General features: G+C 43.5%; 1 protein-coding gene across 3 annotated transcripts; it reads left to right on the top strand.

The window, feature by feature from the left end:
- Positions 1 to 16840: 16840 nt before the first annotated feature.
- Positions 16841 to 45572, top strand: MBD3 (methyl-CpG binding domain protein 3). Of its 3 annotated transcripts, none has more exons than XM_036741066.1 (7): positions 16841 to 16988; positions 23280 to 23439; positions 33679 to 33816; positions 36066 to 36156; positions 37541 to 37718; positions 39976 to 40173; positions 41800 to 45572. In XM_036741066.1, exons 1-6 carry the CDS (start codon positions 16921 to 16923, stop codon positions 40166 to 40168), a joined length of 828 nt encoding a protein of 275 aa, XP_036596961.1. In that variant the 5' UTR covers positions 16841 to 16920; the 3' UTR covers positions 40169 to 40173; positions 41800 to 45572. The 3 variants fall into 3 exon arrangements, with proteins under 3 accessions (XP_036596961.1, XP_036596962.1, XP_036596960.1); XM_036741067.1 differs by lacking the exon at positions 16841 to 16988 and adding an exon at positions 18039 to 18270; XM_036741065.1 differs by lacking the exon at positions 16841 to 16988 and adding an exon at positions 18039 to 18366.
- Positions 45573 to 71940: the final 26368 nt, after the last annotated feature.

Below are 71940 nucleotides of genomic sequence, written 5' to 3'. Positions count from 1 at the left end.
ATTTGAATACAGAAGTTCTATCAGCATTACTACCTGCCTTTTCAACATCTCAGATTGGGTGACCCACAGGCATCTCAAACTCAATATGTCTAAACAGAACCCATCATCTCTCCCCCAACTCCTATTACCACCAGGCTACCACTATCTTTCCAAGTCATCCGGGTTTATCTCCTTCACTCCTTACTTGAACTTACCCTTGAACATGTATGTCCAATCAGATCCCAAATCTTGTCATTTCTACCTCCACAACATCACTCCCTTTTTTCTAGTCAGTCACGACCCTAGTTCAGACCTCCATCTCTGGCCTCTATTGTTACAGTAGTCTTTGAATTGGTCTCCCTGCCTCAGACCTCTTCTCCACTCTGCTACCAAAGTGACTTTCTGGAAGTGTGGGTCTGCCTATGTCACCCCTCTCCCAAGTGGCTCCCCAGTACCTTCGTGATAAAACAGAAACCTAAAGTACTTCACAAATCTGTCCCCTTTCTACCTTCCCAGGTAGCTCACATTTTGCCCTCCTCCATCCACTCTAGAATCCAGCTGCACCTGCCTAACTGCTGTTCCTTGTATATGACACTCCATTTTTCTCTAAACCTTTGCAATGGCTGCCCCCCAGGCTTGGACTGCTCTCCACTTCACCTCTTCATAGCTTCCCTTTGGAGGCTTCCTTCAAGACTGCTAAAACTCACATGTGCTTAATAAATACTTAACTGCTTCACCACAGGCAAGTCACTTAACTTGTCGGAGTCTCAAGCATCTCAGTAACTATATGGGAGAAGTTCCCATGGCCTCTCTGTACATGGATCCCTGCCAAGCTCCTCTGCTCTCTAGGTTCTGTGGGATAGCGGACAAAGCCCTGGCTCTGGAGTCAGAGACACTGTTTGCCTCAGTTTCCTCATCTATAAAGGGACTTTAAGTCCCTTCAGCTCCCTAGGCTCCGGGTTCAGCACAGATAGGAATAATATCCAAAGTACAGATTTCCCCAGAAGTATTGGGAAGATCAAATGAATAAAATGTGAAATATCTGAGATCTTTTAAGGTTTAATGATATAAAGATCAGCCATTATCTATTCTCTTGGTTCTGCTCCCTTCTGAGTACAACCTGTGTTAATCTCTAATTATCTCTCATCATGGCCTTGGACTCCCTAGATCTATTTGTCCATATTGGGTCAACCCCTAATCTTGCACCCTGGTAACTAATAAGTAGTCTGGGTCTGTTCTCAAACAAGGTTCTGACCCATCATTTCCTGGGGCACGGTTTAACAATTGAGCACAACAGCCTGTACATGATGACCTCCTACGATCCGCAGTTTGGTTTAGTGTTAAATTGGGGGGCTTGAAAGCCCTTCACCGTCTAGCTTCAGCCTACCTTTTCAAACATCACGCTCTACATTTTGCCATGCTGTCTCAATTGCCACCTCCATTCCCCTTCTGCTTGCTTTTTTGTAGGCTATTTACCCATGCACCCCCTCTTCACCAATGTCTCTTAGGATCCTTTGCTTCCTTCAAACCATAGCTCAGGGATCACTTCTTCCTACCTGAGGCCTGATTCCTGCTTCCCCTCAGCCCTAGGGCCTCCTGCCCCCAATTACCTTGTATTTTTTACACATTTTGCTTTTACTTATATGTATGTATTATTTCCCTTTTCTCTCTACTCTCTCACTGGATGATCTCATCAGTCCTCATGGAGTTAATTGTAATCTTTACACAGATGATTCTTATGTATATATAAACAGTTCTAAGTCTCTCTCCTGAACCACAGTCACACATCACCAACCGCCTATTGGATATTTCCAGCAAGATGTCCCAAAGGTATCTCAAACTTAACATGTCTAAAACACCTCACTATCTTTCTCCCCAATACCTCCTTCTGAACTATCCTATTGTCACTGAGGTCACTACCAACTTCCCAGTCATCCAGGTTTGTACCCTCAGTGTCATCCTCAGTTCCTCACTCCACGTGTCCAATCAAGTCATCAAATCTTGACATTTCTACTTCCACAACATCTCTCCAGTGTGTCCCTTTTTTCCAGTCATACGGCAACAACCCTAGTTCAGACTCTCCTCACCTTTTCTGTGGACTTCTGCAGTAACCTTCTAATTGTCCTTCCTGCTTCTTCCCCCTGTCCAATACATCCCCTATTTAGATCACAGCAATTTTCCTAAATCCCAGGTCTGACCATGTTACCTCCCCTACTTAATAAACTTTAGTGGCTCCCTATTCCAGGATTAAATATAATGTCTTTTGATATTTAAATCCATTCTCCTAAAGTGAGAAGGGGAGTCAAACCACCTGAGTGCCTTGTGCTTTACACCTGGGAGCAGGAAGCCCCTGCGGGAAGGCTGCAGGGGGCTGGGGGTCTTCTCTCGGTCCTTCTGTGCCTGCTCCTGCTCCAGTTCTAGCTCCAACGTACACTTTCTGCTTCCAGCCTGATCTCCCAACTGGGATGTGGAGAAGCTTTGGTGCAGCGAGGAACAGTCAGACCTTCCATCTCCTGCTGCACCTGTCCCTTGAGGGAAGAGGAAGAGGGAAGTTGGGGGGCTGGGAAGAAGGAACAGGACTCCTTTCTCCTCCTGCATCCCTTCCTATCTAATCTCCACCCTTCAGTTGGATGAGGCCTAGTGAAAAAGGGCCTCCTCTCTGACCATAAACCTGCCATCTCCACTGGATGATGGCCATTCTCACACCTGGTCATACCCTTCCTCTGCCAGTGATTCTGAACTCCCGTACATCATCACTGAAACCCATCAGCAAACCCATTCTCCACCTGCAGCTCTGCTTGGCTTCTACTCTGTGGAACAACATTCCTGGGATGAAATGATCACCTGAAATATCATCATCATGAAGAATGATTCAGATTTGGATACCACACCTGCTCAAAGGGCCACCAGGTGGCACAGAGGATAAAGTGCTGAAACTGGAGTCAGGGAGTTCAAATCTGTCCTCAGACACTAGTTGTATGACCCTGGGCAAGTCACTTAATCCTGCCTCAGTTTCCTCATCTATAAAATGAGATGGAGAAGGAAATGGCAAACCACGCCAGCATCAATGCCAAATGGTTTCATGAAGAGTTGGACACAACTGAAAAGTGACTGAACAACACCTTCCCAACTCACCCTCAGTTGCTTCTCTGTTCTGATTGGAGGTTTGGAGGGTGGTACACTAAATTCCTCCTAAATCTTTCCTTTCTAGAAGACTTACAACTTTCCTGGCAACTGCATTCTCTATCAGCAGCCCTGCTTGACTTTCACTTCATAGAACAACCTGCCCCCATGCCAGGTACACACAGGCATAACCCCAGCATCCCTCTTGTTGTTCCCCCACCCCACCCCCCTATTAGATTGTAAGGTCCTTGAGGGCATGAACTGCCTCTTTTTCATATTTATATCCCCAGAACTTAGCACAGGGCCTGGCACACATTAATGTTTGTAGAATTGAAACCCATTCCCCATCCCACACCACGCAATTCCTTATTTCCATCACCCTCAACCCTCCCACCGCAAAGTTTCAACAAAACACATCCCTCTCCTTCCACTGTGCTCTCTGCAATGCCTATTCCAGAGGTAACACACTTCCCTTCATTTTAAATCCTTTCCTCTGCCTCCTTCCATCTACTGGCTTATTACTGAAATCTGTCTCTCCCCCACCCCCCAAACCAGGATGACTCCTTGGCCACCCTTTCTAGTACTAGCTGCACATTAAGTGCAGGGGGATAGGGGAGTTGGAATAATCCTTGCTAAAGCAGAGTCAAGATGAAGGAGTAAGAATCAGTTCCCCCAACGCACCTCCTCCACAACAACCTAAAAATGTGCTAGACTGAATTCTGATTGGGAAAGTCAAGAAAATTCAGTCATAGTCATTTTTCCAGCTCAGGGCAACTTAGGAAGATAGATGGGTCTGTGGATACTGGAGACAGGTCTGACCAGCAGCACAGCAGCAGCAGAAGCATGCAGCTGCAGTAGCATGGGGGTAGCAGGGAGCATTCTAGTGTCTGGGACAACAGGACACTATGACCAATCACCAGGCCTGGAAGCACCAGGGCAGAAATAGATCCCCGGGGGATCCCCAAATCAGCACTGGGAACAGGAATGAGTGCTATCTGGAAGCTCTGTTGCCCATTACTCAGTTTCACGTCATAGTTCCAGGGCAGAGAGTTGCCACTAGCAAGAGAGGTGCTAGCTGTGTATGAGCAAGGAACAAGTTCCAAAAACTTAGCAGTGTGGCTCTGAGCCCTAGAGCAGAATGGGGACTTAGTTCTCACCTTTAGCCCCACACATAAGCCCATAGTGGAATAACCAGGGCAGAAGATGAAGACCAATGTGGGGCTGGCAGTTCACAGTGGGCTAACAGTGAATACAGTAGCAGTCAACTGAAACTCAACCACACACTATTCAACAGACTTACCCCTGGGTCAGGAATTCACAGAACTTATACCAGGAGGGCAGTGAAGAAACTCCTCCCCAGGTCCTACCACCTTGAAAACACTGAAAACTTTGCAGGTCCCAAGGCTGAGCTGTGAAAACAACAGAAAGTCATAAAGAGACAGAAGCTCAGGCCAGCCATCATTCCTCAGAAGTTAGCTGAGCCCAACGCTAACATAAAGTCCAGGACCAAGAAGGAGGCTGGAAAAATGAGCAAATAAAAAAAGAACCCGACTACCAAGAGCTACTATGGCAACAGGGAAGCTCAAGCCATAAACACAGAAGATAATGACCTGAAAACATCTACAAGCAAAGATTCAAAGAAAAAAATTGCAGATTGGATACAAGCCCAATAAAAATTCCTATAAGAGTTAAGATTTTTTAAAAGCACAAAAGATTTTAGAAACCAAGTAAGAACAGTACGGGGGAAAAAATAGGAAAAGAAATGAGAGCTATTTAAGAAAGTTGTAAAAAGAGAGTTAACAGCTTTGTAAAAGAGGCCTAAAATATTATTGAAAAAAATAATTTCTTAAAAACTAGAATTGGCCAAATGGTAAAAGAGGTACAAAACCTCACTGAAGGAAATAACTCCTTAAAAATTAGAATTAGTCAAATGGAAACTAATGATTCCATGAGACATCAAGAAATAATAAAACAAAGTCAAAAGACTGAAAAAAAAAAAGAAGTGCTAAATATCTCCTAGGAAAAACAACTGACCTAGCAAATAGATCAAGGAGATATAATTTAAAAATTGTTAGACTACTTAAAACCCAGGAACAACAACAACAAAAGAACCTAGATATCACATTTCAAGAATCTATAAAGGGAAAACTGCCCAGATACTATAGAACCAGAGGGCAAAATAGAAATTAAAAGAATCCACCAGTCATCTCCTGAAAGAAACCCTGAAATGAAAACTCCTAGGAATACTGTAGTTGAAAACCAGAACTCCCAGGTCAAGGAAGAAATGCTGCAAGCAACCAGGAAAAAAATTTTGATGTAGAGAAGCCACAATCAGGATCACACAAAATTTAGCAGCCACCACTATAAAGAAATGGAAGACAAATAAAATATTATCTAAATAAGTGGGAAAATATCAGTTGCTCATGGATAGGCTGAGCTAATATAATAAAAATGACAATTCTACCTAAATTAATTTACCTATTCAGTGCCATACTAATCCAACTACCAAAAATTATTTTATAGAGCTAGCAATAAATAATAACAAAATTCATCTGGAAGAACAAAAGGTCAAGAGTATCAAGGGAATTAATGAAAAGAAATGCAAGAGAAAGTGGTCTAGTCATTCCAGATCTAAAATTGTATTATAAAGCAACCATCATCAAAACTATCTGGTACTGGCTAAGAAACAGAGTGGTGGATCAATGGAATAGGTTAAGTATATGAAACAGAGTAGTTAATGACTATAGTAATCTACAGTTTGATAAACCCAAAGACTCCAGCTTTTGGAATAAGAACTCACTATTTGACAGAAACTGCTGGGAAAACTAGAAAATAGTATTGCAGAAACTAGGCATAGACCAACATTTACACCAAGATAAAGTAAAAATGGACACATGATTTAGACATAAAGGGTGATACCATAAGCAAATTAGGAGAACAAGGAAGAGTTTACCTGTCAGATCTATGGAAAAGGGAAGAATTTGTGACAAAACAAGAGATAGGGGACATTAGGAAATACAAAATGAATAATTTTGATTACATTAAATTAAAAAGGTTGTGCATAAACAAAGCCAATGAAACCAAGATTAGAAGGGAAGCAGACAGCTGAGAAATGATTTTTTATAGCCAGGGTCTCTGATAAAGGCCTCATTTCTAAACTATATAGAGAACTGAGTCAAATTTGTAAGAATACAAGTTATGGGGTGGAGCCAACATGGTGGCTGGAAAGCAGGGACTTGCATGAGCTCCCCATGAGGTCCCTCCAAAAACCTATAAAAAATGGCTCTGAACAAATTCTAGAACTGCAGAACCCACAAAATAGCAGAGGGAAGCAGGCTCCAGCCCAGGACAGCCTGGATGATCACTGGGTGAGGTCTATCACCCAAGGAGCTGGGAGCAGAGCGGAGTGGAGCCCAGCGTGGGCGGCGGCAGGACCAACCAGACCAGGAGCCAGGCGGAACAGGCCCTAACGCCCTGGATCAGTGAGCTGTGGCAGTTACCAGACTTCTCAACCCACAAACACCAAAGACAACAGAGAAGGTTAGTGGGAAAAGCTGCAGGGACAGAGTGAAGGAGTTCCCGGTTCAGCCACCACCCCGGGGGCAGCAGAGGTAGTGCAGCTACAGAACTATAGCTGCAGTTGCTTCTGGCCCCAGGTTCACCTGGTGGGAGGAATTAAGTGGAGGATCAGAGCAGGAGTACAGAGCCTGCTTAAGATTTGCGTCAGGTCTGGGTTGGTGGTTCTTGGGGAAGGAGGAGTGCTGGTGTGGCAGAGCTGGCTAGTTAGAAATAGCTCTGAAAACAACAGTGCATCCCCTCAAGCTTGGAACAAAGTACTCTTTACAAGCAGTCATACCCTGATGAAAAACTCAAGGGTCAAGTAAGTTGGCTGGGAACATGGCCTGGCAGCGAAAACACACTCAGATTCAGTCTCAGACTTTGGAATCTTTCTTTGGTGACAAAGAAGAACAAAACATACAGACAGAAAAAGTCAACAAAGTCAAAGAGCCTACAACAAAAGCCTCCAAGAAAAACTGATCTCAGGCAATGGAAGAGCTCAAAAAGGATTTGGAAAAGCAAGTTAGAGAAGTAGAGGAAAAATTGGGAAGAGAAAAACATGAAAAACAAATCAATGACTTGCTAAAGGAGAACCAAAGAAATACAGAAAAAAATACTGAAGGAAACAACACCTTAAAAAATAGGCTCACTCAAATGACAAAAGAGCTCCAAAAAGCCAATGAGGAGAAGAATGCCTTGAAAGGCAGAATTAGCCAAATGGAAAAGGAGGTCCAAAAGACCACCGAAGAAAATACTACCTTAAAAATTAGATTGGAGCAAGTGGAAGCTAGTGACTTTATGAGAAATCAAGACATTATAAAACAGAACCAAAGGAATGAAAAAGTGGAAGAGAATGTGAAATATCTCATTGGAAAAACCACTGACCTGGAAAAGAGATCCAGGAGAGAGAATTTAAAAATTATTGGACTACCTGAAAGCCATGATCAAAAAAAGACCCTAGATGTCATTTTTCAAGAAATTATCAAGGAAAACTGCCCTGACATTCTAGAGCCAGAGGGTAAAATAGAAATTGAAAGAATCCATCGATCGCCTCCTCAAATAGATTCCAAAAAGAAAACTCCTAGGAATATTGTCGCCAAGTTCCAGAGCTCCCAGATCAAGGAGAAAATACTGCAAGCAGCCAGAAAGAAACAATTTGAGTATTTTGGAAACATAATCAGAATAACCCAAGATCTAGCAGCTTCTACATTAAGGGATCGAAGGGCTTGGAATATGATATTCTAGAGGTCAATGGAGCTAGGATTAAAATCAAGAATCACCTACCCAGCAAAACTGAGTATCATGCTCCAAGGCAACCTATGGATTTTCAATAAAATAGAGGACTTTCAAGCTTTCTCAGTGAAAAGACCAGAGGTGAATAGAAAATTTGACTTTCAAACACAAGAATCAAGAGAAGCATGAAAAGGTAAACAAGAAAAAGAACAAGAAAAAGAAATTTCAAGGGACTTACTAAAGTTGAACTGTTTTGTTTACATTCCTACATGGAAAGATGACGTGTATGATTCATGAGACCTCAGTATTAGGGTAGCTGAAGGGAATATGCATATGTACATGTGTATGTATATATATATGGGTATGTATGTATGTATATATGTATGTGTATATACATATATATGTATATATGTGTGTGTATGTATATATATATATACACGTATATATAGACAGAGGGCACAGGGTGAGTTGAGAGATGAAGGGAAGATATCTAAAAAAAAATTCAAATTAAGGGATGAGAGAGGAATATATTGAGAGAGGGAGAAAGGGAGAGATAGAATGGGGTAAACTATCTCGCATAAAAGTGGCAAGAAAAAGCAGTTCTGTAGGAAGGGGAGAGGGGGCAGGTGAGGGGGAATGAGCGAATCTTGCTCTCGTCGGATTTGACCTGAGGAGGGAATACCGTACATACTCAATTGGGTATCTTACCCCACAGGAAAGAAGGAGGAAGAAGATAAAAAAGGGGGGATGATAGAAGGGAGGGCAGATAGGGGGAGGAGGTAATTAAAAACAAACACTTTCGAAAAGGGACAGGGTCAAGGGAGAAAATTCAATAAAGGGGGATAGGTTAGGAAGGAGCAAAATATAATTAGTCTTTCACAACATGAGTATTGTGGAAGGGTTTTACATAATGATACGCATGTGGCCTATGTTGAATTGCTTGCCTTCTTAGGGAGGGTGGGTGGGGAGGGAAGAGGGGAGAGAATTTGGAACTCAAAGTTTTAAAAACAGATGTTCAAAAACAAAAAAAAAAGTTTTTGCATGCAACTAGGAAATCAAATACACAGGCAATGGGGCATAGAAATTTATCTTGCCCTACAAGAGAGGAAGGGAAAAGGGGATGGGAGGGGAGTGGAGTGACAGAAGGGAGGGCTGACTGGGGAATGGAGCAACCAGAATATATGCAATCTTGGAGTGGGCAGGAGGGTAGAAATGGGGAGAAAATTTGTAATTCAAATTCTTGTGAAAATCAATGCTGAAAACTAAATATATTAAATAAATTATATTTAAAAAAAGAATACAAGTCATTCCCCAATTGACAATCAAAGGATATGATCAGGCAGTTTTCAGATGAAGAAATTAAAACTATCTATAGTCACATAAAAAATGCTCTAAATCACTATTAATTAGAGAAATGCACAGTAAAACAAGTCTGAGGTACCACCTCACACCTATCAGATTGGCTAATATGATGAAAAAGGAAAATGATAAATGTTGGAGAAGATGTGGGAAAATTAGAACACTAATGCATTGTTGGTAGAGTTGTGAACTGATCCAACCATTCTGGAGAGCAATTTGGAACTATGCCCAAAGGACTACAAAATTGTTCATACCCTTTGGTCCAGCAATGTCATTACTAGGTCTGTATCCCAAAGAGATCATAAGAAAAGGGAATAGGACCTATGTGTACATAAATATTTATAGCCGCTCTTTTTGTGGCAGCAAAGAATTTGAAATCTAGGGGATGCCCATCAATTTGGGAAATGGCTGAACAAGTTGTGGTATATGAATGTAATGGAATACTATTGTGTTATAAAAAGTGAAGAGCAGACAGACTTCATAATAACCTGAAAAGATTTACATAATCTGATGCTGAGTGAGGGGAGCGAACAAGGAGAATATTATACATGATTACAGACACATGGTATCTCTGATGACTAACTTTGATAGACTTGGCTCTTCTCAGCAATACAAGGTTCTAAGACAGCTCCAAAAGACTCATGATGGGAAAAGCTATCCATATCCAGAAAAAGAATTATAGAGTCCGAAAACAGATTGAGGCAAACTATTTGCTCTCTTTTTTCCCTTTTTTTTTTCTTTTCTGGTTTTGTTTTTCCCTTCTTATGTTTCATTCCATTGGTTATAATTCTTCTTTACAACTTGACTATTGTGAAAATACGTTTAGTGTGAAGGTATATGTAGAACCTACATTGGATTACATGCCATCTTGGGTGGGGAGGGGGGAGGACAGGAAGGGGGAGAAAATTTGGAGCTCAAAAACTTGTAGAACTGAGTGTTGTCAACTAAACATAAAAAATAAATTTAAAAAATGCTATATATATAAAAAAAGAAATGATGAGCAGGAGGATTTCAGAAAAACCTGGGAAAACTTACATGAACTGATGCTGAGTAAAGTGAGCAGAACCAGAACATTGTACACAGTAACAATAACATTGTCTGATGACCAACTTTGATAGACTTAGCTCTTCTCAGCAGTGCAGTGATTTAAGACATTTCCAAGGGACTCATGATAGGAAAGGCTGTCCTAGAAAGAGAAAGAATTATAGAGTCCAAATGAAGATCAGTGCATACTATCTTCTTTTTTTTTCTTTCTTGTGGTTTTTCCCTTTTTTTCTGATTCTTCTTTCACAACACGACTAATGTGGAAATACATTTAATATGGTTGTACATGTATAGCCTATTTCAGATTCCGTGTCATCTTGGGGAGAGGGAGGGGAAGAGATGGAGAAAAAAAATTTGGAATTCGAAATCCTGTAAAAGTTGAATATTGAAAACTATATTTGCATGTAATTGGAAAAAATAAAATACTATTAAATGAGAATTTTTTTAAATTAAAAAGAAATTAATGGGGCAGCTAAGTGGCGCAGTGAGTAGAGCACCAGCCCTGGAGTCAGGAGGACCTGAGTTCAAATCCGGCCTCAGACACTTGACACACTTACTAGCTGTGTGACCTTGGGCAAGTCACTTAACCCAATTGCCCTGTCCTCCCCTCTCCAAAGAGAAATTAAAGGCTTGGAATATACTATTCTTGAAGGCAAAGGATCTAGGATTACAGCCAAGAATAACCTATCCAGCAAAGCTGAGTATAATCGTACAGGGGAAAAAATGCACATTTCATAAAACATAATACTCCTTGCTCCTTTTTGCCACTTCTAGGTTTTCCCCCTTCCTCTATCACTCAGTAATCTCATCTCCTACGAGGTTCATGTTATTCATATCTACCACCCAATCAAAATACTGGTAGCTGCTGTTATAGACTATAGATCAATCTGCTTCCTCAGTCAGTTTGGTACATGGTTCACAGTTTTTCTCTCCTCTCCAACTCCTACCTTCATACTAGGGGATGTCAACATACATACTGATTCCCCCTCAAACACTAACCATTCAGTTCCTCAACCTGTTCACTTCCTGTGACCTACTCCTCCACTATTCCTCAGCCACAAAGATAGTCAGACCCTTGATATTTCCACCACCTACAAAGGTATCACTTCCATGTTCAAGAATTCCCAAACCCCCCTATCCAACCATAATCTATTGGCTTTTCACCTCTCCCTCTGCCTTCCCTTGAAAAGTCCTACTCTTCCTCTACACCATGACCTCCAATCCCTTGACCCCTCAGTTCTCTCCCAGTCCGTCTCTGCATTTGTCACTCTTTTCCCCATCTTGACCACTTGATGAACCAGTTCAACTCTACACTGTCCTCCTCTCTTGAATCCCTAGCCCCCTTATCATTTCATCGATTACATCTTGCCAAGCCTCAGCCTTATACTCCTATATGTCTTCTACCTTTTGCCACCTTCATTCCTAAACACATGCAGCTGAAGGAGGGTGGAGAAAATCACACAACTGTTCTATCTACTATATATGTTACACAACCTCAGCTGAGCCTTCAGTGTTGTTTGCTGTTTCTTCTATATCTGCTTCATCAACTCATTATCCTATTCTCCCCAGTAGCTCTGCCAAACCTTTTTGTCCCTCCTCAAACTTCCCCTGACTCCCCCTCCCCCACACCCTCTCAGCGGAAGATCTTTCCTCATATTTTACAGGAAAAATTGAGGCTACATGCTATGAGCTCTCTTTCCCCCTCTTCCTCGGCTCATATCACTCCTATGCCCCCTGCCCTCTCTCCTCTTTCATAACTGTCTCAAATGGTAAGGGGACCTTACTCCTTACCAAGGCTAACCCATCTACTTGCTCGAGCAAGTCCATTCCAGCCTATTTCCTGATCCAACAGATTGCCCCTTCTGGCATCCCCACTCTATCACTTATTTTCAATCTCTGTCTATAGGCTCATTCCTCTACCGTCCATGAACATGCCTATGTCTCTCCCATCCTGAAAAAATCTTCATTTGATCCTTCCATCTCCTCCCCCCCACATACCCCAACTATCCTCCTATAGTTCTTTAGCCCTTTGTATCTAAATTCCTTGAAAAGGCCGTCTACAATAAGAACCTCCATTTTCTCTCCTCTCACTCTCTTCTTAACCCCTTACAATCCAGTTTCTGACTTTATCATTACACTGAAACTACTCTCCAAAGTTACTAATGATCTCAGTCGCCAAATCCAATGGCCTTTTCCCAATCTTCATTCTTCTTAACTTCTCTGCAGCTATTAACTGTTGGTCATTTTCTTATTGATATTCTCTTCTCTCTAGGATTTCAGGACATGACTCTCTCCCAGTTCTCCTCCTACTTCTCTGGCCACTACTTCTCTGTTTCCTTTGCTGGGTCCTCTTCCAGACCATGCCCTCTAATCACAGGTGTCCCTCAGGGTTTTGTCCTGGGCCCTTTTCTTTTCTTTCCCTATTCTACCTCACTTGGTGCTCCCATGGATTTAATTACCAGCTCCATATTGAGGATTTTCCAAATCTGTCTTGTCCCAATCTCTCTGCTAATATCTTGCATCTCCAACTGCCTGGCTTCCTTTAAGTCTCAACTAAAATCTCATCTTTTACCGCAAGCCTTCCAGACCCTTCTCTATCCTGGTACCTTCCCCATGTTATATCTTATCTAGGTATTCTGTATAGGTCTATTTATACAAATTCTTTTGCTTGTGGTCTCCCCCATTAGATTGTGAGCTCCTTGAAGGCAGGGACTGTCTTTTGCCTCTTTTGGTATCCCGGGCACTTAATCAGTGCCTGGCACATAGTAGGTGCTTAATAAGTTTTTGATTGAGGATCTTCACAACTTCCTCCCTTCCTATACCTCCAGTTTTCTTGCACTTGATCCCCTTGATACTCTAGGATCCAGCGGTACCAGCCTACTTGCTGCTCCTTATACACAACAATCCATCTGTCTTCTCTGTGCCTTTGCTCTTAGCTGTCTCCCATGCTCTGCCTCCTTACCTCCACTTCTCAAAAAAAAAATCAGCCCAAATTCCACTTTCTTCAGGAGGCTTTTCCTGGTCTCCTCTCCCCCCACTCCATGTCTTCCTGTTCTATGGTTTCCTTCTAGCTTCTCAGGATCCTGCACCTATTTATTTACATGTTGTCTTCCCCATTAGGGAAGCTAGGTGGTGCAGGATAGAATGCTGGACTTGCAGTCAGGAAGACTCCTCTTTCTGAGTTCAAATGTGACCTCAGACACTTACTAGCTGTGTGACCATGGGCACGTCACTTAACCGTTTGTCTCACTTTCCTCATCTGTAAGATAAGCTGGAGATGGAAATGGCAAACCACGCCAGTATCTTTGCCAAGAAAACTCTGAATGGGGTCACAAAGAGTTGGATACAACTGAAAGAATGGCCGAACAACATAGAACTTCCCCACTAGGGTGTATGCCCCTTTAGGTTAGGGACCATTTCAATTTTGTCTTCGTATTCCCAGCATGTAGCAAAATGCCTGACACAAAGTAGGTGCTTAATCTGTGCTTGTTGACTGTATCTGCCATAATGTCTACTTCCAGTGCTTACTATTCCTGGAGTGTAAAATGTACTTTGCGCCTAGTTTCCAAATTGAATGAATGCACATTCATCCATGATATACATTCAACAAGTATTAATTCAGACAGGCACTGTGCTAGGTTCTGGGAATACAAGGACAGAAACAGAATAGCCCCTCCCTTCTGGGAGCTTACATTCTTTTTTTTTTTTAATTCAATTTTATTTTCAATTCTAGACACTCTCCCTCCCATCTCCCCCTCTCCACCCAACTAGAAAGCAAAAAAATAAAACAACCAAACCTGGTTACAAATCTGTAGAGCTGAGCAAAACAAGTTCCCGCGTTAGTCTTGTGAGCTTACATTCAAACGCACTAAGACTTTTGGGACACTCATTTGTGTACATGCTGTACTGCTCTCCCTCATTAGAATGTGAGCTCAATTTAAAGATTAAAATTGCACTAAGGCTTTTGGGACACATTGTGCGTCTACTATCTATTTATGTATATGTACATACATCCACAGAAGTCTATGTAAATAATACAAAGTAATTGGGTGAAGAGCACCAAGAACTGAGGAATCCAGAAAGGAGCTCTGGAGGGGACTGTCTAAAGGAGGCCTGAGGGAGAGCAGGGAGTAATCCACCTGGAAAGATCTGCTGGATGCAGATCTTAGTAGGCTTTAAATGCCTAATGTGGGAGGTTGTATTTTATTCTAAAGATGTCTGAAGCCCCTATGGCCTCTTGAGCAGGAGTCAATAATAAACATTAAGTACCTACCATGTGCCAGGTACCTGGTCGGACCTGTGTTTAAGGAATAGCAGTTTGGGGGCAGCTAGGTGGCGCAGTGAGTAGAGCACTGGTCCTGGAGTCAGGAGGACCTGAGTTCAAACCCAGTCTCAGACACTTGACACACTTAACTAGCTGTGTGACCTTGGGCAAGTCACTTAACCCCAATTGCCCTGCCTTCCCCCCTCAAAGTGTAAAAAAAAAAAGGAATATCAGTTTGGTGGCTTCCTGGAAAGAGGGAGGAGACAAGAGACTTGACTGAGGCTGAGAAAGGTTAGCAGGAGTTAAAATGAGTGGGTTGGACAGGATTCTGGAGGATCAATGATAAAACATGCTACTCATCTCTGGACAAAAAGGTGAAGGACTGTGTCAACTAAGATGTGTATTTTTTGGACATGGTTAAATGTGGCATCTGTCTTGCGTATTTGTTACATGGTTGTTTTTCCCCCGCAATGGGATGTGGGAGGAAGAAAAATTGCCTTTTTGTTCACTGAGAAAAAGGAAATTTACTTTAAAAAAAAAAAAAGCAAGGAGAGGGGTTGTCTGGAGCTCCTGCCATAACAAAAACATGTTAAGCAATGACTTTATGCATAGCCTTATCCCTGTACTAGAGGTGATACAAAGTTGCAATGAAGTCTCCCTCAGGCAGCTTCGTCTACTAAGGGGGATGGTCAAAATCATATTACATGAGGCCGGAAGAGTAAGGTTGTTACCAACCCTAGCAGATTAGGACTCTACAGAGATGGCATCTGGGATGGACATTAAGGGGCGCGTGGGGATTCAGCAGGCAAAGAAGAGAGGGAGAAAGGGCATTCCAGGCTCAAGGAACAGTGAGCAGAAGCAGAAGATGAAAGCACAGATTCCAGAAAGCAAAATCCACTTTGGCTAGAGAGAAGTGCATGGAAAAGGAAAGGAGGGAAGGAAATAAGCATTTATTAAATGCTCTGTCCCCTAAGCCCTTTACAAAGATTTCACTTGATCCTCACAACCTCGGAAAGTAGGTGCTATTCTTATCCTCATTTTTACAGAGGGGAAACTGAGGCAAACAGCCATTTAAGTAATTTGCCTAGGTTCAATGTTAAAGAGAGCCTCGAATACTGTAGGAATTTCAGTGTCTGAGGGATGGACAGTTATTCTCTAAGAGCTGTTCTTTGCTCTTGAGTGACCCTTAACAAGGTGATAAAGTGTTCACCTGCAGAATCTAAATGGGAGGCTACTGGATATAAAAGACGCATGGATGAGAGAAATAAGGGAACTGTTGAAGGTGGTGCTCCATTCCTATAAAACTTAAAGAAGCACCATCCAGAAAGGTTCTTGGTTGGTCAGACTGCTGGTGTCTGGGTCATTTCTCCCAGAGGCTCTCACCGGTGATCCTGTGCACTTAACTGTAAATTGTCCCTGGGCTTCGTCATCCTTGTTGCTTTTAAAGCCTGTCTCTGATATACTGCAGCTAACTACCATTAAGGGATTTGGTCTGTCCAGTACTGCCCAGCATGGATAGTGCACAGTTTCTTGGGATTTGGGGGAAGGGTTCTAAGACAGTAAGCAGAACTACTCCTCCAAAGGTGACCAGAACAACTCTTTCATTAGACAGCCCCAAAAGAGGGTTCCTCCCAGATCAAAACTCAGCTTGGCATAGCTCATCTCCAATTCTGCCCCATCGACTCATGTCATTGAGTACTGTTTGTGTGATGGGTGGGGATATTGTGGATCACTAGTGGGAGTAAATAGGCTGGTTTCCAAAGAGTGGGGACATTGCAAACCGCCAGGGGGAGTGGACAGGCTAATCTACAGTGAGGAAGAGCACTGAGTCCCCAGGAGAGTGGACAGGCTGGTCCCCGGGGAAGGGGGAGGGGGAATTGTGGGTCGAAGTGTTAAGAGTCACAACTGGAAGAGACTTCAGAGGTCATTTAGTCCCACCCCCTTAGGGTACAGATGAGGATGTCACAAAGAGAAGTCGATGGGCAGCTTCCTAATGGGGGAGGTCCTCACTAGGGGGAGTGGACAGCCTGGTCCCTACTGAGGGGACACTGTGAGTCACTGTTTAAGTGTGGGGCTGGTCCCGAGAGAGGGAAGGCTGGGTGGACCTGGGTTAGGAGCGAGTGGGCTGATGGGCGGGAGGGGCGGGGCCTAGGGTAAGACCCCCAGGCCGGCAGGGGGCGTCCCCGGGGGCCGGGGGCGGGCCGAGGAGCCAGCCGGGCTGTTGCCCCAGGCGCCTCGTGGCGGAGGCTGGAGCGGCGGTGGCGGCAGCGGCGGGGCCCGGACTCTCTGGCTCGCTCGCGCGCGCGCTCGCCCGGGAGCGCCAGGTGGGAGCCCGCGGCGGCGGCGGCAGCGGCGGGGCCATGTCCAAGGCGTGGGGGCCCCGGGGGCTCCTGTCGGGCAGGAAGCAGCGCGCGGCGGCGGCGCCGAGGTGAGCGGGGGGCGCGCGGGGCGCCCGTTGGCCCGGGCGGGAGGGCGGCGTCCTGCCGAGGTGAGGGGCGGCCCCGCGGCGGGCCGGGGGCCGAGCCGACGCGGAGGCGGGAAAGTTTCTCCCGAGCGGGCGGAGTGAGCGGGAGGAGGAGGAGCAGGCGCGGAGGAGGGAGGGAGCGCGGGCAGCGGAGCGGGGCGCAGCACGGCGCGGCCCCCAAGGAGGGGCGCCCGGGCCCCCGGCCCAGCCTCCTCCTCACGGGCGGCCCCGCGGGGGCTGCTCCCGGCCGGAGCTGGGTGGGGGTGCGAGCTCGTGCCTGGAGGCCGGGCTCAGGGCGCGAGTAGGGGTCGGAGGAGATGGTAGGGCTGGGGGCGGCTCGACGGCCGGTGGGGCAGGAACTTGATGGCGGCGGCGGCGGTGTCCCTGCGGCGTGCTGCGGCCCGCCTGCTCTGGGCGGCGGAGGGATCCGAGGAGACCCCGCGGGCAGCCCCTTCCCCACGGTTGCTGCTCCTCCTCCGAGGTCCCCCTCCGCAGCAGCCAGCGCGGTGATTGGGGGCGAAGGGGGAGGGAGGGGCTCCTCGGGCGTCGCGCGCAGCCCCCCGGGTGGCTTTGGGGAGGGATGGTGGGCTTGGGAGCCGGTAAGCGCGCCCCCTCGGCCGCCGGCCTCTCTGCTCTTGCTTTCTTCCCTCGCGGGCGCCCGGCTCAGCCCCGCCCCCATGGCTCCCCAATGGGGCCCGGAGGCCACGCCCCTCTGGCCGCGGGGGCGGGGCTAAGAGACCCGCGGCGTGCTAGGCAGCCTAGTCTGGGAGGGGAGGGCTGTGAGGGGGTGTCTGGGGGCCTGAAGAGGAGGAGGCGGTGGCGGCGGACGCGAGGACGCGGGCGCGGGGAGGGGGGGAGCCTGGCAGAGGAGGGGGACTAGCGAGCGCAGCCCCGGAGAGCCCAGCGCGCGTGCTCGCTGCCTCCTCGCTCGCTCACCGGGATGGGGGCGGAGGGCGGAGGCCGGGAGGGCGGAACAGCCGCGGAAAGTAGATTCAGCGGCGGCGGCGACCGAGGAGGAGGCTACCGCGGCCGGCCGGGGCGACGGCGGCTCGGGCTGCTGCTCCTTTCCTTTCGCGGCGGGCTCCTCGGGCGGCGGGAGCTCAGCTTGGAGCGGCAGGTCGGGGTCGAGGGGAGCCGGCGGCGGCGGCGGCAGCGGGGCCAGCTCGGCCCGGGGGAGCCCGAGCGAGGAGGAGCGACCGCGGCGGCGGGGGAGCCCCTGTGCCCGCACAGCGATGGAGCGGAAGAGGTGGGAGTGCTCAGCTCTCCCCCAGGGCTGGAAAAGGGAAGAAGTGACCAGAAAGTCGGGTCTGTCAGCCGGCAAGAGTGATGTCTATTACTATAGGTGAATGGACCATTGGAACCGGGGACGGGGGGAAAGAGCCCATGAAGCCCGCGGGGCGGGGGCCCGGCCCGGCCCGGCTCGGCTCCCTTCCCCCCACCCTGCACTGGCCCCTTGGAGCGAGGAAACTTGCATTGGGCTGCAGCAGCTCCCTCCACCCCCTTCCTCCTCAGCCTGCAGCTGCTGCCCAGGCCAGAGCCAGGGCACCGGGAGTCGCCTGCCTGCACCACTGTCCTTTAATGTGGGGCGACAGCCAACCCCTGGGACTGGCCGGGCCCCCTGGCTGCCTGCAAACCACCCCCGCCCTGTCCCCCAGGGCTGCCAGGATCCAGTCTGGCAAGAAACTTGCATGTGCTGCTAGACCTGCATGCCAGGAGAAGCCCTGTACGAAAAAAAAAATAGTCATTTTCTTCTTCTCCTCTGCATTCCCACTCCCCTAATTTTTTCCCCTAAGCCACCTAGCATGACTGCATGCAGGAGAAATAGGAAGCCTTCTGGGTGCAGCAGCTGGGGGTGGGGGGAGGGGGAGAGAAATACAGTCTTTATTGCAATGTCTAAATTCACAAATGATAGATTGGTGTAGGCGCCGTTGGAGCCACATGGGGTTCCCTTTCCCTAAATGCAGCTATTGGAATACAAACTTTAATAGGCTTCCAGAGCTGCAGTCCGCTTTGTTTAATGCAGCATATGCAGTGCAGGAAACTTGACTGCTTTATCGGATTGTGAAGGGACCCTTTATTAGACATAGCCATGCAGTGTAGAACACAGAGTGCCCCCTAATCCATCCCCAGCCCTTTGTGTGTTTGGGAGGGCTGAGGGACTGGACTAGCTCATTTTAAAGAATGCAAATGTGCTTTATTGAAGAAATTTACGATACAGTTTGTCACTTATGAAGCTTAAATCATCCGGAACCCTGGGGAAGTATTTTCCTTTCTGGTTAATTCTGTCTTGGAGCGTAGAGCACCTGGGGGTTTCTTTTCTTTTCATTCCCCCCAAGTTCAAAGGGAGTCTATTTGGCCTAGGCTTTCAGAGGGTAGGAACCAGAGGGGGAAGGCGGTCCTTCTCTCCTACCATAACAAGAATAGAACAAAGAGCTAGTTGCACATTTAGACCGTGCACCTGGCATTGGCTGGCTGTATTGAATGGCCTCCAATCCATTTGTTTCAATCATTCCCCAAATTTTCTCACTCTTAAAAAATAGTTTGCTTCTAAGGACAGCTTTTATTTCCCCCTCTCAATTATACCAACTATGTGATAGTAACATTACTATAGTACTTTAAATTTTATAAAGCACTTTCTTCATGACAAGTACTTTGTGGTAGGTCAATCAACTATTAATCTCCCTATTTTGGAGGTGAGGAAACTGAGACTCAGAGGTTGTGATTTGCCCACTGTCATGCAGCTAGCAAATGTGACTTGAACTCAGGACTTCTAAGCCTGAGGTTCTTTCCACTACAGTATTAATGATAGTGAACCCTACTATATAATGCTTTGAGGTTTACAAAGCACTTTGTTGCCTCTGCTCAGTGGAGCTTCTAGTGCAGAGAATGAAAGGATTTTTGATGGATAGATCAATCAATCATTGATTGTGATTTGGTGCTCATAAGTAAAATTACAAACTCAAATCCAAGAGTACAGTCATTTGGTAATGCTGAAATTTGATCTTAAGAAAAGTGTCATTTGGGTGATTTAGTAATGGGGGAGGTAGGGGAAGCTGTTGGTCTTGTATGTGGATATGAGCTTGAAAATCTTAAAAGATGAAACTTGAAGATGAATCACTTATACCAAATGTTTACTTTTTCTTCCCTCTGTTGTCAGTCTTTGTTTATTGGCATTAAAAGAAATCCTCACTGGAAACTAACAACATGGGAAAGTGATTGCTGTAGGCATTGGCTTCTGGTCAGTTTCTATGTGCGGCTATCAGGCAGCAACCTATTAAGTTGTTAATAATTATGTGAGCTCCTTTATGTGGTTCTTTAAGGTTTGCCGGGCAGTACAGCAAGATAGGGAGATTCCCCTTTCACAGATGAAGAACACTTCTGCTCTTTGGGGGCTGGTTTTTAGAGATGTTGGATTGATTCTTCAGGTGGGGGCAGATGAGGGGAAGTAAAAGTGGGGTTTTTGTTAGAGCCCATACTCTTTAAGGGTGTCAGCATTTGTTAAAATTTAAGCATCAGCATTAGACATTCTCTAAAATGTATCTAGCTTTAGATTAAACTGTCTAGAAGAGTAAGAAAAAATTAGTTTGCCTAATCAGTTCTTGGGTTCTTTTGGGAGGGAGATGTGAGGTGGATGACTATCACTCCCTAAAATGTAGGCTAACTTCATCAAATTAAGATATCCTTTTCTTTCTTTCTTTCTTTTTTTTTTTTTTGTTTTTTGGCAGGGCAGTTGGGGTTAAGTGACTTGCCCAAGGTCACACAGCCAGTACATGTCAAGTGTCTGAGGTTGGATTTGAACTCAGGTCCTCCTGACTCCAGGGCCGGTGCTCTACTCACTGCGCCACTTAGTTGCCCCAAGGTATCCTTTTCAGTTAGAGAAACTGAAGCAAAATGGCCTTGGCTTGTGGTCAGTAGTAGAACCAGAACCCTGTCCAAAATCATCTCTCTCTGGAACTTTTTTAGTGCTTAGTTGTGGAATAACAATTACTAATGAAGTATTTTTCTTAAGGCCCATTTAGGACAGCTTGATTTTTTTCTTACAACCTCTTTTCCTTTGTATTTAGTGTTTCTTTAGCTTTTCTGTAAACCTGAGCCCCAAGTCTTTTTTCCCCTTTTATCATAGATAGGTTTCAACGACCCCACTTCTCTTTTCTCTTGAGAAAATTTTACATTGCCGGTTGATACTTGATTGTCCATGTTGGACCACTGGTAGAAAGATACAGAACAGAAAAGTCTCTTTTAGTCAAGCAATTTGTAGTGGTTAACACTAAACCATTTCTTTCCCTTGTATCCTTTTTTTTTGCTCCTTTCTGCACAGAGAATATTTGTACACAAGAACTAACATAACAATTAGAAATTAAAGCAAAAAAGTCAGTGGAAAATAAAATGTAATTTTTATATATATTTAAAAAACTTTGTGAGTGTTGGGTTTCTTTGGATCAGGGTATAAAATGTTCCATGTGTTTCTTAGAAAGGTGTGATAACTCTATAGGTTGCTTGTTCTAAATTAACCCCTAAAGAATTGGAGGCTATATTGATGGCAGGAGCGCTGTTGTACTAGGGTGAGTTGGAAAAGCTGAAATAAAAGTGGATTTTTCAAAAATAGGGATTAATTCAAACTTAAATGTAGCCAATTTTAAAGCAGACAGCATGGTGTAGAGATGGGATTCTTGAGTGAAGACTTAAAAGCTTGAATACCAGTCCCTACTCTGCCATTCTCTTGCTGTGATGACTGAGGGCATGTCATTTGCCTCCTTTGGGAGCCTACTTTCCCTATATAAAATGCAAGGATTATCTTAACTGATCAGTGAGCTAGCTCACTTCTAGTTCTAGCAGTCAGTGAATGTAGGAAATGGTCCCCTGCTGTTGCCCAGCTTACATGTACTCAGGGGCTCTGGACTAATTTTAGTACCACTGAGGTTGGAACATAATTATAAAGGAAGTGGGGGGCGGGGGGTGGTTGAAGGCAGTGTAGGAACTTATAAACTATTCAAGGACTTAAGAAAAGTTATTGTTCCTACCTGCCTCCTTCATATTTCTGCTCATAATTTGAGTTGACCACAATGTTGGTCACATATTGTGTGGGAAGAACAGTGGTGGTTAGACTACTAGATTTGTAGTTGGGATGACTGGGGTGAATTCAGATCCTACCCCAACACTAGCAGTGTAACCTTGGAGAAATCATTGACCTTTCCTGGGCCTGAGGCAACTCTTAAGATCTTCTAAGTTATATCTTATTGAAGATCTGTTTGCATGAATATTTCTGTTTCATAAATGACATAACCCATTGTGTGAAACATAGATTGCTTTATGTAGTAACTAAAGATTCTGTTGTTTTAACCAAGTTGGTGAAACTAAGGTTACATTGTGATTGCAAATGTTTCTGTCTTGTAAATGGAAATAAAACAGCTTGTCATCACAAGGTAGCTTTGCCTGAATGTCAGCCTTCCTGTCAGATCAAAGGTTTTTAAAGGTATTGCTGTTACATTTTGTCTAATATTGTATTCCTGGTTTGTCATCCTTTAAACTGAGGGAGGGGGTCGATTGTTGAATTCTGAATTGCACACTATTTTTTGCTCTAAAGGTCATAGGATTTAGAGTTGGAAGGGGCATTAGAGACCTTTTCGTTTATTCCTGTCCGTATATATGTAAGGAAGCAGAGATCCAGAGAGAAGAAAAGATTTGCCCAACATCACACCAGTCCCAAGCAGCAGAGCTGGGATTTGAACCTGGCTCCTCTGATTCCACATTGAGGGCTCTTAGAGTTAGTACGAAACTTGTACCCTTTGCTGAAGCTAGAGCTTAGATGAAATGAACAAGAGCTTCACATCAGTATGTGGTTCCTGATGCCAAATGACCTTTTAAGACCCTTCCAACTCCAAGATTCTATGATGTTTAGAGAAGGGGGCTGAGATATTACACTTGCTATAGATGGGGAAAGTTCCCCATTTAGAAATTTGCATTGGATAATCTAGTGATTTCAAGGGCAAAAGATCACATTTGTCTTCATTCTCAGATTGGTATGACTGAGAAAGAACACAGTCTGACTTTACCTTGGCATCATGGAAATTTATTGTGAAAATGAGGTCCTCCAGTAGGGCACGAAAGGAGTTGTTTTGCCTTGTGGTTCATTCCTCATCTATAACAATGCTTCACAGTAACAGTGATGGATTTAATGTTGTTATCGCACTTAGGATGGGGAAAGTTGATCAAAACCTACCCTACAAAAATAGGAATTTCCCTTTTCCTTTTTAGCCCGAGTGGGAAGAAGTTCCGAAGCAAGCCTCAGCTAGCCCGTTACCTGGGGAGCTCCATGGACCTGAGCACTTTTGACTTTCGAACAGGGAAAATGCTCATGAGTAAGATGAACAAGAATCGGCAGAGGATGCGCTATGACTGTTCTAACCAAGCCAAAGTAAGGACTCCTTCCATCACAAGCTCTTGTCCCTCTGTGGGGAGCCATAGCTCCCAATCTCTGGAGTTGCCTTTCCTGGTAATCTTTGTAGAGTTGGCTCTTGGCATTTCTGTACTTTTTCAAGACCTTCTTGCTCACATCGAGCCTCTTTAGATCCTAATCCTAGGAGCAGTGGGTGGAAGGCTTTTACTTGATAGACACTTCTTCCTAATGGTCAGAGTGTTCCATGAATGCAGTGGGTTAGCCTCAGAAGGTGGGGAGCTCCCCACTTGGAGAGCTCTTCAAGCAGAGGCCAAATGACCCTTTTTCTAGGTGTTGAAGAGATTTTTGTTTATGTATGAATGGCTTGGATTAAATGCCTTGAGAAGTCCCTGTCCAAGTCTGGAGATTCTGGAAAGTTGGCTGAAAACGTGGTCCTTTGGGGTGAATATCTGTGTGCACAAGTGTAGCCTTTGAATCGGGTCTGGCAAACACAATTAGTCATGTGATTGTGGGCAAGTCACTATTTGAAGCCTCAGGGTTCTCATCTGTAAAATAGAGATAATCTCGGGCTTGTCTCTAGGTCTGTTGCGAAGATAGTGCTTTGTAAACTGTCTAATGCCATGTGGAACCAAGCTATCCTAATACCAAAAGAACCGAGTAATTGCACTTAGTCTGGACTTTTTTAGTTTCTGACCTCACATTTGGTACTTCATGCAAAGGGTACATTTGCATTCATTATCTCATTTATCCTCCCAGCAACTACTGGGGTTAAATGGGACCAGTACTGTACGCTTTATTTAAAAGAAAGCGAGGCCCACAGAGCTGGAGCCGCACACCTGATACCTACTAACTGTGTGACCCTGGGCTACTCGCTCACCCTCTGTCTGCCTCAGTTTTCTCATTGGTAAAGCGGGAACAGTAGTGCCTCTCCAGGTTATTAGAATAAAATGAGACGGTTTGAAAGTGCTTTGCAAACCTTAAAGCACTATTTAAGTGCTAGCTCTTGTTATTAGTATCATAATTGTTCTTAACAAAGGCTGAAAGAACAAAAAAGAATTTTACACAAAGTGGGGAAAATCTCTGTGCAGCTTGCTTCTCTCCATGCTTTGTTATCTTGGGCCATTTTTGCCCCATATGTTTTTGTAAAGCTGCCATAGATGATTCACGTAATACAATAGATAGCTTCTCCTAGTGCTCTGAATATTTCATGGGTACCAGTGTATTTTTTGGTGTGCCCATCTGTTAACTCTAGCTACGTGACTGACAGACCATTTCTCCAAATTTGGAAGCCTATCCATAGATTCCTACTCTTTAGGAACCTAAATTTAGAGCTTGGAAAGGACCGTTGAGGTAACCTAATCTACCTCTCATTCTAAAGAGGACACTGAGGCCCAGCCCGGAGCTGTTAAGTGGCTTGCCCAGAATTCACACAGGTAGTAAGTGGCAGAGAAAGGATTTGAATGTACTTCTTTGTCCTTCTGTGCTGCTTGCATGAAGTAACTCAGTGGCCTGCCCATATAACTACGCGTCATTGTGTCCCCTCCTCGTCGGACATTTTTCAGTCGTTTCAGCAACATCTATTCTTAAGCCATTTTATTTTTCCTGGGCAGTTGATCAGGGCAGTCTCTTTGAAAGCCTGTGGATCTCTATGGTCCACAGTTTCCTTATATTTGAATGGACTCAGTGCCTAACAGTATCAATTCTTTTTGCTCATTGATGAATGCCTTCCCATAAGACATCCTGTGTTTTTAAGAAAATTTATGACATTTTATAGAATAGAAACAGACAATATTAAATAAAATGTTAAAAACTCAGTCGCATTTGTAAGAGGACTCAGTGAAAAGACTTGTGAGTTTGTATAAAGGGAAGAGTAATGAATATTGGTTTGGGAAAACTGGATTATGGGTCATGACTGTGCCTTTCACCAGCTGCGGCATCTTAGGCAAGTCACTGTTGTAGACTCTCAGTTCTCTCAGCTCTCGGATAGGTCCAGGTACTGTTTAACCTTACTTTCCTTGCAAGGTTGTTGGAAAGAGAGTGCCTCACAAGCCCCAAAGTTTGTTTCATGCAGTATCATCCAAAATTGTTCATTTTGACGATTGGGTCCTAGACAGTAATAGCTCTTGCTCATTTAGTCCCAAATGTCAATCAAATGACTGAGAAAGTGGCCAGGTATTTAAAAACCATACCTATCCTCAGTATTCATCTATGGCAGGGGTGGGCAACCTGCAGCCTGGAGGCTACATGTGGCCTTCTGGATCCTTGGGTGCGGTCTTTTAACCGAGTCCAACTTTCACAGAACAAATCCTTTTATTAAGGGGCTTCAGCCAAAGTGCCCACTTCAGGACCTAGAGGGTCACATGTAGCCTCAAGGCTGCAGGTTCCCCGCCCCTGAATTCTAGGGACTGCTTTGTTGAGAACCATCAGAATCTTCTTATCTTACTACTTCTCTTGTCTAGTGTTTCGTCAGGATACTAGCCTGTCATCCCAGGCTCAAAGTGATCACTCTCCTAACATGGTAGAAGCACTCATTTAATACTTGAAGGAATCATGATACCATGGGCATTGGTTGTCTTATTGAAACAAATATTATAAACTTTTCTTACCAAAAAAACTCATCCCCCAGTGGCCCACATTCTAGTGGCCAGTCTCTTTAAATTTAGCTAGGTTGATCCTAGAATGTCAGATGTACAGTTCCTCACCAGGTCTGTACTCCAAATCTAACATTTTATTACAGCCAGGGCTAGTACTCTCTGGCACATATATGGCTTTCAAGAACCCATGACATCTTCTCCCAGGTACCCAATGGAAGATCACTGCAGTACGTCTGGGACCTCATCATTATCAGTCCGTGTTGTCTTCCTTAACTCCCCGTGACTGGCACAAGAACCATGCCTTCTTATTCATTCATTGCTTCCTGTGCCTTTGCATAAAGCCCTCCTGGAGATTCTCCTCAGTGGGTTGGAGGTCTTCCTCTGGTTCTTTTTCTGCTTCTTGATGGGAAATGGCTATCCCTCAGTTATCTGTCATTCTTGCTCTGTGACTAACCCACCTTTTTTTTCAGTCTTACACATCCTCAAGTTTATCCCACTTCTGTGTACAAGGTACCATGAGTACACTGTAGCTCATCCACACCTGCCACCTGACTCCCCGTTGCTCTTTGGCTCACTTGTAATTCTCTTGAGATTGGGGTCATACATCATTTCCAAGTACATAGCATATCTGGGGGAATATTGGTATTGTGAGGTGGGCTTCTAGAGCCAAAAGCATTTGGGGATCATTGAAAATGTATAGTTTCCAAATGCGATTTAACTGTCTCCTCCTATTTGCTTCTAAGCCCAGCTCCTTGATCATATTCAGTGCCTGACCAAGAGACAGACAGTGATTTAAATGAATGTTCCATCCAACTACCTATCATAACACAGGCAAAGTACTTCAGAATTACTGATCTGTTTGGTTTTTTTCCTGTGTGGATAGTTAGCCTGATATCCTAGAATCCCATTGAAGACACCCTGGAGTGTCCCAGGACCCAGTGCAATAAGCATAATGTGATCTACCAAAACCCTTCTAGAGAACCTCTTCATCAATAAGAAATCTGTTTGAGCTACATGTAGGCCTTCCTTCCTCCACGACACTAGCGGACACTGATCAGATTTGTCTTCCTGCCTCTGGCCTTACCTGATGTTGATAATTCATGAATTATTGAGCAGGGTTCTCAGTAGTTACGTTACCCATCAGTCAGCAAGCATTCATTAAGTGCTTACGATGTGCCGAGAACTGCGTTGTGGGCTGGGAATACAAAGAAAAGCAAAAACAGTTCAAGTCTCCAAGAACTCATACTCTAATAGGGGAGACAATATGGAAATAATTTTGTATATTTAAGAGATGTATATGTAGATAAAGAAGGTAAATTCAGGGGGAGGGCGAGGATGGGAAAAGCCTCTTGCAGAAGGTAGGATTTGAACTGAATCTTAGAGGAAGCCAAGGAAACTTGGAGTTATAGGGGAGGAGGGAGAACCTGCCTGGATGAGGCACGGAAGTAGGGAGAGGAAGATTGTGGAAAGAACAGCCAGGAGTCCAGTGTGGCTGGATCAGAGTACTTGGAAGGGAGCAAAGCGGAAGGAGTGTGGAAGGGTAGGAGGGGTTCTTTGATCCTGGAAGTACTAAGGAGCTACTTGGAGATAATTGCATCAGGGGTATGACGTGGTCAGGCCTGAGTTTTAGGAAAATGACTTTGGAGGTTTGGAATTGGAAGGGACCCGAGGCAGAGAGGTCAATTAGAAGGGTATTGCAAAGCCAAGGAGAGAGCTGATGGGAACTGCATGTACAGGGGTGGTGGGGAATAAAGAGAAAGGCCCTTTAGAGGTGTGTGGTGAAGGTGAAAATGGCCAAATCTGACAGCGGGTCGAGTGTGTGGAGTCAGTCTGAGTGAAGAGTCAAGAATGACGCCGACCATAAGCCTTGTTAGCTGGGAGGATTGCTGGTGCCCTTGGCAATAATAGGAACATTGGAAAGAAGGGACAGTTTAGGGAAGAGAATGAGTTCTCCTTGAGCAGTGTCCTGAAAACCTAGAGCCTAGGGGAGAGTGTTCAGGAGTAGGGGAGGACTAATATTACAAGTGGCAGAGAAGTTAGGAAATGGGAAGACTGAGACAAGACCATCAGATTCGGCAGTTAGAGAGCATCCCTAGCTAAGCAGTTTCTCTGTTGAGTTCATGAGGTTGGAAGCCTGACTGCAGAGGAGAGGGTTTAGAGGAGGGTAAGTGGAGAGGAAGTGGAGACACCTGTTTTAGAGGACTTTCTCGAGGAGTTTAGCCAAGAAGGAAGGTATGATCCAGGGAGGCAGCGTTTAAAGATGGGGGGGGCGGGTAGACAGGAAGGTACTTGTAGGCAGTAGAACAGGAGCCATGGTCATGGAATCTCTTATAGATTAAACATAATAACTGACCTTTTGAAGCATTTTAAGAGTTGCAAAACTTTACATACATTATCTCCTTGCTTCTGTGGAACAGATCATAGGCTAAGTACCATACAGGTTTTGTCTCTAATTTTTCTTCTCAGATGACAAAACAGAACAAGAGAGGTACAGTGACTTGCTCTTGGCCCTACAACTAATAAGTGACAGGACTCATTGGCCCTGGCTGCCTTGAGGTATGATCCCCATGTGGTTTGTCATGATTTGGTGTGACCTTGACATAGGTATAGGATACATCATTTTCTGAGGTGTAAAACAAGACTACCAGTCCATGAATCTGTGTGCTAAACGTTTGGGGAGTTTAAGAAAAGTGTGATATTGCACAAGGAGCTTACAGTCTAGGTGAGGTGAAACATGCATTGCAGCATTAGTTATGATGGCCTTGGAGCGTTGCAGATGGGATGAAATGTTGGAGTGTGTTAGAGAGTAGGCTTGTACGGAAGGTGATAATTATGCGGTAGACAAACACAAAAGGAGAGACCATCATGGCTTGTTCTTATCAGGCAAGAGTTGATGCGGTGTCTATCAGGATGTTAGCAGTGGTTAGAGTGCTAACACCGGGGGCCAAAAGACCTCGTTTGTAATTCTGCCTCTAGCACTTCGGAGCTGACTGATCATGGGCACATCCCTTCCTCTCTGTCAGCCTGGGCTTGCTCTCCTGTAAGATGGGGATAATACCACTTACGGGATCACTAACCTCGGGAGCATGTTTTATAAATACTAATTTCCTACTTAATGTTTTAAGGAAGAACACTGGTAACACTGATGCTGCTAGTCAGATTGTAGGGCACACCTGTGATCTGTGGAATGTAGCTTGGATGATAGCGTAGCAGGGGGAGCACTGCCATTTGGAGCTTGGAGACTTGGGGACTTCATTACGGCTCTGCAGCTAGGTGGCGCCATAGTGCATAAAGCACTGAGCTTGGAGTCAGAAAGACCTGAGCTCAAGTCTGGCCTCAGACACTTCCTCAAGTGACCCTGGGCAAGTCGCTTAGCCCTGTTTGCCTCATTTTCCTCATCTGTAAAATGAGCCGGAGAAAGAAATGGCAAACTACTCTGGTATCTTTGCCAAGAAAGCACCAAATGGGGCCACAAAGAGTCAGATACAACTGAAAAACGACTAAACGGCAAAAAAGTTCCGTTACTGCTCTTAATCCTATGAAACACTATAGCAGGCTCTTATCTGATTTGCTTTTCCCGCATTACCCTGGCCAGTAATCTTTTAGGGAGATCTACCTGGCAGTGGGGTATAAGATAGATTGAAGGAGAAAGACTAGAGGAAGAGCTACAGAGAGACATAAGCAGCAATTCAGGGATGAGGATTCTTTCTGAATCTCTTTTATAGCATTTCTTCTTCCTTTTTGAGGTTCCAGTGTGTCTGTGCCCTTTTATCGTGGGTCATAAGATTTGCAGCTGAAAAGGACCTTAGAGATTATCTTGTCCAATCCCTTCATTTTATAGAGAGGAAATGTATGTGTGCTGAAAAGTGTGTGTGGGGTGGGAGGAAGAGCGGTTCCCATTTACTTGGTTAGCAATAATCTGAGAAATAGCAAGTAATTTGCAAAGCAGGTTAAGACCCTTGTTTTTAAGAAAAATCTGTAAAATTGAAGTATCAGGCCTTTTTAAAAAAAAATTGGGTACATAATTGTATTTTTATTTTATCTACTCTGCCTTGCCTATCAGCAGGATGAAAGGCTGCCAGGCAGCTGACCCCATCTCCTGGACAGTTTTGGTATGAACAGGTGCCGCCTCAGCACAGTATTAACCTTTTGTGCTTCCTGGAGGCATTCTTTATCTCTACCCCATGGATGCTTTTGGAGTAACCCCCACTATCTAACATCCGCATGTCAGAACTGTAGGTATTAGTACATCTTTGCTGCCAATTTAATATGTCTATATACTATAGGTTATTTTTGATGTACCCAAATATATAGTATATTCGAACTTTTTCTGCCCCTTATTTGTCTTACACCCCCTGCTTGTGTAAACAAGTATTTGGGGAATGCTACTGAATGATGTTTTGCTTAAGGATGTTGCTATGAACATGATGGTTTAGTTAATCAAACAGTGATATATGCTGTGTGGGTATTCTGAGAAATGCTATAAGATGTACTGAATGATATATTTTATTTAAGACTATATGGCCAACTTACTAATAAGTTATTATGTGATGGTCTCACGAAGTGTAGTGCCTCTATTTGTTCCAGGATCCGTGGCCATTTAGATTGTAAGGCCAAGGATCCTGGAGGGGTGGAATGGCTGTCCAGACAAATGCAGATGGAGAGCCAGGGACTTTGGAGAGCACTTCTATAACCATTTCTTCCTTCTAATCCCAGTGATAGTTGGCATTTATATCGTGCTGTACATCTCTAATCTCTTATTATTTTGGTGCTTTGTGATCTACAAAAAAGTTTTCAATGCATTACCATATTTGAGCCTCACAGTAACACAGCCCTCTGAGGAGTTAGGTATAGGACAGGTATTACTTAGATTTCACAGGTGAGGAAACTGAGCCAAGACTCAAAGTGTAATATCTTCAGTGACTCCTCATCCAGTGTTCATTCATACAGCTGGCTCAGTGTACTACCAGATTCATATTTTCCTCTTAATTAATAACCACCCTAATAGAGTAAAGCGTACCTTATTTGGGAAAGGTTATTTAGAGGATGTGCATTTTGGTGCTGCTTGTCATTCTTTTTAAACAGCAATGACTCTTTTCCCTGACCTTTTCTTTTACTGACCTAGATATAATTTGTTATGGCATTGAAGGCTTACCTCAATTTGATCCCTGTCTTTCTAGCCTTCTCACTCTTCCCCTATATAAGCTCTCTTTCTAGCAAGACAGATTCATTGGCTATATCTTGAGCACACTTGGCATTTACTTAGCTCTGGGAATTTGCTTACTCACAGCTTTCAACTTACCTGAAATGGATTCTTCCCTTCTTTTTGCTGATAAAGTCTTACCCAGATCCTCCTGCTTTTACATGACCTTTCGTGACCTCTCCATCCTGAAGTGATCTCCATTCTCTGTTTAACACAAATCATTTGTATCCCCACCATCCCCAGTCGCTTAAGTTCCAAAAAAATTCTTGCGTTGGATTGATTGTAGGAGTAACAAGCACCTTATTCAATGGGGCCCAGAGCAGAAGGAGCCACCTTTGGGCCATTCAGTTCACTCCTAGGTCTCATGATGAACACTGTTTGTCAGAAGATCAGCCACATGAGTTTGGTTGGGCTTTTCATAGGTTGACAGCTGTGTGGCAAATTTTTTGCCTTTGCAACTGTCAAAGATAATCGTCTTAGTGGTCTGTGTTAGGAGAGGAAGGAGTACTCATATTGATGTAAATTACCTGTAAGCCACACAAAATATGTTAGACATAGTCCATACCCCAGAGTAGTTTACTCTCTACTTAGGAAGATATTTCTGTACCTTAAACAGTTAAGCAATGATAAAAGATGGGTTGCCCATCTTTCAGTAGGACAAGAGGGTACTGTTATGAAGAAGAAAAGCTACTGAATTGAGAACCAGAAGACCACGGTTCTAATCCTGGCTCTGCTATTAATGCTGTGGCACCCCTCTGAGCTTGACTTTCATATGTTGAGTGTTTCAGACTAAGTGATCCACGAAGCCCCTCCTAGCTCCAACATTCTATGAAACATAGGATTTCAGATTTAGAACAATCTCTTCACCTTTCAGATCAGGAATTTGAAGGCCCAGAGAGGTGACTTTTATCCAAGGTCACATAGATAACCTTGGGGCACCCAGGATTCAAACCCAGATTCTCTTGAGTCCAAAGTCAGTGTTCTTTCATATAGTAGAGGAGAGGGGAAATGATCATCTCTTCAGACCACACGTCTAGGAGATAAGAGATGATCAAGGATAGGAGGGTTGCTTGGTTTAAGCCGAGGGGATACCAAGACAAATGAAATCTCCTTGCCCTCAAGGAGCTTGTCTTCTAGGAGCTGCTGGGAATGTTTTAATTATTGGAAAGAAGACATGGGTGTGGGGAGGCGTGGAGGCTGTCTTCAAGAATATGAAGGGCTGCCAGGTGGGAGAAGGTTTGGGGAAGTTCCTTGGCCAAAGAAAGGCAATCTAGAAACAATAGGTAGAAGTTGTAGAAAAGCAGATTTCTGCTCAATGTGAGGATAAACTCCCTATTTAGAGTCCCAGAGCAGGATGTTCACCTTGGAGGGATAAAGAGCTCCCTTTCACTCATCATGGATCTTGTGCACATTTCCTGTGCAAATGATTGATTGGAGCAGGTACTTCTGAACTTTCCTTCCAACTCTTGAAATCCTGAATACCACAAGTATCAAATGCTAGACCTCCCCAATGCAGAGGAACCTTAAAAGTGTAATTGGGAAATATTTAACAAAAGAAAATACAGTAGAACATAGATGTATCCCACTGCCTGCTACCCCCAGCTTCTTTTTCAGTTTTCAGTTTTCCACCCCTGGCCTATTCATAGCTACTGTGGTGTTGTTTAAGAAGAGGATATGTCCAGATTTCTCTCACCATCCTATACAAATGTTAGAAGTAATAAGGAAGAGCATCTGTGCTTGGCACAGTCTGGGTTATTGAACTTGGGCCACAAACTGCTGAGGAGCCATGTTAAAATAGAAACTCCTGTCTTTGCTGGGGCTGCTGGATCTGTTGGTCTGCCCACAATAATTAAGAAATTTAGGATTTAGGTTTCTCTACTTGACTAGCCTTTCTTTTCACCTACATTTGTTAAATCAGTTCTAAAGCAAACCCTTTAGATTGAGTACGTGCTTACTTTTCCCAAGCGTCCTAAGGCACCTTAGTACTCCTCTGTATGCTTGGATAGATCAGGCTTCTTTATTGTCTCTCCTTCCCCACCTGACAAATTAAGAGATTGAGCTAGAGCAGTGGTATCAGACTCAGAAACAGGGTGACAGGATCCCTGAGGGCATGCGGTGACTTAGAAGACCACATATTCTGTATTCTTTGGTACTTTTATTTATTTTGTTAAATATTTTCCAATTACATTTTAATCTGTTTTGATGAACCTAGGGAGTATTGGGGACCCATATAAAGTCCAAGGGCTGCCTATTACCCACCTCTGGCTTAGGGGATCTCTAAAACATCCCAGCTCTGGCATTCTATAATTAGTCTAGGATTCAGTGGAATCAGGATGGGTGGCAGCAGTGTCATTCTGTAACAATTGTGCCCTCTACTTTGAGAAAAAGACTTTGTAAATAAAGTATGATTCAAATGTGAGTTGTTGTTAGGAGTATAGCCTAACTTGCTTGTTGTTCCAGGGAAAACCAGATTTAAATACAGCACTCCCTGTCCGTCAGACAGCATCCATCTTCAAACAGCCTGTTACCAAGATTACTAACCATCCCAGTAATAAAGTGAAGAGTGATCCACAGAAGGCTGTGGACCAGCCTCGACAGGTGAGACTCACAGACCTCTTCGTTGCATTTGTCCTACTCTGAGTAAGGCTCAGTCATCAAGTGGTGAGCTCTTCCCTCAGAAGTTTACATTCACAGCAAGAGAGAGCCAGAGACAGTGGCTTGGAAAGGATGAAACAAAGCTGTGTGCTAATCCTGGCTCTGCCACTCACTTGTCAAGGGACCTTGGCTTCTGTGGCCTCAAGTTTCCCTATCTGGAGTCATCGTCTCCCCATGTTACAGATGAGGACGTTGATCGCGTGAGGTCAGCTGTTTGCTTGCTGGTGCTCTCAGTTCATAAATCCTAGCATTTCCCCTGCTGTGTCTTTTGTGCTGCCCCTAAGGTTGCTGCTTCCAGCATCTCGGATGCTATCCTAGTTCAGTTTGCATGTGACCATATTGCATTGCCCTGAGACTTAAATTCCTACCTAGATCGTTTGTTGGGAGCTCTCGGAGCTGCAGTTGTCCTTGACAATTTTAGGTCTACATTCTTTGTGACCTCAGTAGGCTTAACACATCAGTATGGCAATGTTGCCAGCCCAGGGAACATGAAATCAGGTCGATTCACAGCTTGGGTCCTACTTGTGTAACATGATGCATAGCTCCCATCAGGCTGCTTCATGACTGCTTTTCCATTATCCTGAATGTAGGGCGGTCTTAAGGATCAAAACTGGTTGTGGGTTTTTTATGGGGCACAGAATTTTAGGGCTAAACAGGGATGTTAGAGATCATTTATCCAACCCCTTCTTTGCAGATGGGAAAACTAAGGGGAAGTGACCTGTCTAGGGTTACAGATCAATGATTGGGGACAAAACTCATCATAGAACCCAAGTCTCCTGATTCTCAATGTAGTATTCTTTCCATTTGACCATACGGTACAGGTAAACCTCAGAGATATCGTGGGGTCCGTTCCAAAGTGCTGCAGTAAAGTGAATATCACAAGAAAGCAAGTCACACCAATTTTTTGGTTTCTCAGTGCAAATAAAAGTTAGGTTTACTTTACTTTAAAGTTAAGTTTGCAGTAGTCTGCAATAATACTATGTCTAAAAAACCAACGTACATACCTTAATTTAAAAATACTTTAGTGCTTAAAAAAAAGAACTGCTAACCATCATCTGAGCTTTCAACAAACCTTTTTTCCTGGTGGAGGTTCTTGCCTCTGTGTTGATGGTGGCTGACTGAGCTCAAGGTCTGGGTGGCTGTGGCAGTTTCTTAAAATCAGTGAAAAACAGTGAAGTTTGCCATGTTGACTTCCTTTCTCTTGAACACTTAGAAGTCACTGTAGGGTTATTAATTGGCCTAATTTCAGTATTGTTGTATCTCAGAATAGGGAGGCCTAAGGAGAGGGAGGAAGAGAGGACTGGCATTTGATGGCACAGTCAGAACCCAACATTTATCTGTCAAGTTCACTGTCTTAAATGCGCATGGTTTGTGGAGCTCCAAAACAGTTATGATAGTAACCCCAGTGATCACTGATGCCAGCTCACCACGACAGAGAGAATAAGGAAAGAGTTTGAAATACTGTGAGAATTACCGAGACGTGGCCCTGAGACACAACGGGAGGGCGTGCTGTTGGGAAACAGCCCCAGTACACTTGCCTGACACAGGGCTGCCCCAGACCTTCAGCGTGCAGAAAGTGAGGTCTGCCCGCATTAACTGTCGAGAAGGTTGAACGCAGAGCTGGAAAGGGAATGATAATAGAGAAGAGTATTCCTTGGGACAAGTAGATCAGGTGGCTGTAGGAGTACGTGGGAAAGTCTCTCCTTAGATGGGAAGAGAGGACAGTTGGACATTGAAGCTACTGTATGAATATTCTGGGAATAGAAAAAAAGACACATTAAGGAAATTGAATGTGGACTAGCTAAATATGAGAGGATTTGCTTTAGTGAGCTCCCACGAAGCTACTGTTTTACAGAGAAAAATAGGGGATGTGGAAGAGCTCTAAGCAGGTAGGGGAAGAGGTCAGTGTGAACAGGACACCAGTTAACTGACACCTTCTGTTCCTCCCCTTGCTATGTTTTCCTCAAAAAGTTTAAGCCATATCTCCCAAGGTATTTCAGATGAGCTGCCTGATGGTAACATTCTCCTCTCCACCCCCACCCCCACCCCCCTGAGGCAGCCTATCCTCTTTAATAACCCAGACCAGCTGCCTGAATTCTGTTTGATTTGGGGGCTTTTGTGTCACCAAGGTTTCCCTTGAGTTTCCTTATTTTTGAAACTGTGTGAATAAACATAAATGTTTTCTTTGATAGCTTTTTTGGGAAAAGAAACTAAGTGGATTGAATGCCTTTGACATTGCAGAAGAGCTTGTGAAAACAATGGATCTTCCTAAAGGTTTACAAGGTAATTAGTAGCTGTTTTTGACTGCAAGTTGAACTTGGAAATTTTAGGAGCAGTCTTTTCTCTAGTTTTTGAGCCTTCAAATTACACTTCTCCTGGATTGACTATTAGGCATGGAGAGTGCATAGAACACAGAAGGTCAAAGCTGGGAGGGCATTTAGAATAGAGTGTTAGAACCAGGTGAGGAAAGGAAGGCCCAGGGAGTGCCTTGCCTAAGGTTGTGTAGGTGGATAGTGGCAGAAACAAGCTTAGAACCCAGGTCTTCTGTTTTTGTTTTTTGTTTTTTTGGAGGGAGGAAGGCAGGGCAATTGGGGTTACAGCTATTTAGTATGTCAAGTGTTTGAGGCTGGATTTGAATATAGGTCCTCCTGACTCCAGGGCACTCACTGTGCTATCTAGCTGCCCCTAGAACCCAGGTCTTCTGACCCCTTTGTCCAGTATTCTTCCCATGGTGCCCCTCTGCTATTATCTGTTTATACCTGTGGGTTGGTTTTTAGCCCTGAATTGAGCTTTGTTATAATGGCTGTTGAAGACACTGGCAAGGATGTTTAAGAAGCTGAGATGACTTCTAATTTAGCAAATTTAACTTTTTCTCTCCTTAGAAAGGTGGTGGTTCGAAGAGAGAATCCTTACGTATATGAAAGAATATAGAAAGGGTTTCTATGTATAAAGAATTCCTTGGTGTGGAATTTGGTAACTCCTTAGAACATGTGGAATGTGGGAGGATTAAAACTGTTAGAGTTTAATTCTGTATCCTACCTTAAATGTAAGCCATCACTCCATTGCTATGGAGACAAGCAGCTCCTTTTCTCACCATGGCTGAAGGGCTGTACAAAACTTTTTACTTTATTTGGTCTGGTAACATTTGAAGTAGATAGGCAGACCACTCCCCCACAGGACATTACCCCCACCAACTTTGTTTCTCAGTAACATCATTAACGCATAATAACCGAAGTCTTCTGTAAAAGCATTGCTGGGACAGCCGGCCCACTGTGGCAGTCTTTTCAGCAGTGATCTCAGCTGTGGCTTCAGCCTTAGGAGCAGTCATTAATTCACCTTAGTTAATTAATTCATTAATTCAACTTAATCGTATTCAACTACTGGCTACACTTCCCCCTCCCCCAGGTAAAGTTGTTTCTCTGATCCTGTTCCTATGGAACCAGTTAAAATGTCTGGCAAGTTATAGTAGCTCTGCGACTGAAATATGGTCTTTACTTGTATTGCCTTTTAAAAACCCCAACAGCAGTATGGATTTTGACCATCTGGTGGTGCTAAGAGGGCTTGGAGGAACTTGGGATTTTGCTTTTTTTAAATACTCTGTGATGACATTTAGCGAGCGATTTGATTCATCAGCCTTTTTTTCTTTGTGGTAAATTCTGTCCTACAGGGGTTGGCCCAGGTTGCACTGATGAAACCCTCCTCTCTGCCATTGCCAGCGCTCTGCACACAAGCACAATGCCCATCACTGGGCAGCTCTCAGCAGCTGTCGAGAAGAACCCTGGGGTGTGGCTTAATACTTCCCAACCACTCTGCAAAGCATTCATGGTGACTGATGAGGATATCAGGTAATGGAAAATGTATTAGAAATTACTTTGGGCAGTCAAATGCTCTATGTAGACATGTAATAAAAACTCTACTGCTCACCTTCAGTGAGTATAAATCTGGTCCATCTTTCTGCATTTTGAATCTTGGAAACCAGATTCACGCTCTTTTAATTTCACAGATGGGAAAACTTCACAGGCTTAAAGAACGTACATAAGTCAATTTGGCTATCCCATTCACCTCTCAAAAATGAAATTGTAACAAAATAAGAGAGAAAGGCTAGGCCTAGATCCTTAAGAGATTGGAGTTAGGCCTTCCTGTGTGGTTGGCGATAATAGGTCCATTTGAGTAATCTAATGGACGAAGCATTGAATACCTAGGCCCCAAGGTTTGTCTGTTCAAGTACTACCTGGGATAGTACAATGTGCTTCACCATTGGTACTGCCTGCTTGTCTAATAGAACAGTAAGTTGCATGAAGGCTGGGCCATATCACTGTGTCTCAGTTAAACCTTATATTTTCCCCACCCAGGTAAGAAGTGGAGCCTGGGACTTTGGCCTTAGAACTTCCTCCTCCCATGAATCAGTGTTTCCACCAGTATGACACCAAAGTGTTTCTAGACTAGGACATCAGTAGCCCAACAGAACTGGAGTGTATAGAATACATAGTGTTCCTGTGAGAGGCACCTCCTCCTTCAGTTTTGGCAGGGGGCGGAGAGAGGGAGACTTTTCAAGTTGTCTTATTCCTCAGTTCCTTAGTGCTGCTTCAAGACAAACCTGAAATTAAACAGGCCCCCAGGTTGGGCATGTCTTACTGCAGAGGAACTTTTAATGTGGAGAGGCAGTGGGGTCAGTTAGAATACTGGGCTTAGAAGACCTGTGTCTGCTCTTCTCAGCTGTCATTGTCTGTCATTGTGTGAGCTTGGGCAAGGTGCTGCACCTTCAGAATCAAATACCTGCCCTGCTACCTGTTAATGCAAGGATTTGATGAGGTGATGCCATGGTGGGCAGGATATTCCTAAGGGCCAATTTAAGAGACTGACTGCTAGTTTGGTACAATGGTGAGAGTTCTAGTTCCAGGATCTGATAATAACTTATTCATATGATAAATTAGGCAGCCCATTCAACCTGGGCCTCCACTTCCTTTATGAAATGTGGTGACTGGACTAAATGATCTCTTCCAGCTCTAAAATTGTATATTCTAACATTGCATATCACCTTTCCTGGTTCAATATTGTTAGAGTTCTCCAAACTGTATCCTGCAGAGCCCTGACATTCCTTGGAATGCTATAATGAAATATAAATAATGTTAGTAAAAAATAGGAAGTTGTGTCTCTCAAAAATATATAAAATGTCCAGCAATTTTTGCTTTATTAAAGCTTAATTTTGTTCATCTTGTTCTGAAAATTTCTACCTTTATCCTTGGGAATATTATAGAATGGCACTCTTCCCTCAGCCCCAAGGAATAAATACTGTAAATGAATAAAGTCTTAGATTTGGAAGGCCTTCAGAAATCCTGTGGTAAAACCCATATCATGCCCAATTCCCTTTTACAACTCCCTTGGCAAGTGGCTGTCTAGCCTCTATCTACTTAAACCTCTAGTCAGTAGGATCTCATTATAGCAAGCCCTCAAATATTTGAAGACATTCTTCATCACTGGCCAGGTTTGTTCTTCTCTAGGATAAACAACCAGTCTTCATGGGCCCTACATCTGGTTTTGCAGCTCTCATGGTTGCCCTCCCTCTGGACTTTTTCTAGCTTGCCTGAGGCCTTCTAAATGTGTGATGCCCTTACTGTAACAATAGCACTCCAAGAAATAGCATGTCAATTTAATTTGCAAGATTCTTTTCCTTAAGGTAATAGGGCCACCTCTTAGAGGTGAGAGGGGAAGCCTTGGCCGAGGTGTGTGTGGAGGTAGATGCACTAGTTGTGACCAGAGGAAGCCCCTTTGGACCTTTCCCTTCCTCATCATTGGAGAGTGGATGGTAGTAGTACTTGGACCCCTCCCTTGACAGGGTTGCCGTGCTTCAGTCACGTGCTGAATAGCATGTTCAGTGGCAAAGACTTGGTTTCCTAATAAGAATGAAAATAGCTTCCAAGTAAAAGTCATTAAGTACATATAAATTGATATGATTTAAAGGTGTTGGCTCTGCAGTATGACTTAAGAAACTAAATGAATGTTTAGAAAACTTTGCTGTACCTGACTCAGTATTTGCACCATTTGGCTGTATAGCCGATCGACCACCAGAGGTAACTAACTGTATTCTTTGTTCTGAGTCAGGAAACAGGAAGAACTTGTACAGCAGGTGAGAAAGAGGCTGGAGGAGGCACTGATGGCCGACATGCTTGCTCATGTGGAAGAGATTGCCAGGGACGGGGATGCCCCCGGAGAGAAGGGGGCTGCAGAAGAGGAGGAAGAAGAGGAAGAGGAGGAAGAGGAGCAGGACCAAGACCACGAGATGGAGACTGTATAGTCCAGGTGAGACCAGGAGCTCTGGTGGCCATACATGGAGGCTTCCCCATATCCTAGGTTAAGTGTGAAAGAATGGGGGTGGTGGTGTAGGTTTACATGTAAGGAGGCAGAGGAATCTAACGTTTGTGATTTGTTTTATCAGAGATTTAGTCTTTGAGTCCAAGATACAAATGACCCCTGTTTTTGAGTCTCTGTATATTATCTTTAAAGGTTTATAAAGCACATTCTCACAAAGCCCTGTGAGATAGGTAGTATGTGTGTGTTATCCCTGTTTTACAAGTGAAGCAGCTGAGGCGCAGACTTCTCTAGCCCTCTCTCTGCTAGACTGTGCTGCCTGGCTGCGGCTATGAGCCCAGGTTCTGCCCCTTCTCCTTCTCTTCTTTCCTTTCGTAAATAATTCCCATACATGTGTCTCTATAGTATAACATTTATAGCCATAGGCTTTTTAAAAAATAATAAACAGAAGAAAACTAAACTGAGGTGGCTCTTTAGCTCTGGGAGAAGAAAAAGAGGCTAAAAGATCAATAGTCAGACCAGCGCACAGTGTCAGTTACAGCCTTCACACGACTACGTAAGCATGATTTAGTGAGACTTGGCACATAGTAAGCAATTAATAAATGTGGTTAGATCGGTGTGATGGACTGGGAAGAATTTGGGACTTGGGAGTCAGGAAAGGCTTGGGTTCTGGTCTTCATTCCCTGTGTAGCTTGACAAGCCGTCAGGTAATCTGAGGCTGTTTATCTGGAAAATGAAGGTAGTACCTTCGAAATGTGTTGTGAGACTCAACTGAGATAATGTGTGTAAAAAGTGCATTGTCAGACTTAAAGCACCGTAGGAGTATTTATTATAAAAGTTGAGAAAATGAAAGATCTCACCATTTTTGTTGCAGAGCAGCTTCATGTTCCAGCCAGTATGATTTAAAAACCTTTCATATGATAAGAATCCCTAATAAGAATAATTTGTTTGTTGGAGAGGTGACAGCACAGGTGCTTGTCAGCTGATTGTCAGTGGATGTAACCTAGTTGAGCATTTTCCAAGTAGAGGATCACAATTTCAGGGTTGGAATGCCCCTAGAGGGCATATAGTTCTGACCCCCTCCCCAATCCACAATAAATGGTTGTCTGATTTAAAGACTTCCAGTCATGGGGCCTTCATGGCCTCCTGAGGCAGTGCATTGTACTGGTCAATTCCTAATTGTTAGAAAGTTCTTGTGTTAAACTGAAACTTGTCTCCCTCTTAGCTTCTAGTTCTGCCTTCTATAGGACCACATAAAACAAGTCTTTCTCTTTTCCCCAGAACAGCCGTTCACACATTTGAAGATAGCCGTGATGGACGTGCCCCCAACACTTCTTTTTTCATATTCGGTATTCCCAGTTCCTTCATCCAGTCCTTTCACAGGATGGTTCTGAGTCCCTGCCCCATCCTAGTTGCCTTCACTTGGCATGAGACTGTAACTGGCCAGTGTTCTTCCCTAGATGTCGCCTCCTGACTGAGAAAGGATGAGTAGGACTGAGCTCGGTGGGATTCTCTGTTGAGCATACTCTTTAATCAGAGTGGTAGGTAGGACACCAGCAACCTGTGACTAAAGCAAAATTTAATGAACACATTTTCTGTTGTGTTTTCCTTTTCCAGGAACATCCAGCCAAGATTGCCGTGTAAAGCAGCAGCAGGGCCAGCACAACCATTCCCAAAGCCAGACTGGCCAAGGACTAAACCGCATCTACCATACTTAGGAACCAGCTCCCTTGACCACTAGAGGAAAGAGTTGGGCATCAGAGAGTAACTATTTACTCTTTTGAAAGACACTTCCCCCTCTTTTCCCTTCCCACATCAAAGGTGGGGAGGAGCTAAACGGGTTTATGCTAGCCACACAATCTCCCCTTCTTATTTAGGGGTCACTAGTTCAGTATGGTCAGTTTTCCCAGGCCTTTGGTACCTTTAACTTTTTGACCTAGGTTCGGCATTTTCTCTTTCCTTCTGGGTCTTTTTTAAAGTAAGAGAGGTTCTTCTTCACTGCTTGGCCTCTCCCCAGTATCCTGCTTGATAATACCCAACTCTTAAGAGATCATTTTTATGTTTTGGACTGTTCCATATGTGAATTCAGGTCATTGAATTTCATGCCCAGACTGATCTTGGGGAAGGTCAGGGAGTAAAATAAGAGTGTGACACTCGGCCAACCTGCTTTTCCCAAACCCAGTGTCAGAATTCCTTTATGAAATGTTCGGAACCGAAGCTAGTATAAACTGGGAAGATCTGCAGGAATCCGATTTACCTGTCATGCTAAATTTCTTCAAACTTACTCTAATTCTGTATTGTTCTTACGTTATTCTGCATTGAGGAACTCCGCTACCGACAGAGATGCTCCCAGAGTAGCCTGTTCCCAGGGTCCTCAGCATCCCGTAGGTGGGGTAGCAGAAGAGAGAAGTGGTCTATGAAATGTTCAGTGTGATTACTCAAGTGAGGTTGGGGAAGTGTTTCCAAGCAAAACTGAAGATCCATCAGGGAGAAGAGAGGGCCTTGATTCTGGTGCCAGGACTTCCGCCCCTGCAGGAGAGCAGAAGTGGAAGGAGTCGCCTTTAGTTTGTTTGCACGACTACACAGTACATGAAACTGTGATAGTCTCACCCTCATTTTAAAAGAGTTCACCTTTCCATAATAAATTGATAATATCAACTAAATCGAATCCTTTTTTGAACATTTTAACCTTTTGTATTTGCTGTGCATTGAAATGAACTTTGGCCTTTGTTGAAGAGAAATGAAATGTAGTCAAACTGCCTTAATGGAGTTCTGAATTCTCAGTCGGATATGGGAATCTAGAACTCTCACACCATCTCTCTATGCAGCTGCTTGAGATTCAGACATAGAAGTAATCGTAGACACAGATTCTCCCTCTCCTCCCTCTTCTAGCATGAGTTGCTTAGGGGTAGGGGGAATGACAGCCCCAATATCTTCTGGCACACACTTCTCACCTGTAAGCTCTGCCATGATCTTGTGGGCAGTTTAGAGGAGAATATTTATTAGAATTACAGAGCTGGAGAACTTAGAGACAGCCTTATTGTTAAACAAGTGACAAAACAGATGTTTGGTGAAGTGATCTGGGAGGTGAATGAGTGACTTGGCCAAGGTCACGCAGCCATTTAGTACTGAGGTGCAAAAGCTGCCTCTGGCATAATGGGTTAGTGTGTCATACCCCTTAAGAGCCATGTAATGTCTTTCCATCTAACAACTTAAGATTTTTTTTTTGGAAAGACATTTTCCCTGTTTAGCTCTTGAGAAAGCCTTAGGCATTTCCAGAAAGACATAACTTGGGTGTCTAAAAACACTAATAATAAACTGCCTAAAAAAGGTCATGTTGTTTCAATCCCCTGCCCCAATACCTCTCAGTTCTGTGCCTCTGAGTGCCTTGGGAAGAAGGGCACATTAACATTGGTTGACAACTACAATGGCCACTACTGTGGGTGGGGGTAAAGATGTTCTTCCGCGGGCTGAGTGATTTCTTTTTCTGCTGGGACTTGACTGGCAAGAGAGAAGACTTGGAAAACATCTGTCTTCTCTGTAGTCAGATGACGCCCGCCACAAGACTCAAGTTCTCCCTGTCTTTGGAAAGTTTAAATTGAAACCAGCATTCTTCTGTCTTGGCAGCATGAATATTTTTCTGCAGACCGTTTTGCTGCCCCCACGTCCTCTCCCAGTTCCTGACACAAAAATTCAAATGGTGAGATCCACTCTGGAGGACAATCTGATGTGCCAGTTTCTGAAGTTCTGTCTGAGAAGGCACCAGAAGGACAAGAGCAGCAAGCCTTTTCCTTGCCTGGCCTCCTCTAACTTAATCATGGACAAGCGTGGAACTTGCTCTGGATCTTCTGGGGTGGCGTTTTCAAGATTTTTACTGAGCATGTAGATGCCTGCAAGACAAGCTCCCTCCCGAGGTCTACGTTCTTGGTACCACAGATTGTAGACTGGACTGGACTGAGGAAGTTGTCAAAAATTCGGTAATTTATCATGAAATGTAGAGGGCAGTGTTAATCCAGATTTGACTCTGCCCCCATGTAGCCCTTTTCTGATACTCTTCCTTCTCTTATCTCTAGTTAATAATCTTTTGGGGTTTTTGCTAGTACAGAAAAAAAAGGCAAATCTGGATCAGTATAGAGCGTAGTATTTGTAAAATGCCCGGGATTCCTAGTTATGCCCCTGCTTATGCCAATTTGCAAAAAAAATGGGCATTGGGATGAGGCTGTCTTTTCATCATGATGTTGTTATTTGCTGTCTCTCCTGAGCCCTGTCCCCTTCCTTCACTCGTTTATAAGTGATTGTCCTCACTGGTCAGATAAGCAATGAGGGGTTTTGCATGACCAGTGGGGCTTGGTGATGAAGTGTTCACCACCCAGCGTCTAAGATGCCCATCTTACCGGGTGTGTTGGTGAAATGTGTGTGTATTGAGGAAGCTCATGAAAACTACTTCTAGGGATCATATGTAGTTCTTTGTTGTTGGAGGGTTTTCTAATGTTCTTTCCCACCCTACAGAAGTTGCCATCAGTGAACTCACTAGAAAAACCAATAATAATCCCTGTTTCCTCACCCGCCCTCCTCAGACTTGGTAACTGTGGAGAAGAGGAGTTGACTTTAAGCATCGTGGCGGGTGAAGGGGAATTAGGTAAGGTTTGTCATTTTATTTTATCAAAGCACAATTGCCAAGCAGAGCCACCTGCTACCTGAACCTCGGGGTAGGATGGTCATTGGGCCAGTTTGCCTTGTAAATGCTTTTTATGTCATTAGAGCGATAACTTCCACAGGTGTCACACTTGTACTGTCGATTGGACACTGATGGCCTAGAAGTCCCCAGCTCGTCACAGGCTTCCTTCCTGAGAGATGAGGCCATCGAAAGGAAGAATGGGTAGTGACATGTGCCTCTAGACTGTCGCTATGCCACATCCATTGTTTGGGGCTTTGTATTTTTACATAGGAATTGTGTCTCGTTTCCTTCTGTGCCCTATCTACTGACCTTTCCAGCTGGTTGGGGGCCATTTCAGCAGAGGACATGACTTCAATTTTTTTGCAGGGGGAAACTTTGAAATTGCCATTTTGTTCCACCTCATACCTACTATTACTGCTAGTTGAATTGACAACAGTGTTATGGACTTTGAAAGCAGCATGGCTGAGACAGCTGGGGGATGGTAAGAGGACATGGAAGCTGGAAGCCACCTGCTGAGCAATCCCAGGGTGCTTCAGTGACCATACAGTCCCCATGTGGACATGAAGTCAGGTTGAAGCTTTTCATTCCCTTGTTTGGAATTTGGAGAGTTTGGTGCTGATATGAAGAGGGTGATTGTAAGCATTTTCTCCCTTTAATGTGTGTTTTTGTAACTATAAACATTTGAATAAATTACCCTTGTATGGGAAGGTGAGTTGTTGGGGCCTGTTCAATATTCACAAAGATGAGGTGCTTTGTAGTGTTCAGGCTCCAAATTTCATTTGTGGCAAGATTTATACTTGGGCTCTTTACTGAATGGTCATTTAAAAATCAAAACGTCACGAGCTAGAGATGACTGGGGTGTCAACAAAGGCTTACTTAGGCTTACCTTATTTAGATCACAGAATATTCAAGCCAAAGAAGAGACCTTAGAGAACATAGTTTAGTCATTGAATCCCAGGATTCAGGGTGGAAAAGGTCCTTCGAGATCATGGTAGTTTCTGGAAACCTTACCCTCTTCCCCCTCACACACACCCTTGTGAGAAAGAAAAATGGTTAAGCATATCCAACCAACACGGTGACCACCCCTCGTGTGTGCTCTCACCTCTGCTACCAGAAGGACCTGCTTCCTCAACTCTCCTCCCATGCCAACACTGACCATGACTGAGCAGTGCAGTTCTCTGGGGGGCTTCATTGTAATGTTTACGCTGTTGTAGACCTGCAGCTGATTGTGCTTCCATATTCCATCACAGAGGTAGTACGTAGCAGTCAGGATTAGCGTTCTAAATCCACGACCCCATTGGTATTGATTAGGCCCAGAAAGGGGGATGTGATTTGCCTAAAGTCTCAGAGCTAGTAAATGATGCATCAGAGCTCCTCTCTCCCGGCTCCCAGTTCACTGCTCTTTCTACCTTAACACACATCTCTAGGTCTGCAGCCTTCTCAAGGGCCACTAGGCGACAAAGCGACAAGAGTGCTGGGCCTGCAGTCAGGAAGACTCATCTTCCCGAGTTGAAATCCAGCCTCAGACACTACACTGTGTGACCCTGGGCAAGTCATTTAACCCTGTTTACCTCAACCCCCTCATCTGTAAAATGAGCTGGAAAAGGAAATGGCAAACTACGCCAGTATCTCTACCAAGAAAACCCCAGATGCAGTCACCAAGAGTTGGACATGATTGAAATGACTGAACAAGAGGTGTCATAGATAACTGACCAGCTACCCTTCTCTATCACAAGGAACGGGAAGAGTGGTAGATATTACCAAACACATCTCTAATTCAGAGATCGTGCAGCCAGGGATCTTGACGGGCTAATTAGAGTAAGTCTGTTATATTGCTATACTGTTAGGATAAGAAGTACCTAGAGTCATGACAAAGGCAACCAAGTGTCATTTCTAATAGAAATTAAATTTGGATCAGTTCCAGTTTCAACATATGCTGGCTCAGCAAGTCTAGTAAGTTTTTTGGTTCATCTCCTGGGGCAGGAATAGAGGGATATCAAAGCTGGTTCTTCGTCTGAGAAAAGACCTCCAACCCTTACTGACCACCCATTGCCCCTTTGGTCAGAATAGTTCTTGAAATGGTCGCTGTAGTGGGTTAGAAACAAACACAAAAGGAACAAAAAGTCCACAAATAAGGCAAGATCCCATATTGTAAGGAATAACCCTGGAAATGGCTGTAGCCTGGTTTCTAAACAATATCCTTGGGAAATGGCCGTCGGGCATTGCAGATGGCCAGAGAGACCTCTTAGGCTTCGACTGGATTCCTGAGCCTGAAGAGTGAACGCACCTAATGTGCTGCCCTTGCTACTATTACAAAATAGGATGTTTTTGGCCTGAAAAAGAGAGCATACTAAGGGCAGCTAGGTGGCGCAGTGAGCAGAGCACCGGCCCTGGAGTCAGTAGGACCTGAGTTCAAATGCGGCCTCAGATACTTGACACTTACTAGCTGTGTGACCTTGGGCAAGTCACTTAACCCCAATTGTCCTGCCTTCCCCCCCCTCCAAAAATAATAAAAAAGAAAGCGTACTGTTTTCAGGCTGTCGGGTGGAAGGAGTTACTTCTATGGCTCCAGAAAGTAAAACTAGTATTGATGGGTGGAAGCATTTTCCACTTTGTATAAGAAAGACCAGTAACAGTTAGAGCCATACAAAAATAGAATGGAATGTCTTTTGCGGTAGTGAACTTCTCGGAGATATTCAAAGGGGAGGTAGAATGTTGTAGAAAGGGGGCAGCCAGCTGGTGCAGTGAGTAGAGTACCGGCCCTGGAGTCAAGAGGACCTGAGTTCAAATGTAACCTCAGACACTTGACACACTACCTGTGTGACCTTGGGCAAGTCACTTAACTCCAATTGCCCTGCCTTCCTCGCCGCCCCAAAAAAAGAACAATGTTGTAGAAGGGACGTATAGATTGTGCCTAATGACTCCTTTTGTCCCTTCTTAGATTCTGTGATTTTTTGTTTTTTCAGGAGAAGGCTGAACAGGAACAAAACACATGAGCCCATGTGTCTGTAGCTAGTCACTTCCCCATCCACATGTTCATTATTCTTGGAGAAAAAATAAGTGCTAACCTAAAGTTCTCTTCTGGTATACCTTGACAGCACAGGTACGGAATGGGCCATTGAAAATTTCATAGGATCTTTCACTCTCTCCCTGAGGCCAATAGCAAAACCATTTCTGTGACATGGGAATGATAATGGCAGATAGGGAGCCAGCCTCAGAGTCATAGATAGGAGACTGTTCGGTGCCCCATGGAACTCTCTAGCTTGGGCTCTGAGACCCATGACCAGAATGTCTTTGAGAAAGGATACTTACTCAAAGGAAATAAGATGAGCGAAAGGAAGTGTAGGTTGGACTCAATTCCCAAGCCACACTTGCCTACATTTAGGCTCATCATCTTCATTCCTCTCCCTTCTCCAAACCTTGGACTCCATCCCCTGGGTCCCACTTCTCTGATGGGTAAGCCCTGGTTTTATCTTGCTGGGAACTGAGTCTCCACACCTTGTATCCCTTCCCGTCACTTTCACTCTTCCTTTATGCCTTGTCGTCCCTGATTCGCTAAGCTCCTTCAGGGAAAAAATTGTCTTACATTTTTATCTCCAGTGCTTAGCCCAAAGCTTGGCGCGTAGTAAGAACATAATAAATTATTTGTACGTCCATTGAACCCGGAACCATAGATCCAGGAGCCAGAGTCTAATAAATGATTTGTCTATTTTGTGAGAAAACCCAGAAACTAGAAGTGTGGCAAACAGCACTTGGCTGAAGGTTAGTGGAGGCTCTAACAGGAATGATACTGTCATCAGTGTATAACACACCATTTGGACGGAAAGAGGAAATTATTGAGTTCAGGAAACAGTTGTTAAGCCAGATAAAAAGACAGGATATAGTAGTGATCGGGGACTTCAATAACCCTAACATTAATCAGTCCCTGCCTTCAAAGAGTTGACATTCTATCAGAGAAACAACAAGTATACATCTTAAATAGCTACTAAATATATACAGAGGAAATTCAGGGGAGATGCAGACACTGGCAACTGGGGAGATCACAAATGGCTTTATGTAGAAAACGGATCTTGAGCTGACCACGGAAGGAGGCTTGGAATTCTAAGAGGTGAGCGAGGAGTGCATTCTAAGCATGTTCACTGCCCATGAAAAGGCATGGAGATGGAAAATGGAGTGTTGAGTGTGTTATGCTGAAAAGGCATTTCTTTTTTGTCCTAGGAGTCATAGGTATTAGAAACATACTTATATTGTCTAGGAATAAACAAAACTCATTGGGAAGCCAGGAACGTTTTAATTATATTTTACATTTTTTCCCCCTGAATAAATGGGTACATCCCCTGAACAGACTACAGGAGAAAGTATAAAGGACTCAGATGGACATCAGTCCTTTCATAGACCCTCCCATCGAATCTCCCACCAGGCTCTTCATTGGCCAGATACAACCCCCTGACTGCCTACATCATGCCCTCCTCAAATGGCTTGTTTAATCGTGTGTACAAGCCTCTGACCTTTCACCCGACTGACCTGAGGCCTGGTTTCTGCTAAAGCTGGGGTGGGGAGGGGGAGAGGGACACTTTCAACTCTGTGGAAACAAAACTCCCCTGTTTCTTACATAGGTAACCTATAAGCCCTGAGTTTTATCGAGTAAGTGGGTGATACGGTCAGACCTAGCTTTAGGAAGATCACTTGGATAGCTCTGTGGAGGATGGATTGGAGCAAGGAGAGACCAAAGGCAGGGAGACCAATTAGAAAACTATATTGCAGTAGCCCCGCAAGAGGTGAGGACCTGAATGTGAGGTGGTGGTGTGAGCGGAAAGGAGACACGTCTCTAGAAATCTTGTGGAAAACGAAACAACTAGATGAGGAAGCTAATGTGCTGAGGTTGGTAGTGCCTTCAGTGGTGAGGACAGGCAGAAGAGGGGTGGTTCTGCAGGGAAAAATGATAAATTGTGAGTTTGAGGTGCCTGCAGTACATGCAGTTTGAAATGTCCAATAAACAGTTGGTGATGTAGAACTGGATCCCAGGAGAGAGATGGACTGGAGGGGAGAGGAGAGAGAAGCAGAGAGATACACACAGAGAGAACCCTCTGCACGGAGCATAATTAAACCCATCAGAGCTGAGGAGGTCAACAAATGACTGTGAAAAGAAAGGAAGACAGGAGAGAGCCTTGGGAAAAACCCACAGTTAGTAGGTTCACATGACATAGATGACGATCTTGCCAAAGAATGAGGAGCAGTCAGATAGAAAAGAGGAAAACCAGGAGAGATGTTGCAAAAATCCAGAGAAGAGAGAATACCCAGGAAGAGAGAACGAGCAACAGTGTCAGCTGTTGCAGAGAGGTCTGGGAGGATCTGAATGGGGCGGGGGGGGGGGGGGGGGGGGGGGGGGAGGTAGAGGTAGCACATTGCATTTGGCAACCAAGTCATCATTGGTCATCTCCACTTGTCTTGACCTGTGTCTTTCCACTAGACCCAGATGACCTTAGAGGAGAGAGTGAGGCTGATGATTTTGCACAGCCCTACCTCACTTAAATCCGATTCACCCTCAGAATGTTATTAGTCCTCTTCTAGAATGAAGGACAAACAATCTGTGAGTAGTAGTAGTAGCTGCTGCTCTGGGGACCCAACTGGCCAGTTCCAGTTAGGCATTCCTTCCTTCCTCCCTCCCTTCCTCCCTCCATCTCTCCTTTCTTCCTTCTTTCCTTCCTTCCTCTCCCTCACCCACAAGGGAATCACACCCTTACATGTGGATGCTGTGCCCAAGGGATTATAAATTTTGATTACTGAAGTCTTACAAGATACCTTGGGGTTTGGGGGCTAGATTTTTTTTTTCTCTTTCCTACTTATTTATTCTATCATTTTAAAAAAAGCTAGGACAATTAACTCTTTTGTCCCATGTTGTTTCATTTATTATTTCTCAAAATCGAGCTCTGTAAAACTAGGCTTTGATAAAGCCCATTGGGGTTCAAATGGAGCTACTTGACCATGCCTCAAACCCAAATCACTTTGGCTCTCACTGATTCGCCAATAATAGGCCCCAGCCCAAGCCTCACTCGCTCATCGTTTGGGTTTTGATGGCTCAAAGTGAGTGTAAATAGCCGTAGTTTCCGTTCTGGCCAGAGACCCGAAGTGTCTTCCCCTCCCAATTTGATTTTTTTTTTTTTGAGTAGGCAAGCTCAGTCATATTTTGCCTCATTTCTTGCCTCGGAGACCTTAGCTTAAAAAGGCCAAGGTCTCCCACTGCATCTGGGAACATCTCCAGTCATCCTGCCCTAGGTCTTGTCACTGGACTCAGATGGCCTTGGAGGAGAGAGCGAGGCTGATGACTTTGTACAACCCTGGCTCACTTAAATCCAGTTCACTCGCAAGTCAAGATATCACCCTCCTGATTTCATCGGTCCTCTTCAAAAATGAAGGACAAACAACAAACAATAGCGTTGGTTACTTGAAGAGAGTGATTTTGGTTGAACGCATCCAGCTACCTTCTTTCTTTCCAAGATGAGCAGACAGCCACCATTTTCCTTTCCTTCCTCCTTTGTATGATTTTCTTTCACTCTCCAACCTGACAAGTCTCTAGTCTCCTCTCTACCTTAGATTTCTTTCTTTTTCCCCTCGTCGAAGTTCTGCTGCTGTTTCCTTTGGGAACACTTCCATTATCCCTAATTATCTGGAGTGTGGAGAGGTGTCCTTCAAATCCCCTCACCTTCCCTTCCTGGAGAAAAACAAACCTCCACCTGAACACAGATAGTTGATTCCCACAACCTCAGTGCAAGTCACTGTCTGGATTTTCAAAAGAGGGAAAAGAATAGCATCTGCAGACTGTAGGCCAGTGGGCTGGAAAAATGTATTCCTGGAAAAATTCCTAAATGGTTTACTAAAATAATTGCTCCTTAATTGATAATAAGAGGTATGAACAGGCAGTTTTCAAAGGAAGAGATCCGAGTTCTCAACAGCCATATGTAAAAATAATGCTCCAAGTCCCTAATAGTTATAGAAATGCATATTAAAGCAACTGTGAGGTTCCATCTCCCACCCATCAGATTGGCAAAAATGACAAATGTTGAAAACAGATGTGGGAAAACAGGCACTTTGTTGCATTGCTGATGGAGCTGTGAATTGGTCCAGTTGTTCTGGAGATCAGTTTGGAACTGTGCCCCCAAAGTCATTAAAATGTGCATACCCTTTGATCTGGTGATCCAGTGATACTACTACTATGCCTATACCCAATGTGATCAAAGAAAGGACTCATGTAAAATATGTGTGTGCATGTGTGTGTAAAACACTGGAAAACAACTTTATAATGGCAAAGAACTGGCAACAAGGGGATGCTCATTTGAGAAATGGGTGAACAAATAACAACCTGTGAATGCGATGGAATACCACTGTGTCCTAAGAAATTACAAAAGGGGTGGGGGGAGAGTTGGTCCCTTATCGGTTATCTCCAGTCCTCCTGATCTGCATCTGGCCCCTGGACACAGCTTCGGAGGAAAAAGTGAGGCTGATGACTTTGTACAACCCTGGCTCACTTAACTCCAATTCACTTGCAAGTCATGGCACCATCTTCCTAATGTCATGGTCCTCTTCGAGAACAAAGAACAATAAAAGGGATGGTTTCAGAGATACCTGTGACACTTGTATGAACTGATACAGGAAAACAATTTACATGATAGCATCCACATTGTAAAGGCAATCAGTTGTGAAAGACTTGGGAACTCTGATCAACATGAAAACCAATCATGATTCCAAAAGACCCCGCTTCCTGATGGAGAAGTGATGGATTCAAGATGCTTAATGAGATATATATTTGGGGGCATAGAGAAGGCAGAAATCTGTTTCATTCGACTATGCCTATATGCTTATAAGGGTTTTATTTTTCTTTTGTAGGTGTGGAAGGGTGAAGTAGAATGGAGCCAGTCAGTGAATAAACATTTATTTTAAGCACCTACTATGTGCCAGGCATTGTGCTAAGCCCTGAGGACACAAAGAAAGGCAAAAGACTGTGCCTTCAGCTCAAGGAGCTCCCAGGCTACTGGAAGAAGACAACTTACAAAAGGATGTTGGAGCCTCCACCCTTGCATTCTTGTCCTGGGGGCATGAGGGAGAAGTCCTGAAGAGTGAAGCTGGGTGGGAAATGAAGGCAGCCCTGGCAGCCTCTTTAGATGGGGCTCTGGGAGGAGTGCTATACTTTCCAATCAGAGACAGGGAGTACCTGGGGCAGAACATACTGATAAGAAAATGATAAGCTGAAGTGATCTTCCAGGATGAAGAAGTTCTTGGGCCATGATGGAGAGGTCCAGAGGGAGTGCAGCCTGGTGATAAATGAAAAGATGCCTGACCTGGACTCCCTCCTTAAATCAAGAGGATAAAAGCTTATTAATTAAACAATAAATTTTAAAATATAAAATGGATTTGTAAAATGTGCTGCCTGTGTAAGTTGCGTACATGGGCCATCTAAATTCAACTTATATGGAAGCTTAGATAGGTATGTTTGGAATCTTGTCCACTCCTTTCCCAGGAAGACTGATTTCTGCCTTGAGTGGAACAGAATAGACCAAGAAACTGGCCACATTGTTCACTGAGATGAGATACTAGACTACAATTTTATCTGTTTTTCTTCTTATATGTTGTTGGTTTAAGGGCATAATTTTTAGGTTTAAAAGCTACTAGCTTTTTTTTTTTTTAACTTAAAGGTAAAGGACTATTCAAGCTTAAACCCACAGTCTAGATTCCTTCCCACCAAATGCTAGTTACACAAAAGACTAACACAAATAATGAATAGCAAACAAATCCATTTGTCCCAGCTAAACATCAGAAAAGATACAGTTTAAAATATACAAGTGTATAAGCTCTTAAGACAGGAGTAAGATGAGATCTTAGCTCCACTGAGAGTCCCCAATCTTGCCTACAGGGAAATTCCTTGAAGTCTCTGGGGAGACAAGCTAGAAATCAGGGACATGTTGAGGAGGCACTTTCTCTACATATTTGCCACTTCCAATGTATTTTTTCCCTCTCCTCCCTGGAGTAAATCCTAATGAGGAGTCTAGAACTGTTAATATCCTCTCTGGAAGAAAGAATGAAAAATGTCTCTCTTCTCTGTTGCTCTAGCATGAGGCCTGCCTTTCACATTGTCACTCAGAGTTGCATCAGCCTGGGATCATGTTCCACAAGCAGCAGGAAACATAGGGCTGCACCTCCCCCAATCCCATGTATCTCAGATTGGTCCCCAAGATAGTCTGCAACCCTGTGTGTCCTCTCTAAAGGCAGGGATGAAGAACTTCTCTCCAAAGCTCTTGCACCAACTCTGATGTTCACATGGTTATGCAGTCATGCTCACATTCAAGTGACCCTCCCACAGTCACACAGGAACAAGTGAGCATTTTCTTTCGAATTACGTTCTGCAGGCAGAATGAAGCACAGGGGCACCCCTAGCCCATCCAGGCTTGGTTAGGAGTTACAGCTCATTAAATATTGTCTACCTGAAAGTTTGGTTAAAGGAGGCAATCAGGCTAGGTGATATGTAAATTCATATTGTTTATTCCCTTAAAGCTAGCGGATACCTACATGTATAGGGCCAGACAAAATCTGACTGCCTGAACAGAAGACTGAGAAGGTTTAAATACATTTTTAGAACAGTCGCAACTCAGCATGTCTGTGTTACTCAATTTTATGATCTCCATGTATGTTTAACCATGATACAAGAAAAGGACTTTCCTTAATTGAATAGGTTGTAAATACAATAACATAAGAGAGTTGACAAGGGTCAACTGAAACTACAACCCAACGTTTCTGTGTTTAATTTACTATTAACATTCCATAGCATAGTATATGCCCATAAAATATTAAGCAAGATAGTTTCTCAGGTTAAGGGTCTCATCTATAATGGCTAATAGAGGAAAAAATGCCCTTAAGTCAGCCCGAGCTGGCCTTGTCGTCATAGGAAGAGGTATTCTCTGAGTTTGCTCAGAGAACAAAGAAGTTGTTAGGTTCAGACTCTTCTTCTGGTTAATCAGTTTAAGCTCTTCCTCTGGTTAATCAGTTCAAGCTTGACCCTTATTGAAGTTACCAAACTGATATTAAATGCTCATCACCTTAAAGCTAGCAGAATACATGCATGCATGGAGCCAGATAAAATACAGCTGTCTGATAAATATGTTTTAGAACAATCCCAGCTCAGGGCGTCTGTGTCACTCAAAATTATGATCTCCATATATGTTTAACCGTGGTATGAGAAAGGAATTTTCTTAATTGAATAGGTTGTAAATACAATAAGATAAGAAAGTTGACAAAGTGTTGATTGAAGTTACAACCCAGGATATCTGTGTTTTCTTTACCATTAACAAGGTATAACATACTATATGTTCATAAAATATTAAGATAAGAAAAAGTCCCATTATTCAAGATAGTGTCTGGTTAAGGCGCCTTGTCCCTGGTAGTCATTCACAGAAGAATATTCCGCTCAGCTTTACCTGGCCTTATAGTGTTGACACAGGAAGAGGTATTCTCTGAGTTTACTCAGAGAACAAAGAAAGGATATGTGTTAGGCTGAGGTGCTTCTTCTGGTGGATTAGTTAAGGCTCTGGCTCTTATTGAGGTTCAAATGATATTAAATGATTATCATTATCTGGAAAAGAAAATGGTGGCTTCATCAAGAAAAGGTCATACCAAGCTAACCTTGTTTCTCTATTTAGCAGCTATCAAACTAGTAGATGTGGCACAGTGGATAGAGCGCGGAGCCTGGAGTCAAAAAGACTCATCTTTCTGAGTTCAAATCTGGCCTCAGACACTTCCTAGCTGTGTGACTAGGCAAGTTACTCAGTCCTGTTTGCCTCAGTTTCCTCATCTGTAAAATGAGCCGGAGAAGGAAATGACAAACCACTCCAATATCCCTGTCAAGAAAACCCCAAAGGGAGTTATGAAGAATCAGACTCAACTGAAACAACCAAACAAGCAGTGGATCATGTGAGTGCTGTATATATAAATTATGATAAATTTTATGCTGTTCTTATGGAGAACACAGGAAAACATGGTCTAAATCATATTACTATTCAATGGATTTGGAACTGGCTGAATGACCAGACCCAGAGACTCTTCATTATTTATTTGATATCAACTCAGAAGGAGGTCTCCTGTGGATTGCCCCAGACATCTGTGCTTGGCCTTGTGCTGCCTAAAATGTTTATGAATGGCTTGGATAAAGGGATGGGAGGCATATTTATCAAATTTGCAGATGACAAAAAGCTGGAAGGGCTAGCTAACACACTAGATGACACAAGATCCAAAAGATATTGATAGGGAAGAACACTGAGCTGAATCCATTAAAGTGAAACTTAATAGGGATAAATGCACTGTCTTATACTTAGCTCCAAAAAACAAAAAATTGACTTCACAAATACATAATTGGGAAAGCATGGTTAGACAGCAGTTTTTCTGAAAGAGATCTTTGGGGTTTAAATGGACTATAAACTTAATATGAGCCAGCACTATGGAAGCCAAAAGAAGTAATATGATTTTAAGTTTAGCAAATCATAAATGCTTACTAAATGCTTTTTTAGAGATCAAAGAAAGGGAAAGGACCCATATGTACAAAAATTTTTATAGCAACTCTTTTCCTTGTGGCAAAGGGTAGGAACAGAGGGTGCCCACAAGTTGGGGGATGACTGAAGAAAGTATAGTGTGTGAATGTGATAGAATATTATTGGGCTATAAAAAAATCATGAAACGGATGATTTCGGAGAAACCTGAGAAGACTTGCATGAATTAATGCGAAGTGAGAACAATGGAGAACCCAGAGAACAATGTATACAATAACAATAAAGACAAATGACTTTGAAAGACTTAAGAGCTCTGATCAATAAAAAGACCAACCACAATTCCAAAGACCTCCTGATAAAACATGCTGCCCACCTCCAGATAGAAAGATGATGGAATCAGAGTGCAGACCAAGGTTTATTTCTGAGGTTGCTGTTTTTTTGTTTGCACATAGCCATTGCTTGACTACACATATTTGTAATGGGCATTTAAAATACTTTTAAATACTTTTTTTTTTTATAGAGAGGAGAAGGAAGTGAGGAGAGAATTCAGACCTGAAAATCAAATAAAATTGAATTTTGAAAAATAAAATAAAACAAATTTTACCAAAAATAAATGCACTTTCATACGGCCATTAATTAAGGGACACAGAGCTGCAGAAATAAGGATGTAGTGATCCCCTTGTACTCTCCCATCTTCAGGCAACAGATAGGGAATTGTATTCAGTTCTGGGTGCTAGTTTAGAAAGGATTTTAATAAGCTTCAGTTGTTCAGCCGTGTCTGACTCTCTGTGACCCTATTTAGGATTTTCTTGGCAAAGATGTTGGAGTGGTTGGCCATTTCCTTCTCCAGCTACAGATGAGGAAACTGAGGCAAACAAGGTTAAATGATTTGCTCAGGATCACACAGGTAGTAAGTGTCTGGTACCAGACTTGAACTCAGGAAGAACAGTCTTTCTGACTCCAGTAGGTTCTACCCACTGTGCCACCTTGCTGCCCCTTATTCTTCTCTGCTGATTCTTGTCCTGAGCCATTGTGAGTAGTCCTCAAGGCTCTGTCTTTGGAGCTCTTTTCTCTCTGGTAGAGATCTCTCTCTTTCCCAGCAATGTCATGCTTCTATTGGCTCAAGCGTCAATTCCACATAGATGGTTCTCAAATGCATATCTAGAGCCTTAGACCCTAGTCCCAGAATCACCATTTTAGAGTTGGAAGTTACTGAGTCCAACCCATACCTCCCCAAAACCACACACAAAGACGCAGACACAGACAGACACACACACAGACACACAGACACACACGCTACCACGGAAGATCTCCAAGAAGAAGGAGTTCATAACCTCCTCAGGCAGCCCCCCACATTCTACTTTTGGAGAGTTCTAATCATTAGAAAATTTTTCTGGAGATCAAGCCTAAATTTACTTATTTTCCATTTCCACCCATTTTTCCTAGTTCTGCCTTCCAGGGCCAAGCAGAACAAATCGAATTCTTTCACTTGACCATCTTTCAAATTCTTGAAGACAGCAGGTGTGTTCCACTCAAGACTTCTCTTTTCCAGGCTTAATATCCCAGGTCCCTTCAGTTTAGTCTCCTTTGGCATCTATCCGAAGTCCTCCACCATTTGGGTTATCCTCTTGTAGTTTATGAATGCGGCCACTAAGTGGCACCGTAGAGCATAAAGCGTCTGGGCCTCAGGTCGGAAAGACTCATCTTCGTGAGTCTGAATCTGGTCTCAGACACTCACTACCCATGTGACCTGTGTGACTCGGACAGGACCGAACCACAACAACCCAAGGAGAATAAGAAGGAGCAGTCGGATAAGTAGGAGAGAATCAAATCTAACGGTCTTTTCTCAGTCCCTTTCCTTCTTAACCTCTACAGAACACTGGATACCGTTGACCATCTTTTCTTGAATATTCTCTCCTCTCTGGGCACTCCTCATGATACTACTCTCAGTTCTCATCCTATCTAACCATGCTTTCTCTGTTTCTTTTGCAGGATATTAGTGTCACTCCCACGACCTGGGGGTGTTCCCCAAGGCTCTCTATGGGCCTTTCTGCTCTTTTCTCTCCACCCTCTGAACGTGGTCATCTCATCCTACGGTCCTAGTGTCTCTCCTGAGCTCCAGTTCCGCATCACCGGGGGTCTGCCGGATGACTGGTCGTGTCGGGACGCAACTCGTTATCTTTTGTCCCCAAACCTGCGCCCCGTCCAAACTTCACCGCTGCTGTCCAGGACACCAGCATCCCTCCAGACACCAACGTCGGTAGTGATAGCGTAGGTAGAACAAACCCGTGGGGACCATTCCTTGGAGCAGGAGCGTAAATTTCCTTCCCAATGAAACAGGGATTTGGGGAAGCCTGTTTCGTGTCTGTGGAGCTTGCCCTGTGTGATGATGATGAGTCCCTTAAGCGGACGTTGAGCTGGAGGAGCTGGCGACTTATGGGTTATTACTGTTATGTTTTTAAGCCGACTATCGGGCTCTTGGAGCTTGCTTTTTCTATTTCTGACTGTGAAGCGGATGCACTATTTCAAGTCGTCCAGAGAGCCAGGTGGGGGAGGGGATGGTTTCTCTCTCTACCAGCCAGCCTTCACGTAGCCGGGAACACACGGCTGCCCTTGTCTTTTGTCTTTGTTCTTTCCTGATCTTAGGAGGATGAGTCTTCCAGGGTGGGTGTGTCCAAGTCCGGCAGTCCATTTATGAGTTCCAAAAGATGAGCAGGTCCTAGGAAGCCTGTCGGGCTGTTGTGGTGTCCCTAGAGTGGCCGGCGGATGATATAGCGAGGGAAGCATCCGCACGAAGGCTGGAAAGAACACATCGAGGGCGGATATGGACGTGGAAAGGGGGCAGCTTTGGAGCGTGTGACCCCTTGGGAAGGAGAGAAGTGCCAGCTACGGACTCAAGGAAGGAGCGTATCCTTGGAGCCGAACCGAGCGGCCTGCCTCAGAGAGAAGGGCCCCAAAGGGCAACTTCATGAGGCTCGGCCAAGAGAGAACGGGCCCCGATGCCAAGAGCTGTTTTACCCTTCGGCCACACATCTGTATCTCATCCTGGCATTATTATTATTGTTATAATCATCATCATCATCATCATCACGACGTCATTGTTACAACGACCACTGTTGTTGTTATCATCATCATCATTATTAATCATACTGAGCCTTTACATAGCGCTTGAAGGTTTGCAAAGCGCTTTACAGATATTATGTCTCTTCATCCTCACACAACCCTGGAAGGCAGGTTCTATTATTACCATCCCCATTTTACCCATGAGGAAACCTAGGCAAAGTTAAGTGACTTTCCTAAGGTCACACAGCTAGTAATCAGGGCTTTCTGATTCCAAGTGCAGGTTCAGTCGGTCATTCAGTCAATCAACAAGCTTTTATGAAGGGCTTAATTAGGTGTCGGTCACCATGCTGAGCACTGGGAGTACAAATCGTAGTAGAAAGAAAGACAGTTCACGTCCTCAAGGAGCTTATGTTCTGAGGAAGGCGGACAACGTATAAAAGGAAGCTGGGGAGGAGGTGCCCAGCATGTGGAGAAGTCCAGAGGGAGGCGGCCAGGTGGGAAGGGAGAAGCAGCAGCCTGGGCACTGACCTTAGCCGCTGGGCTATTGTGGTTTTTTATGTTTGATCTCACTCTTCCCCGTAGAGCTGCGTGTATGTGGCGTGGCGTGTGTCCCAGGCTCTTATGGGAGAACGTTTGCGTGGGCTCTATCCCATTGGTCTAGCTGTGTCACATCAGGAAATGCACTTGCTAAAAGCTGTCCGCCGGATGATTAATGATAATAATAGCTAGCATTTATGTAGTGCTTGCTATGTGCCAGGCTCTGTGCTAAGCACTTCACAATTATCATCTCATTCGGTCCTCACAACAGCCCTGGGAAGGAGGTGCTATTATTAGCCCCATTTTACGGTTGAGGAAACTGAGGCAAACCTTGGTTATATGACTTGCCAGGGTCCCATAGCTAAGAAATATCTGAGGCCACATTTGAACTCAGGTCTTCCTGACTCTGGGTACAATGTTCTATCTACTGCACCACCTACCTGCCCTGTTAATGGGAGTAAATTACGAATGAGAAGTACACTAGTGAGCGCTGCCAGTCAGTCAATAAACATTTATTAAGCACTGACTATGCAGCCAGTGCTGTGCCAAGTTCTGGGGATACAAAAAGAGGCAAAAGACAGCTCCTGCCTTTGAGGAGGTCACAAATCTATTGGAGAAGACAAGCAAACGAGCTACATCTGCAGTGTAAATAATTAAAAGAGAGAAGGCATTGTAATTAAAAGGGCCTGGGAAAGGCTTCTTGTAGAAGATAGGATTTTAGTTGGAATTTAAAGGAAGTCAGGGAAGCCAGGAGGCGGAGGTGAAGAGGAAGAGCATTCCAGGCATGAGGGACAATCAGAGAAAACATCTGGAGTGGAGAAATGGAGGGTCTTGTTCATGCAAGGAGGCCAGGACTGAAAAGTACCTGTCAGGAGAGGTAAGGCAGGGGGCTAGGTTATGCAGGGCTTTGAATGACGGAGGATTTTGTACCTGATGCTGGAGGTAATAGGGAGCCACTGGAGTCTATTGAATAGGGTTGGGAGGAAGGGAAGGTGTAACATGGTGAGATCTGTGCCTTAGCATCGATGATTGAATGGAGGATGGATTGGGTTAGGGAGAGAGTTGAGGCATGCAGATCCACCTTCACTAGACGGGTGGCAGGGTCAGAAGAAGAGAAAGGAGAGTACAGAAGAGATGTTAAGCAGGGAAAATCGACAGGACAAAAACACTCCTCCAGGTTACCACACTTTCCTGTATGTGTTGTCTCCTCATGTCAGAATCAGTCAGAAGACAAGCAATTATTAAATGCTCACTGTCTGCCAGGCCCTGTGATAAAGACTGAGGATACAAAGGGCAAAACATAAGTTCATGTCTTCAAGAAACTCACATTCTAAGAGATTTAACAACATGGGAATAACTAGGTATGTACAAGATTTATAAGAATACAAGCCCCTTGATGTCCATCAATTGGGGATGGCTGAACAAGTTGTGGTATATGATATGGAATACTATTGTGCTATAAGAAATGATGAGCAGGATGCTCTCAGAGAAACCTAAGAAGACTTACATGAACTGATGCAAAGTGAAGTGAGCAGAACCAGGAGAACACTGTGCACAGTAACAGCCACATTGTATGATGATCAGCTGTGAATGACTTAGCTATTCTCAGCAACATAATCATCTAAGACAGTTCTGAAGTATTTGTGATGAAAAATGCTCTCCATCTCCAGAGAAAGGACCGATAGAGTCTGAATGCAGATCAAAGCACACTTTTTAAAACTTTTTTTTCTTGGGTTTCTTTTTTTTGGTCTATAATTTCTTTTATATCATAACTAATATGAAAATGTTTTGTATGACTGCACATGTATAACCTATGTCAAATTGCTATCCTTCTCAATGATGGGGGAGGGGAAGGAGGGAAGGGCAAAAAGAATTTGAAACTCAAAATTTTAAAAAATGAATGTTAAAAGTTGTTTTTACATGTAATTGGGGAAAATATAGGTATATATTTGGCATATGGTAAATATCAATCATACATATATGTATGTGTGTGTATATATGTGTATGTGTGTGTACCCCTTGAGGACAGGGAATGCCTCACTTTTATATTGGTATCTCTAATACTTAGATTGGCGCATCCTAAGCATTGAATAAATGCTTTGTTATTCATTCATTAAATCATTCATTCATTCCACCACAATCTTGAAGCCAGTGGCTTTTCCAATGAAACATGGAGTCATTTGGCGTTGGCCTTCCAGGGATTCAGAAGTCAAGGAAGAGAATAGAGAAGAGTGTCTGGTTGGTTGGTCATCCTGCTGCTTAGAAACAATGGCTTTCTCAAATTTGTTCCTCTATGTAATTGCTTTGTGTTTCTTCAGCAGAGCATTCTAGCTGACCTAGCCTCCAGTAAGACCAAACAGGAGAATTTTCCATCTTATATGAGAAAGGAAAGTTTGGCATCAATGCCAAAGCACAGAGAGGGCTGTTGAAAGCATCTTGATTTCTTTTTTTTATTCCTTAGCAGTATCTGGCCCACCACCTTGGGCTCTTGCCAAACCAGGCACCTTAAAGCTAAAAAGACAAATTAAATTGCCCCAAGGTAATAGCTTACTGGTTTGTCTATTCCTCATTCAGGTCCACCCCTCCTCCCCTCAGCTGTCAAGCTGACCTTCCTAAGGTACTGGTCTGACCATGTCACACCCCACCCCCATCCTAGGAAATCCCCATCACCTCTAGGCTCACCCTAGAGTCAGGAACCTGGGCCATGTGTTTGTACTTACCCCTTTTCCTTTTTTACTGTTTTATTAATCTTTTTAAAATTAAAAAAAAAATGATTATGAATTTAGTAATAATCACCAACCAACAAACCTAGGCTGTGAGGTAGAGCACAGTCAGGAAGACTTGAATTCAAATCCAGACACTTACTATCTGGGTGATCCTGGGCAAGTCACGTAACACTTGTCTATCTCAGTTTCCAAATCTGTAAAGTGAGGATCATAATAATAGCTCCCACCTCTGAGGAGAGTTTTGAGGATTGGTCAGTTAGTCAGTCAATGAACATTTATTAAGCACCTACTATATGCCATGCCAGCAGCTAGGTGGTGTAGTAGATAGAGCTTGGGGCCTGGAGTTAGGAAGACTCATCTTCCTGAGTTCAAATCTGCCCTCAGAAACTTACTAGCTGTGTGACCCCAGGCAAGGCACTTAACCCTGTTTGCCTTAGTTTTGTCATTTGTAAAATGAGCTGGACAAGAAAATGGCAAACCACTCCAGTGTCTTTGTCAGGGAAACCCTAGATGGGGTCATGAAGAGTCAGACTCGACTGAAACGACCGAATGACAGAGAATGTGCCGGGCGCTGTGCTAAAGATCAAATAAGGTGACTCTTGTAAAGTGCTTTGAAAACCTTAAAGCACTATATAAATGCTAGCTATGGTTATTATTTATTATGAACATTCAGTAAACAGAGAAGAAGCAGAGGATTATCTATGAAACCATGAAATTCTGTTCCATACAGTTTGGGCTTTTTTTAAAGTGTATATAAAATTTGACTGAGTAATAACAGAATCACCTCATTTGTGTCCCCTTCTAAACTTTTTTTGTTTTCATCTGGGTACTTTAAAAGTACTTTATCGATGTTCTTTTTCCTTTCCTTTTTTTTTCCTTTTTTTTTTTTGGCATTTCTGTTCTCAGTCATGCCTTCCCCACCAAATAGAAGCCCTGCCTTGTAAGTATAGTCAAGCAAAACAATTCAACACATTGAAAATCTGTCTCCTTCTGCACCCGTTTCAACAATCAGGTTGTGGGGGTGAAAGACCAACACAAGCCCAACAACAAGCATGCTACCAGCACGCTGCAAAAGCCCAGGTTCTTTTGATCTGCTTTACTAAGGAAAGCAACATTAAGGGGTTGACAAGCTTACTTTAATCCGGCATACAAAAACCATTCACTTAGTTCAGAGGAAAAAGCCAACACCCTGAACTATGGAGCAAATACAAACAAATTACAAACATCGACAGACAGACCAAATACAATTCCTAGTTACCAACATCTATGTTCAGCCTGGGAGCTCATAACAAGTAATTCTGGCCCAGAGTCACGCATGCCACCATGGCTGTGGGTAAGAGCTCCAAAAAAGAGAAAGCCAACCCCTGGTTTTATATCTTTTTCAGGGTCAAGGGTGAGTCACACATGCAACTCACCCACATGACCTAAAATGTCACAAAGAGGCCACTTAAACCCACATGGTCTAAAAGCCATGTCCCAAACATGTCACTCAAACTCATGTGTAAACTAGGCCCTCCCCTGAGGCAAGGAGGTCACCAAGGACTCTCAATCTAATCAAGGAAACAAAGGCCAAACTCTTCAAGGGCACTTGGTTGAACTGGGTGCTAAGAGCCCATTTTGTTTACCAACACAGCCCCTCCTCCATCATTTCCCCACCAAGAGGTGGGAGGGATACTTCACTCTCAGCCTTCTGGTCATTTCGTTGGTCAAAGTTCTGTAGCTTCTCTTTCCGAGAAAAACCAATTTTATTGTGACTTTAAACATTAACAAACACGGACATTTCAATAAACACAGAACGGCAAAGAGGACTGTATAGGAAATGTGAGTTACTGAGTTTCTGAGGATATTAAATGTAATGTGTGGGTGCCAAAGCTGACCTGTTTGACTACGTCCTCTTCTGGCCTTTCTTCTATTCTGTTTTCTTCTACTTTCTAAAGTTTCATTGATTTTTTTTTCTTTTGGCATCACTCTTATAAACCACCCACTCCATTCCCTTCCACCATGAAATGGAAGCCCTTCCTAGACTTATGATATCATACAGGGAACTCCCAGGTGAGGAAACTCCTTCTGCAGATGCTGATCACCATTTTCTTTGCAACTTAATGTCTCAATGGATGCCTAGAGCAGTGAGAGATTAAGTGATTTGCCCAGGGTCATGCAGATAATACATGCTGGAGGAGAGACCTGAACCCAAGGATATTCCTGGCTTCCAGGGCAGCTATCTATTTGCTGAGCCAAGGCCTCTCAAGTGTATTCAGGCAAAGCAAATCAACATACTGGCTATGTTTGTAAATGCATTACATTTCCACTTCTACCATGTACTTCCAGTCTCTCATTTCTCTGCCAACATGTGGGAAGCATGTTGAATCAGCAGTGTGAAGTCATTATCGATTGCTGGCATTGATCAGAGCTCTAAAGTCATCTGCAGTTTTGTTTTTTTTTCTTTACGTTAGTTATTGTGGTCATTAGTACATTGTTCTCCTGGTTCTGCTCATTTCACTCTGCCACAATTCATACAAATCTTCTCCAGATTTCCAGAAGCTGTTCCTTTCATCTCATTTTATCCTCACAACAACCCTCATAGGGAGGTGCTATTTTTATCCCCATTTTAGAGATGCAATTTTCTTGCATTGTTCTTGTCTTTTCCAAATATTTTCCTCTACCAATCTAATCTTTTGCTTTAACTCTTCTAGGAATTCTTGTTGGGTTTGAGTCCAGTTAGCATTTTTCTTTGAGGCTTTGTTTTTAAATGGTTTCACATTGTTGTCTTCTCCTAAGTTTATGTTTTGGTCTTCCCTGCCACCCTAGTAGCTTGCTCATTTTCCCAGCCTATTTTTTCACTTTGAACCTGATGTTAATGTTGGGCTCTGCTCACCTGGAGGTGGGGAGGCACTGTGCCAAACTTCAGACTTTTCAGAGCTAATTCTGGGAGTCTGCAAGTTTTCAGTGCTTCCAGGTATAGTCACTGTTCTTCCAGTCTGTGCTCTGTTCTTTACCTTCTCCCCTTAAGCCACAAGGACCTGGAACTGTGACCAGGACCCCTGCTCCCTTGTGACCCATCACAAATGTTCCTCTTAGCCCTGCAACTACAACCTGAAACTATGCATGGGCAATAGAGTTGCAATCAGTGCTAGCTTCACCCAGTGCCAGCAAAGGGTTCCCTGTAATCTCTTTCTTTTTTATTTTATTTTATCTATTTTTTTTCCTGTAATCACTTTCTGACCACTTGTCACTCCCAAAGCTGCTGCTGCAGCTGCTGCTGTTGCAACTGTCTCCAAGGTTCATTGCTGGCACCACTGCCTTCAGTTCTTACAGCACGATAGTATTCAATCACATCCATATACCATAACTTGTTCAGCCTTTCCCCAGTAGATGAGTATCCCCTCAGTTTCTAGCTCTTTGCCACCACAACAAAAAGCTACTATAAATATTTTTATATATGAATCCTTTCCCTCTTTCTTTGATCTCCTTAGGGTATAACTATAGTAGCAGTATCACTGGATCAAAGGGTATATATAATTTAATAGCTTTTGGGGCATAGTTCCAAATTGCTTTCCACAATGGTTAGACTAGTTCACAGATCCACCTACAGTGATTAGTGTTTTCCCACATACCTGTTTTCCCACATCTCCTCCAGCATTTTTCATTTTCCTTTTCTGTCATCTTCACTAACCTGATGGGTGATAATCAACTCACATCCATGCCCTCTGTCTATGTAGACTTTTTAAAAACTCTCCTCATAATGATAAAGTTCTTAGGAGTTACATGTACCATCTTCCTATATAGGAATGTAAGCACTTTAAGTCCCTTATGATTCTCTTTTATGTTTACCTTTTTATGCTTCTTTTGAATCTGATAAGTCAATTTTCTATTCAGCTCTGGTTTTTTCAATAGGAATGCCTGGAAATCCTGTATTTCATTAAGTGCTCTGAGGTGCTACCTCTGAGCTATTTTAATTTGTATTTCTCTAATTATTAGTTATTTAAAGTACTTTTTTCATATGGCTGCTGATAGTTTAGATTTCTTCCTCTGAAAATTGCTTATTCATATATTTTGACTATTTATAAATTGGGGAATGGCTCTTATTGTAAATTTGATTCAGTTCCTTATATATCTTAGAAATGAAACATTTATCAGATAAATTTACAAGGATTTTTTCCTAGTTTCTTGCTTTTGTTCTAATTTTAGCTGCATTGGTTTTGTTTGTGTAAAACCCTTTTAAATTTTATATAATCAAAATTAACCATTTTACCTTCTGTGAACCTCTCTCTTATTTGGTCTTGTTTGATCTTCCCCTACCCATAGATTTGGCAGGCAATTTCCTTCTGCTCCACTAATTTATTTATGATGATGGCATATCTACATGTATCCCCTTTGAACTTATTTTAGTATACCAGTATGAGATGGTGGTCAATGCCTAGTCTCTGCCATCTTACTGTAATACAAGGAAAATTAGGAACCCCTGAGTAACCCCTAGCTACTGACAAGCCCCCCCAGAAAGAATGGACTCAGATATCTTTGGCATTTAGCAAACCCCCTGGGACTCCATGACTCCACCAAGGAATCTCAATAGATAGGACCATCCCACTGAGAGATAACTTGACTGACCCTTCCTGGGAGATATCCCTGGGACTCCGTGACTCCACCAAGGAATGTAAATGAGATCATCCCGCTAGTATGATAACCTGATTGAATCTTTTGATCAGCCAGGACCTTTGTTCCTGTTTTTCCCCCCACTCTGTACCCCCATATCCTATATAAGCCAAGCCATCACCCCAACACATTGGCCATTGATTTGTGGTGCCATACCCCGATGGCCGCCGGCTAATAAATTCTCCACTTAAAACTTATACTCTGTGGTGTGTCTCGCTCGCTTCTGGTACAACATTACCTTTCTGGTTTTTTCCAATAGTATTTGTTGAATAGTGCGTTCATGGTCCAAGTTGAGATCTTTGGGTTTATTCAACACAAAGTTATTGATTTGCTTCTGTATATTATGTACCTATATTATGTTCCACTGATCGGCATCCCTATTTCTTACCCAGTACCAATCTGTTTTGGACAATTACAACTTTATAGTGTAATTTGAGATCTAGTACTACTAGGCTCCCTTCCTTACCATTTTTTTTTCATTGATTCTCTTAATATTCTTGATTTTTTATTTTCCATATGAATTTGTTTTTATTATTTCTAGTTCTAAAATAATTCTTTGGTAGCTTTGTTGGTACGGCATTGAATAAATTAATTTAGGTAGTGTTATCATTTTTAATATATTGTCTCAGGGGAACAGATAATATTTCTCTATTTAGATCTTTGTGAGAATGGTATCTTATAATTGTGTTCATATGGTTCCTGTTTGTATCTTGGCAGGTAGATTCTCAAGTATTTTATACCATCTGTAGTTATTTTCAGTAGAATTTCTTTTTCTATTTCTTCCTACTGGGTTTTGTTGGCAATATACAGAAATGCTTATGTGGGTTTATTTTCTATCCTGCAACTTTGCCAAAGTAGTTAATTGTTTTGATTAATTTTTTAGGTGACTCTCTATAAAGTTCTCCAAGTAAATCATCATATTGCTAGAAACATACTTACATTGTCTAGGAATAAACAATACTGGTTAGAAAGCCAGGAATGTTTCCATTATAGATTACATTTATTCCTCCTGAATAAATGGGTACATCCCCTGAACAGAGTACAGGAGAAAGTATAAAGGACTCAGATGGATGTCAGTCCTTTTATCGACCCCCACCTAGAATCTCCCACCAGGCTTTTCATTGGCCAGATACAACCCCCTGACTGCCTACATTGTGCCCTCCTCAAATGACTTGTTTAAGCATGCATACAAGCCTCTGACCTTTCACCTGAGGGACCTGAGGCCTGGTTTCTGCTAAAGCTGGGGGGGGGGGGGAGGAGGAAGAGGGATACTTTCAACTCCGTGGAAACAAAACTCCTCCCACTTTCTTACAATATCATCTGCAAAAAGTTTTATCTTTGTTTCCCTTTGCCTATGCTTATTTCTTTAATTTTATTTTCTGGTCTTATTGTTATAGCTTGCATTTCTAGTATGATATTGAAGAGTAATAGTGATAAGGGGCATCTGCGCTTCTCCCATTATTGAAAAGGCTTCTAAATATCCCTGTTACAAATAGTACTTACTTTATTTTTTGATAGTACTTACTTTTGGTTTTAAGTGGATATTGTGTGGTTTGTACTTGGTCTCAAAGAGGACCATGACATCAGGAAGATGATGCCATGACTTGCAATTGAAGTGGATTTGAGTGAGGCAGGGCTGTGCAAAGTCACCAGCCTCACTTTCTCCTTGGGAGCCATCTGGGTCCAATGGCCAGATATTGATCACGATGACTGGAGATGACCCAAGATGCAGTGGGAAACCTTACCCTTTTTGAGCTAAGGTCTTTCCCAGGTCTCAGTTTGACTAAGGCAATGCCCATTCAGTGATTAGGCCTGTTTAAGAAGGAACTTAAGGGATGGCTCCTTTAAAAACAAAAAATCAAACTGGGAGCAGAAGGCCCTCAGGGCTGCAGGCCAAAAGAGAAACAATTACTATTCACATTCACTCTGAGCCCTCTGGGCCCAAAAAAATACCATTAAATGGTGCTTAGGCAGGGACTTATTGTTAGCCAATCAACGAGAGCCTGAGTGAATTGGTTTTAACCAGGGATGGGGAACCTGCTTGCAGCCCTTTGATGAAGCCCAAACAAATCTGTGAAGTTTGGTCAAAGTGCCTTGTGGCCTAAGGCCACTGGTTCCCCACCCCCAGCTTTAAGGCATGGTCTTTAAGAAATCTTTTTAAGGAAAGCCCTATTTATACCTAAACTTTCTAGCAGTTTTTTTTTTAAACAGGCATAGGCTTTTCTCTGTATCTATTGAAATAATCATGATTTGTGATTTTGTTATTAATATGGTCAATTATGTTTATAGTTCTCCTAATATTGAACCAGTCCTGCATTCCTGCCAAAAATCCAGCCTGGTCATAGTGTATTATCTTTGTGATACATTGCTGTTGTCTCCTCGCTAATATTTTATTTATTATTTTTGCATCAATATTATAGAAATATTAGGGAAAATCATTTAGTAGTCTTCTTTTTCTGTTTTAACAACATCAAAACACAACAGAATCATACCCAGTCCCTCTATCTATGACACTTTATGATAGCAATACTCAACAGATCATGTCTAACAATAAACAATAACAAAATATGTAATAATAAACAATAAATTAAGAAAATAGTAATTATAAATAATAAACACTGTGAAAGACACAGTGCTACAAATAAGAAAAATAAAGACAGTTCCTGCCTTTGAGGAGCTTACAATCTAATGGGGAAAAACAAAAAGAAGTTGAAAAGTTTCAGGGAAATGGGAGGGTGAGGAAGGGGTGGTGGTGGTGGGCTGCCTCAGGAAGGCAAGATATTGGTGGAGTCAAAATCAAGGGAACTAGGGGCAGCTAGGTGGTGCAGTGAGTAGAGCACTGGCCCTAGAGTCAGGAGGACCTGAGTTCAAATCCGGCCTCAGACACTTGACACAAGTACTAGCTGTGTGACCTTGGGCAAGTCACTTAACCCCAATTGCCCTGCCAAAAAGCAAAAAAAAAAAAAAAAAATCAAGGGAACTAATAGAAAAATTAAGAGTTGGCTGGAAAGTTCTGAGCCTTCAATAAAGGAAGGCTTTGAAAATAGTGTATGCTTGCCCTCCCAACAGAGAGGAGAGGGAACTGAGCATTCTGAAAAGGAACCCTCAAAAAGGATACTCAAAGGGAAGCATTAAAACAGAATAATTCTCCATGATAATGAGACTGTTGAGGTATAAGGGTGCTGGGACCCCAAAATGGAGACTTGCAGATCCTGCACAAATAAATTCAACCCAAGCCTTTCTTTCAGCCAAAGAAAAATTTATTAAAGATTTATTATTTATTAAAAATTTATTAAAGATCTGCCCTATTGGGTAGATTCTTAAGGAATCTGAGCATTTGTGCGGCTAATACAAGCAGACCAGATTGAATCTGAGCACCTTCATGTGTTGAGGGATAAGAGAGATGAGGTCCAGGAACCCCAAGACTGGAGTTCCCAGACAGGGTCATTGAGAGGAAGTGCCCCTCAAAGACCCGAGTACTGGAGAGGGTCAGGGCTGTCTGGAATGAATTCACGATCTCATACATTCTTCAAGTCAAGGTGGCAAAGATTTATTATGCTTTACAGCAGGCAAGAGTTCTTAAGGAACCTGCAACCTTACAGAGCTACAGGGAAAGTTTAAATAAGAGATTTGGGGATGAAACCTGTCAATTAGGTGTTTTGGGGTGGGATTAGGGAGTGGTTAAGGGGTGGTCAATTCTTAAACGAACATGTACCTTTTATATCTACTGCGCAGGTATCTTACCCAGAGTTCACTGGGAAATAGCTGAAGGAGGGGGCTAGGAGGAGGTGTGGGTTTTGACTGTGAAATGTCACTGAGTCAGCCAGCGGGTCAGGGCTAGCTGAAGATGTCCAGCTTGTTTCCATCGAGTGTCTTGTTAGTCAAGATTAAAGGAAGGGAGTATACATTTGACTATGTCTAGGATACATATCAGTAAGGTCAGTAGGCAGTAAATGTTGTTATGTCCAATGCACAGCCAATTAGCAATACACAAGGAGTCCAAACTGACAAATTCTATAGTTGGCTGCAGAATCAGGAGGAGAGAGAAGTGTTTGGCTAAACCATGCTGCCCTTGAACTGAAGAGGGACCAATGCTTGGAAGCTAGGGAGAAATGTGATTTCAGAACTGGAGTCCAAGCACAAGCACCCCAGTACCCCATCACATGGAGACGGAGATGGATCTTACATACAAAAAGACTATAGGAGGGATTTAGGGTTGGCCAAGTAGTGTGGGGAAGAGGGAATCTAGGGAGGATCTTGATGGGAGTGGCCAGTAGTCTGGGGTGACTAGAAGTCAGAAGCCAGGAACCAATAAAATGGGGTTTTAATAGGATCTAGGGTGGGAAGTAGCAGAAGGAGATCTGGAGATAACAGACAAATGGAGGGATAGGCTAGGTTTAGGGTAACAGAGAATTGGGCATAGATATAATGAAAGGCTTATAGCCTCAGGTGAACACCAAATCTAGTGGGGAAATTCAAGGAGAGTTCAAGTTTTCTAAGGCCTATAGACAAATGGGATCCAAACTCTTTTGGGGTAAAGGGCAAAAGTCTCTGCTTAGGCCCAGACCTA

The sequence above is a fragment of the Trichosurus vulpecula genome, chromosome 1, assembly GCF_011100635.1.
Source record: "Trichosurus vulpecula isolate mTriVul1 chromosome 1, mTriVul1.pri, whole genome shotgun sequence".
NCBI classification, from domain to species: Eukaryota; Metazoa; Chordata; class Mammalia; order Diprotodontia; family Phalangeridae; genus Trichosurus; species Trichosurus vulpecula.
Note: the sequence above shows the minus strand (reverse complement) of the source record. Positions and strands in the feature narration are given on the sequence as shown.

Coding starts and splice junctions, on each gene's coding strand:
- MBD3 (XM_036741065.1), top strand. CDS start 18,257: ATGGAGCGGAAGAGGTGGGAGTGCTCAGCTCTCCCCCAGGGCTGGAAA. Junction 23,440..33,678: donor ACTGTTCTAACCAAGCCAAA/GTAAGGACTCCT, acceptor TTGTTGTTCCAG/GGAAAACCAGATTTAAATAC. Junction 37,719..39,975: donor GTGACTGATGAGGATATCAG/GTAATGGAAAAT, acceptor GTTCTGAGTCAG/GAAACAGGAAGAACTTGTAC.